We start from the raw sequence: 67,558 nt of genomic DNA, 5'->3' as shown, positions 1-67,558 counted from the left end.
GTGGCAGATATGGAGTGGAGGTGAAGAGCCAACATCAGCCTAAGACAGGATCAAGTGTCATTGAATGAGTGAGGGAATGAGTGAATGGACTACCATCAGAGCTTGGGGGTCTGGCATCGAGCCCCTGTCCAAGAAGGAGGAGGTGTGGTATGCATCTAGTGTGGACAAGAGAATACTTCTGGTCGAGCATCTGATGGACTCAAATCTTTCCTTAGCCTCTTACTGGCTGTGCAACCTCAAGGAGGTTACTTGCCTTCTCTGACCCTCAGTTTCTCCATCTGTAAGCTAAGATGTTTCCTAGTAGAGTGGGTAATAAATACTAAATAAATGCTCTCAGCTTTCCCTCAGTCTTGCTCTGGGTAGTAAGGTATAGGCAGTGGATTTACCTTTAATGTTTAATTTCTAAGCCATCTGCACCCAGCAGCTTTATACTGAGTTGAGGTGGAAGGGGAGGAGTCTCAATTAGAAACAGGAGCTGGCACTTGAGTCTTTTACTATTGAGGTGGCATTAGGGGCAGCTGCCCTCCTGGTGAGGCCTGTGAGTTGAATTTGAACTCAGCCCCATCCTGCAGGAGCAGGCATTGTGAGAATTATTCACAGGCAGCAATAGTGAGTTCCCTGAGCCCAGGGTATACAAGGAAAGGCTGGGTCTCAGCCTGGCACCCAGGACAGAGTCTGTTGATAAGGGGGCTCCCTACCAAGGTGGGTGGGTGACAGTTCTCTGCCCAGCCCAGCTGGGAGCCAATAAGCAGGTCCATATGCCAGTGGAGGGTGTTTACTGCCATGGCCCCCTCCTGGGTGCGGGAGGGAGCCAGACAGCCCTGGGGACCCCCCTGGAGGGCGCTCTCCCCAGGAGCCAGTGCCTGTGCCTCAGCAGAGACCGTTTCCTGCCATGGGGCTTTCTGTTTTCTCTCCCAAACAGGAAGTTAGCTAGGAAAAGGCCAAAAGTGTTGCCCTTTAACCCTGGGGATCTGGGAGCCAGGCTCCAATGACAGCAGCCCAGAGAGACACCTCTTAAGACCTGCCAACCCCAGACACAGAGCAGGCCCTCCAGGCCCCCAGACTCCCCGGCACCTCCACTGAGATAGTGCTAAGTCTGCAAGCAGAGAGCCACCCATCTCTATGTGCACAAAATAGAGGGGCCTTGGGAGGGGAGGGACAGCTCAAAGGCTGCACTTGGTGACCCCTGGGGGCCTGGAATGTATTCTGCCCTCCCCCACCCCCCCCCCCAGCTCCCTTCACCTTCAGCCAAAATCACCCGTGATCTGCTGCAGCTTCTGCCAACAGAAGCATTAGCTCTGGCTCACGTGATGCTCTAGAGAAATCTTTAATGCATTGCTAATATTAGTCATGGGAAGTTTTCCCATCAAAATGTGGGTTTCCCTCTCCTCCCATGTCAGCACCTCTGGCTGCACTGGGTGGGTCCTGCTCAAAGGTGGCCACAGTTACCCAGCAGAGTGAGGCTGCCCCTCAGCACCTGTGCACCTGTACCACAGTCCCTACCAGCCCCTCTAGCCTTGCTCTTCACCCATCTCCTTCCTGCACACCACTGGCTTACCATGGGAGGCACTTGAGGATGCTGTTTCCTCTGGCCTCATCCAGTTTCCCTTTGAACAGGGAAGAAGGGAAATGCCACACCAACGCCCCCCCCCAACACTGAATAAATAACCAGGCCAAGTCTACTCTCCCAGGCTCCGCTCTATGGGGGTTGAGGACTTGACTGCCAAAGCAGTTAATGTTTATTGCACATTATCCTTCCATTTATGCTGAGATCCGGAAGCTTGGAGAGAGCAAGTAACTATCCCAAGGCCACCCAGCTGCTTTGTCAGGTGATCTGAGTCCAGAGCTGTCCAGGGCCCCCTTTATGCCCCACCCTCTGAAGCCCATCCCCAGCCTACCTTCCCAGGCCCCATCATTTCAGCCAGGCCAGAAACCCTCCCCCTCCCCCAGCCAGCCAAGATGGTCCTCCCCCAGCAGAGCCCTGCAAAACCAGGCCTCTTGGATTAGGTCTTTTTTTTTGTTGCTTTTTTTTGGTCGTGGTGCCTGAACTCTGGGCCTGGGCACTGTCCCTCAGCTCTTCAGCTCAAGGCTAGTGCTCTACCACTTGAGCCACAGTACCACGTCTGGCTTTTTCTGCTTATGTGGTGCTGAAGAATCAAACCCAGGGCCTCATGCATGCAAGACAAGCACTCTACCACTGAGCCACCTTCCTAGTCCCTGGATTAGGTCTTAAGAGCAATCCAAGTGGAGCTAGGCACTTGTGGCACACACCTATACTCCTAGCTACTGTACTTCTAGGCTGAGATCTGAGGATCATGATTTCAAACCAGCCCAGGCAGGAAGTCCATGAGATTCTTTTTTGTTGTTGTTGTTTTTTGTCGGTCATGGGGCTTGAACTCTGGGCTTGGGAGCTGTCCCTCAGCTCTTCAGCTCAAGGCAAGCACTCTACCACTTGAGCCACAGTGCCACTTCCTGTTTTCTAGTGGTTTATTGGAGATAAGAGTCTCACGGAGTTTCCTGCTCCGGCTGGCTTTGATCCTCAAATCTTAGCCTCCTGAGTAGCTAGGATTACAGGATGAGCCACCAGTGCCTGGCATCCATGAGATTCTTATCTCCAATGAATCACCAAAAAACCTGGAAGTAGAGCTGTGAATGTGGCTTAGGAGTAGAGTGCTTGCCTATGCATGCATGAAGCCCTGGTTCCATTCCTCAGTACCACATAAACAAAAAGTCGGAAGTGGCTGTGTGGCTCAAATGGTAGAGTGCTAGCCTTGAGCAAAAGAAGCTCAGGGACAGTGCCCAGGCCCTGAGTTCAAGCTCCAGGACTGTCAAAAACAAAACAACAAACAACAAAGTGGAAGTAGAGTTGGGGCTCAAAGCAAAAAAGCTTAAGGATGCGGACAGCACCCAGACCCTGAGTTCAAGCCCTACAACCAAAAAAATAAAAGCATTAGTGTGTTTACTTGTTTCGCTAGAGAATCATCCTAGCAGCCATCACAAGCCGCTGGGCCTGGTGAACGTGCAGAGGGAGGAAGAGAGGGAGGGAGGGAAGGAGGGAAAGAGTGAGGGGTGGAGGACTTCAATGTCAAAAGGCTAAAGCTAGAAGCAGCCCACTTAGCCTCCTGCACTGACTGCAAACCAGTCCTAGATGGGTTTCTGCTGAGCAGCCCAGGGGCTGAATGGGGTGCTGGGCCCAGGCATTCCTCCCAGACCTGGGGTGCCCAGACAGGCTGGAGAACCGGCTGGACCAGCCTCAGCAGCGAGCCCCTCCTCCCCCTGCAGTGAGAGTGAGGGGTGGGGGCCCTGGCACTGCCCTTGCTCCCAGACAAAGTAGGTTCGCCCAGGTTGACTACCACACAGTCCCTCCACACCCAGGAGTGAGACACCCCGATCTAACACTCCAGACACACCTGGCTTGCTGTATGCCTTCTGGTAAAGTCCTGCCCCTCTCTGGCCCTCAGTTTCCCGCTCTGTAAAATGGGAAGCACGGTGAATAGATTGACCAAACCCACATCCAAAAACAGGACTTTCCTTCTTTTTCTAGCCCTCCCTATGTTCTGCACTCCCTCTCAAGACCCCCGTGCCTTGTCCATCTGGGGACCCCCCAGCCACTCCAGCCATCCCTTCTGGGGCAGTGGGTGCAGGCTGGAAGCTGAGGCAGCACCCAGGAACCAGCTGTAGCTAAGCCCTGTCCCCACAAACACACACCCTCACCACCACCACCCAGCTCCCCTGCCGACTTTATCTACTAATTGCAGGGTTGTATGATGCCAGCTGCCTCCCAGGCCCCCGGTGGGAGTCTCCCCGAGAGCAGGGGACCCTGGGAAGCCCACAGACCCAGCTGTGCTGACATGCTCTCCATGGCACTCAGTCCCCTCCCTGGAAGGGGCCCCCAGAAGAGGTGACCAGGAAGCCAGGCCCTTCCCCCACCCACGCCCAGCTGTGGTCTCCACTCAGGACCCGCTCCCTCCTCATTCTCCAAGTGCAGTCGACACCCTGATGCTCTGGGATCCATCCTGACAGGCTGCCTGCTATGCCCTCCCTCCACCCCCTGCCCTGCCCCGCCCCCATCTCTGCACCTGCCCTGCACCCGGGCACTGGTGACAGCGCCACAGGGGCTTGGAGATGTGCCCCCCCCATTTTCAAGTTGTGTGCAGAATCCTAGTCTCCCCAGAAAAGCATCAAGGGAGAGGTGGGCCACCGCAAGATGAGGATGAGGAAACAGGCCTCAAGAGGGATGGGACCATCGTTACAGGATCAAGACTCAGATTCGGAGGATTCTAAAGTCTGGCCTGCTGGGCTGCAGCCCTCAGCCTCTGTGCCTGGCTCAGGGCAGCTGCTGGAAAATGGTGGGAGTAGACAGAAAAGAGAGGAGGAGGGAGGGAAAGAGGAAGGAAAGGAGAAAGGGCAGAAAAGAGGAGAGGAGGGAGAGAAGGGGGAGGGGAAGGAGGTCTCAGCTATTGATATGTATCACCTTGCCCTCCCCCTTCCCATCCAGAGCCTCCCTAGGTCCTCTAACTTAGACAGATCAGAGCTGGGGTCCTCATTATCTAGGAATGAAGGGGTCCAGGGAGCCAAGTGGCTTAATTCGGGGTACCCGGCCACTCTGGCCTGTGAACCTCACTGAAATCCTCTGCTCCTCTGGCCTTCCATTCACACAGCTCCCAGAAGATGCAGTTTAAGAGGCAGCGCTTGCCTAAAGTGCATGAAGCCCAGCTCCCAAGCCACCATCACCACAAAGATAAGAAATCATAGATAAGCAGAGAAGCAGACAAGGATTTGCCCATTTGCCCGTCCCTCGACCCCCTCTGGGCTGGCAAATGGGAATACGGCGTGTGCCAGCCTCCTTGGGAACATGGCTGGTGGGAAGTTCCCTCCAATCCCCAGTCCCTGAGGCGTAACTGAAAACACAGCCAAGCCGAGAGGAGTAGAGGCAGAGGGAGGAGCAGTGGCAGGTGGGGCACTGCTGTGTCATTTCTGTGATACTCCTGAGCCCGTGAGGCCAGCAGTCAGAACTCGTTCCCCGGGTGCGCCAGCCAAGGCTGAGACCTTCGCAGCCCCTCTGAAGTCTCCTGGTGACCCAGAAGCAGGACTTGAGCCCAGGCCACTCCCCAGAGTGGAGACTCACACACACCCTGCATGCAGCACACACACCCTGCATGCAGGCCCTGAGGGGCTGAGATCTGGACGGTGTCCCTCCCTCCTGCACTGCACTCCTCACTACCATGGTCCCTGTCCCTGTCCCCATCCCTGTCCAGCTGCTGGCCTCCTTGTTACTCCTTCAACACCCCAAGCCTTTCCTGCCCCAGGGCAACCAGACATGTTGCTCCTTCTGCCTACAAACAGGCAGTCTTTTTTTTTTGTGGTGCAGAACTCAGGGCTTCACATTTCCTAGGCAGATGCTCTACCATTTGAGCCACACCTCATCCCCTTTCGTTTTATTTTTCAAAGAGGCTTTTTTTGCCCAAGCCAGTCTGTGTGTGTGTGTGTGTGTGTGTGTGTGTGTGTGTGTGTGTGTGTGTGTGTGTGTGTGTGTGTGTGTGTGTGTGTGTGTGTACTGGAGGTTGAATGTAAGGACTAGCACTGTGGCTCCGCTTGCCTGTTTGAGTTGCACTGCCACTTCCAGCTTTTTGCTGGTTAATTGGAGATGAAAGTCTCAAGGATTTGAGAATGTCTGCCCTGGCTGGCTCTTGGTCCTCAGATCTCAGTGCACTGTGTAGATGGGATTATAGGCATAAATCACTTGTGCTCTACCAAAGGTCAGAGGCCTGGAGTCTTTGATCAAGATCCTCTCTCTGTGTTGAGAGTGAGCTGGCATTACAGGGGCTAACCACTGTGTCTGGTTTGTTCTTTGAAACTGTGGTCTCCTTTTTTGTCCAGGCTGACCTCAAACTATAATGCTCCTTTCTCTGCCTCCCAAGTAGCTGGGTATATAGGCATAAGTCACCTCACGAGGTTTCATTGTGTGTGTGTGTGTGTGTGTGTGTGCGCACGTGAGTGCGCATGCATGCGCGCCCATCCTGTGGCTTGAACTCAGGACCTGGGCTTTGTCCCTGAGTCTCTCTATGCTCAAGGCTAGCACTCTACCACTTGAGCCACAGCACCTCTTCCAGCTTTTTCTGAGTAATTTATTGGAGACAAGAGTCTCACAGACTCTCCTACCTGGGCTGGCTTTTATCCTCAGATCTCAGCCTTCTGAGTAGCAAGGATTACAGGCGTGAGCCACCGGTGCCCAGCTACCAGGCCCCATTCTTACTCTAAATGTCACTTGCCAGAAGAAAGAGACTATTCCCTCTCCTGTACCCCAGGATCCCCCTGCTCAGCCCCTCGGCATTTATTTTTCCAAGTGGCTTCACCTTCTGAAATTATTGACTGTATCAGCTGGCTTGTGTTGCCTTCCTGTTCCCCAGATCACCTGTAATTTCCTCCTCTTTGCTCACCTAGGAACCTAGCACCTTTGCCTGCCACGTAGCTCGTGGTCACAGAGCACTGGGTGGATGAATGAATGAATGAATGAATGAGCAAATGAGTTTAATAAATGAGTCCTCTCCCTCTACCTTCTTAGGTCCCTGCTCTGAGCAGTGCCCAAGGCCAGCCCAGAGCTCAGGTCAGCCAAAGTCAGCAAGAGCTGGGGTAGAAAGCTAGGGAGGCAAATGGACTGGGCAAAGTTTTATTTTGAGAGGAAACTCAAAGATGCAGTGCTATTAAAAATTGATATTTCAATGAGATAATCCCTCTCCTAGGCTTTTAATTGATTGTCTAAAAAGCCTTCCTACGTCGTTGGGCTTCTTTCTTTGCAGGGCCCATTAATTTTTTTATGGACGCACACGCTGGAGATAGGAAGGGTTGCCGCACGGCTTCAGAGCTAGAAACCAGGGCGCCGGGATGAACATCTCCTCTCCTCCCCCCTACTTCCAACCTGGGTCTTGGCTCCAGATGCCCCACAGGTGAGCAGGAGCTGAAGGTGAGAGCTACCTGGGGAGGTGGACCTCACCCACTCCAGGTATCTGACTCCCAGCTGAGAGGTCCAGGGGGGGGAGGAAGAGCAGACGAGTGCCAGGCAGGATGTCTGGCTCTGCCCTGACCCCTCTCTGGGTCTTCATTTCCTCACAGGTCTGGAGGAGCCCAGGCTCAGTGCATACTCGTGTACACACATGTATACACACACACAAATCTGGCTTGCAAAGCCCACAGTCCTCTCTGTGTGCACCTGTCTGACAGGTGTCTGGCCCCATTGGGTTCTTCCCTCCCCTCCCCTCCCCCGCCAATCTCCTTCATCAGCCTAGAGAAAGGAAGCCACAGAGGGTTCTGGGCTGCGGTGACAGTGTGCCAAGACTAGGTGGAGCTGGTGACCCCCCCCCCTTTTTTTTTTTGGTCAGTTATAAGGCTTGAACTCAGGGCCTGGATGCTGTCTCTGAGCCTTTTTGTTTGCTTAAGGCTAGCTAGCACGCTACCACTTTGAGCCATAGCACCACTTCCAGTTTTCTGGTGGTTTATTGGAGATAAGAGTCTCATGGAGTTTTCTGCCTAGGCTAGCTTTGAACCATGATCCTCAGATCTCAGCCTCATGAGTAGCTAGGATTACAGGTTTGAGCCACCAGCTGCCCTGGCTTTGTGATCCTTTCTTAGAGAACCCTCCCACAGCTGTCTTGGGACGGGAGACCCTGGCACAGGCAATCTTGACAGATGGAGCTCACCAGCACCTGCCTTAATGCCCAAATGTTGTCTTGGAATTGGCAACAATTTGTAAAATGGGAGGAGGGACAGGGTCCTGTACTTTCATTTCCCACCAGGCCTTGCAAATTACACACTGCTAAGGGAGAAGGAAGTAGGCATTGGCTCATCCTCTTTCTGACCATGGCCCGTCCTCCAGGGAGTGACTTTGTCCTTTCTTCTCTCCCCTTTTCCCTCGTGGAGTGAATGACTAATGGGAAGGGGGCAAGGAGGAAGACTTCTACAGGTATCTGTAAACCCCAGACCCTGGGTAGGAGCTCAAAGAGCTCTCAAGGGGCCTTCAAATCCAAACGTTCGCCAGCAGGACACTTTGAGCCCTCAGTGTCCAGAACAGATGAGATGTGCATTGATTGAAATGAGCCCTGGAAACCACAATGGCCCTTGTCATCTTTCTGGAGTTTGGGCCGGCCTGCCTGCCTGCCTGTCTGCCTTCCTGCCTTCCTGCCTTCCTGCCTTCCTTCCTTCCTTCCTTCCTTCCTTCCTTCCTTCCTTCCTTCCTTCCTTCCTTCTTTCCTTCCTTCCTTCTTTTTTCTTTCTTCCTTTCCTCTTTCTTTCTCTCCTTTCTTCCTTTTTCCCTCCTTCCTTCCTTCCTTTTTTCTTTATTTTTTATTTTTATTTTTGCCAGTTGTGGGGCTGGAATTCTAGGCTTGGGAGCTGTCCCTGAGCTCTTCAGCTCAAAGCTAGTGCTCTACCACTCAAGCCACAAGCTTCCCATTCTGCGTCTTGGTGGAAGTAAGAGTCTCATGACTTTCCTGCCTGGGCTGGCTTTGAACTGTAATCTTCCAGTTTTAGCCTCCTGAGAAGCTAGGGTTATAGGTGTGAGTCACTGTACCCAGCCAACACGTTTAAGTTCTGTTACAACTGCATCAACTTGAGTAGAGCCTGCTGCTTACAAGGCCTCAGTTTCTCTCCCTGTGAAGTGGGGATTGCTTTGGAAGCCCCTATCCAACACTGGGGGCAACTACCTGAAAGGGATTCTCCCTTCCCCCTTCATCTTCTTACTGTTATCAAGGAAGAAGTGTCTGGGGCAGGTGGGGCAGGTGAGCTCTGGTTTCCCACCTCATAAGCCACTTGCTAATTTGTTGTTTGGGGTGTGTGTGTGTGTGTGTGTGTGTGTGTGTGTGTGTGTGTGTGTGTGTGTGTGTGTGTGTGTGTGTGTGTGTGTGTGTGTGTGTGTGTGTGTGTGTGTGTGTGTGTGTGTGTGTGTGTGTGTTTATTGTCGATCATGGGACTTGAACTCTGGGCCTGGACGCTGTCCCTGAGCTCTTCAGCTCAAGTCTAGCACTCTACCATTTGAGCCACAGCACCACTTTCTCACAGCTTTTCCTATCCAAGCTGGCTTTGAACCACGGATCCAGAGAGCTCAGCCTCCTGAGTAGCTTGGATTACAGGCGTGAGCCACCAGCGCCCAGCATTGCTAACACCTTTCTAGTAAAAGCCTGGGAATGATCAGGAATAGTAATCACAGCTGTGCTAGAGATGGAGCAACAGCTGTGGACTGTGGTTTGAGGCCAGCCTGGGCAATGAGCAAGTCCTCATCTCAATCATAAGGCAGATATGGTGAGCATATCTATAATCCCAGCTGCCGTGGAGGTGTGGCACAGGTAGGAGGGTCATGATCCAAGTTCAGCTCTGGGCAAAAATGCAAGATTCTACAAAAAGGAAAAAAAACTAAAGTAATAAAATATTGAGAAAGTGGCTCAAGCAGTAGATTACCTGCCTAGCAAGCACAAGGTCTAGAGTCCAAACCTCGGTATAAAGAAGAAAGGAAGGAGGGAGGGAAAGAAGGAAGGAAGGAAGGAGGGAAATGAAGGTCAGCCTTAGGGGGATTTTACCCAGGACAAATTTAACATCCCTATTTTATGTTCAAGGCATTTTATTTATTCAACTTCTTCCTGAAGCTGATAGAAAAACTTGAAGTCATTTCAAGAAAAGTGTTGAACAAATAATGGGAAATTGGATGTGGCCAAAAGCTGTGCATGTACTGAAAGGCTGGAGCCTGGGGAACTGGCGGTGAGCAGGGTGAGAATTCTTGAGAGGCGTGGAGAGGTTCAAACTGGAGTGGGCAGGAGGGGACTGCTGTCCCTGGGATATGTACAGTGGATCCAATCAAACTCTCCCCTCTGTCCCTCTTCCTTACCTCCCCCTGCTAAAACTATTTCTTCAAGTTTCATTGTTCTGTTCTTTCTTTCTTTCTTTCGTCGGCTATGGGGCTTGAACTCTGGGCTTGGGTGCTGTCCCTGCGCTCTTCACCTCAAGGCTAGTGCTCTATCACTTGAGCCACAGCACCACTTCTGGATTTCTGGTGGTTTATTGGAGATAAGAGTTCCACAGACTTTCCTGCCTGGACTGGCTTTGAACTGCGATCCTCAGATCTCTGCCTCCTTTGTAGCTAGGATTATAGGCGTGAGCCTCCAGGGCCAAGCTCTCATTGTTCTATTTTCATACATGAAAATAAACTATTCATATTCATCACATTCATCATATTCATATTCATTCTCTCTGTATTGGTCTTCCCCCATCCCAGTGGAACTACCTTGCAAAGAGCCATTATTACCACCATTGTCATCCTCACCATCACTACCATTACCATCATCAAAAGCATCACTACCACTTCCATGATCACCATCAACATCACCACCACAGTCACCACCATCACCATCATCATACCACCATCACCATTATTACCATCTCTACCCCATTTCACGGCATGATATTCTTACTGCCTTGATGTGCTGATGGTTTTATGAGCATGGACTTAGGTCAAAACTCATTCAATTGTAAACCTTAAATATGTGAAGTAGATTACATATTACTTATACTTCAATAACCACACACACACACACAACTTCCATCATATCTATGCTTTAATAGATCACTTAGTTGTTTAATTCAAAGGCAGAACTCCCACCCCAACAGTAACAAGTGACCAAGTCCCCTCCATCCCTCCAAGGTACGTGCAGAGGCAAGCAAAGAGCTGAGACGTGTGCTTCCATCTTCCCCTGCTGGAGCGCGGCAGGGCACCAGCTAAGACAGTCGTAAGAGCCATCCAGAGTCTAGATCATTGCATAGAAATGCCAAGATTTTCCAAAAGCACTTATACCCAGGAATCAGGAACATCTCAAAATGAAATACATTCCAACACTGAGTTGACACAGATGTTAAAATGATCTGACAAGGATTTTAAGTGGCCATTAAAAAAATGCCCTGATGATTGATTACAAATATATTTGAAACACAGAGAAGAGTAGAATGTCTCAGCAAAGAAACAAAAGATATAAAGGGCTCAAATGGACAATTTAGAACTGGAAAACACAGTATCTGGAATTAAAAGCTCAGGAGGTGGGAGGGCTCACCAGCAGATTAAAAAAGACAGAACAACAGGAATTGCTCAATCTGAGCAACAGAAAGAAAAATAAAAACATGCAGTTCCTCAGGGATCTGCAGATAACAAAGACCTAATATTTGTGTCATTAGAGTATCTGAAAGGAGAAAGGAAGAGGAAATGATTTAAAAAGTGCTCCAAGATTAAGTGTTGAAAAATCCCCAAATTTAGCTGGGCACCAGTGGCTCACACCTGTAATCCTAGCTATTCAGGAAGCTGAGATTTGAGGATTGTGGTTCAAAGCCAGCCTGGGCAGGAAAGTTGGTGAGACTCATCTCCAATTAACCACCAGAAAACTGGAAATGGCATTATGGTTCAAGTGGTAGTGTTCTTGCCTTGAGCTAAAAAGCTCAAGGACAGCACCCAGGGTCAGAGTTCAAGACACACAACTGACCAAAAAAAAAAAAAAAAAAAATCCCCAAATTTCATAAAGGAAGTAAAGCTCCATTTTCAAGAAGTTGAACGAGTAGAGGACAACCCAAAGAAATGCACTCTCAGACACCATATTCACATTTCTGGAAGACAAAGAAAAACGTGAAGAGACAGGTGCCAGTGGCTCATGCTTGCAATCCAAGCTACTCAGAATGCTGAAGTCTGAGGACTGCAGTTCAAAGCCCGCCCAGATAAGAAAGTCATCTCCAGTTAACCACCAGAAAACCAGAAGTGGAGCTGTAGCTCAATGTGGTTGAGTGCCAGCCTTGAGCAAAAAAGCTCAGGGACAGTGTCCAAGCCTGAGTTCAGGCCCCACAACTGACAGAAGGAAAGGAAGGAAGGAAGGAAGGAAGGAAGGAAGGAAGGAAGGAAGGAAGGAAGGAAGGAAGGAAGGAAGGAAGGATAGAAGGAAGGAAGGAAGGAAGGAAGGAAGGAAGGAAGCCAGGTGCCAGTGGCTCACGCCTGTAATCCTCCTCAGGAGGCTAAGAGCTCAGGGATAGGGCCCAAGCCCAGAGTTCAAGACCCATGACCGACCAAAAAAAAAAAAAGGAAAAGAAAAGGAAGGAAGGAAGGAGGGAGGGAGGGAGGGAGGGAAGAAAACAAGTAAAGGTAAAGGTAAACATCTTGATGCAGCCAGAAAATGTGATACCTTACTGTGGGCAACACAACTCAAATGAGAGCAGATTTTTTATCTAAAACCAAGATGGGCAGGTGGAAATGGAACAATATCATTGAAATGTGGAAAGAAAATAACTGTCAACCCCAAACTCTATATATCCAGTGAAAATGTTCTTCCAGAATAATGGGCAAGCTAACTGCTTACTGGGTATGGTGGCCTATACTTTGTAATCCCATCACTCAGGAGACAGAAACAGGAGGATTGCAAGTTCAAGGCCAGCCTGAGCTACATAGGAAGACTCTGTTGGGGTTTTTTTTGTTTTTGTTTTTAATATAAAGGTAAACTATAGGAGTTTATACCTACCTTGAAAAATAGCTAATGGAATTCTCCAAACAGAAAGGAATCTTAAGAGTTGGCGCCAGTGGCTTATACCTGCAAGCCTAGATGCTCAGGAGGCTGAGATGTGAGGATTGTGTTCAAAGCCAACCCAGGAACTTTAAAACATGTAGAGTGAAAAAACATGGTGCTCAAACATATGAGCAAATATAATAGACCTCCTTCTTCCTTTGAATTTTCTAAATTGTGTTTTTACAGCTAAGATAAAAATTAATGCACCAGGGATAGGAATGTGGCTTAGTGGCAGAGTGCTTGTCTAGCATGCATGAAGCCTTGGGTTCAATTCCTCAGTACCACATAAACAGAGCAAGCCAGAAATGGTGCTGTGGCTCAAATGGTAGAGTGCAAAAAAAAATGCTAAATGGTAGAGAGCAAAAAAAAGCAGCTCAGGGACAGTGCCCAGGCCCTAAAATCAAGTCCCCAGAACTAGCAATACTAGTAGTAGTAGTAATAATGATAATGCACCATCTTATCAAATCTAAATGTTTGTAGAGGGAATTTAAATTGGAGAGTGCAAATGTTATACTCCCCAAGAGAAGTAATGTTTCTAAACTTCACTCAGATTGGAAAAGTGACCATACCTGTAGGCAGTACCTAGTTCAACTGTAAAGACACTAACCCATACATGCAAAAATAGAACAGGTAAATTAAAATGGAATTTTCGCACAGGAAGACAGGAAAAGAACCACACAATAAAAAACACAACAAAAGAAAAAATAAACAAAACAGCCAACTGAAGCCTTAGCAGCTCGGGTAAGTCCATTAAATACAAATGATCTAGGGCTGGGAAGGTGGCTCAGTGGTAGAGTGCTTGCCTTGCATGCATGAGGCCCTGGGTTTGATTCCTCAGCACCACATAAGCAAAAAGACAAAAGCTGGGAGTGGTTCTGTGGCTCAAGTGGTAGAGTGCTAGCCTTGAGCTAAAGAGCTGAGGGACAGCCCCCAGGCCCAGAGTTCAGGCCCCACGACTGGACTCCCCCTCCCCCCGAAAAAAAAATGACCTAAATGCAGCAATTAGAGAGATTGGAAGGTTTGGTTTTAAAATATAATGCCTACTTATTTCAAATATAATGACATATGGAAGCTTTGAATTAAAGAAAAGATACATCATGAAATCACTAATCAGTGAAAACAATAGAAATGACATTAATATCAGTAAAAGAAGATTCCAGACTAAAGAAAATTTTCAGAAATAGGATATTATATAATAATAAAAAAGTCAATGTACCAAGAACACGTAACAATCCTAAATGTACAAATACCAAACATCAAGATTTGTGGAACAAGTCGGGTGCTGGTGGCTCATGCCTGTAATCCTAGCTACTCAGGAGGCTGAGGTCTGAAGATTGCAATTGAAAGCCAGCCTGGGCAGGAAAGACCATCAGTCTCTTATCTCCAAGAAACCACCAGAAAAACAGGAAGTGGCACTGTGGCTCAAGTGGTAGAGCCCTAGACTTGAGCTGCAGAGCTGAGAGACAGCGCCCAGGCCCAGAGTTCAAGCCCCACACCCACAAAAAAAAAAAAAAAGATTTGTGGAACAAAACTGGTGTAATTGAAAGGAGAAATGAAGAAATCCACAAGTGTAGCTGGATATAAATTCTCCCTCTCAACTACTTAGAGGACACTTAGAAATTCAGAAAGGAGATAGAAGAACTACCAGACTACAGGATCAAAGGGATATTTATAGACCATTCCACTCTGAAACAGCAGAAGATCCATTGATTCGAATTGCCTTGAACTTACACCAAGATGGACCATAACTTGGGCACTAAACAAACTTCAGCAAATTAAAAAAGACTGAAAGCCAGTGATGTGGCTCATGCCTCTAATTCTAGCTACTAAGGAGTCTGGGATCTGAGGATGGCAGTCAGTTGGTGCAGAAAAGCCCATAAGATTCTTATCTTCAATTAACTACCAAAAAGCTAGAAATAGAGCTATGGCTCAGGTGGTAGAGCACTAGCCTTGAACAAAGAGCTCAGGAAGAGGGCCCAGACCTAGAGTTCAAGTCCTAGAACCTGCATCAAAAAGAAAACACAGAGATAGTGGAAACAATTTTTCAGTTGCTTAGAAATTTAACAATCTGGGGCTGGGAAGTAGCTCAGTGGTAGAGTGCTTGTCTTGCATGCATGAGGCTCTGGGTTTGATTCCTCCGCACCACATAAGCAGAAAAAGCTGGAGGTGGCGGTGTGGTTCAAGTGGTAGAACACTAGCCTTGAGCTGAAGAGCTGAGGAAGAATCAAAAGAAAGTTAGAAGCCAGGTGCTGGTGGCTCAGGTCTATAATCCTAGATACTCTGAAGGCTAAGATCTGAGGATTGCAACTTAAATCCAGCCCAGACAGAAAAGTCCATGAGATTCTTATCTCTAATAAGCTACTCAGAAAAAGCTGGAAGTGGCACTGTGGCTCAAGTGGTAAAGTGTTAGCCTTGAGCAAAAAGAATCACAAGGACAATGCCCAGGCCTTGAATTCAAGCCACAGAACCAGCACTAAAAAAAACCACAAAATACAAAAACAAAATCCAGAAATTTAGAATGCTGTTAATTGAATAAAAAAACAAAAATAAAATATCAATATTTGTAAGATACACACAAATCCATGTTCAAAGGGAAAGTTCTTGTACTAAATGAACATACAGTGAAAGAGGAAAAAGTCCTAAGCCTATAATCCAAGCTGCCAACTTCAGGAAAACAAGAATAAAATAAAGCCAAAGCGCTGGGCGCTGGTGGCTCACACCTGTAATCCTAGCTACTCAGGAGGCTGAGATCTAAGGATCACGGTTCAAAGCCAGCCCTGGCAGGAAAGTCCGTGAGACTCTTATCTCCAATAAAAACCACTAGAAAACCGGAAGTGGTGCTGTGGCTCAAGCTGTAGAGCGCTCACCTTGAGCTGAAGAGCTGAGGGATAGCGCCCAAGCTCAGAGTTCAAGCCCCACAACTGACACACACACAAAAAAAGACACTCATACCCAACCAACCAACCAAGCAAAAAGCCTCTGTAGTATGCAGACATTGTCCAACAGCAATTAGGCCTCAGGCATCCCTCCCAAAGAGAAGACATATGTTCACAGGAGAAGCAACATGTGATGTTCATAGCAGCTTTCTTCACAGTCACTCTGAACTGGAAACAGCCCAGCTGTCCCAGAAGGAAAGCATCACTACGCACACAGTGGTTAGTCCACACCACAGCCTCCTGCACAAGAACAAATTACCCATTCACCTGTAGATTTGGATTTGGATAAATTGCCAGATTACTAGGTGACAAAAGCTACTCCAAGATTCCGTATTTATGACTGCAACCGAAAGAATGGGGATTAGCAATGCAAGAGGCATAGGAGGGGTCTGTGTGGTGCTGGAAATCTTCCCTATCACCATCCCAAATCAGTATTTGGGTGGGAAGTTGTATGGTACTTCTCTGAAAGACATTACCAACCAACTCTCCATGCATCACATCTCAATGAATGCCTGATGTAATACATGATTATGGCCATCTACAGACATCTCCAAGTAAGTTTAAGGTGGGGTCACCACAGCAGTTGGGAGGTAGAGGAAGGAGGATGGAGAGTCCTAGGTCAGCCTGCAGTACATAGCAAGACTCTCTAAAAACAATTTTCTTAAAGGAAGGAAAGAAAAAGAAGAAAAGCTGAGTGTTAGTGGTTCATGCCTATAATCCTAGCTACACAGGAGTCTGAAACCTGAGGATTATGGTTGGAGGCCAGCCCAAGCAGAAAACTCCATAAGACTCTTATCTCTAATGAAAGCCCCCCCCCCTCCAAAAAAGGCTTAACTAATTTTTGTGTAGATACTGGGGCTTGAACTCATGGCCTTGTGCTCTCACTTGGCTTTTTTGCTCAAGGCTAACATTCTACCACTTAAGCTACACCTCCAGTTCTGGCTTTTTTGTTGTTGTTGTTGTTGTTGTCGTCGGTCAATTGTGGGTGAACTCAGGGCCTGGGCACTGTCCCTGACCTCTTTTGCTCAAGGACAGTATTCTAACACTTTGAGCCCTTAGCTCCACTTCTGGTTTTCTGGTGCCTTCTTGGGGATAAGAGTCTCACCGACTTTTCTTCCCAGGTTAAATTTGAACCTAGATCCTCAGATCTCAGCCTCTTGAGTAGCTAGGATTATAGGTGTGAGCTATTGGTGACCTGCCCAGTTCTGGCTTTTTGATGGTTAACTGGAGATAAAAGGCTTACAGACTTTCCTGCCAGGGTTGGCTTTGAACTTGGATCCTCAGATTTCTATGTCTCGGGTAGCTGGCCACTAGCACCATTGTAATTTTTTTTTTTTTTAGATGAAGAAAATTGAGGTGGCAATAGTTCAGAAAATAGAGAAGTTTTGAGCAAAGCCTCTGAAGCTGAGAAGAAGTTTTGGGAAACTGTCTGGAGATGGTAGATGCCTTTGTCTTGTGAAGCCTGGTCCTTTGTTGTGGATTGAACTCCTCCAGAGGTGGCTGGGGTGAAAGCAGTTTGCTTGATGAATCAAGTGCTGGGGCCTTTACAGGCTGTGGTTTGAAGCAGAGCAGGTGGGGTCAGGTTTGGCAGCTGCCTGGGGGAGGTCAGGAGGTCGAGGTTCAGACCAGCTAGGCTGCTTAGGAATAGGAAAAGCTCCCTCCTTGTCCAGCAGTCTGGGACTGGTTAGCTGCAGCTCAGGACTGGAGGCTGCTGGATGGGGCTTCAGTGACCCATTTTAGAGGGAAGGCGGTGGCCTCTTATTAGTTCCCTGGGCCAGGCTGAAGCATTAGGAATGGTGCCAGGGGGATGCTGGTTCCTCTGAGAAACGTGGACTGTGACGAGGCCTGGAAGCATTTGTTTGTTTCAGGGTGCACAGTTAAGGTGAGATTTGAGGCTGGGAGTTGATATGGAGGCGAGATTTGGAGGTAGAAGCCGCCATGGTCTCTCTGTTCGAGCGTTAGGATCCAGGAATAGATCCAGGTGGGGCTAGGCATCCAGCGTTCCCTGAAGTGGTGGGGCACCTGGAGGAAGAGCGGGCCCTGCGGCTCGGAGGAATACGGCAGGGGCGGGTCCGGGAGGACGAAGTGGGCGTGGCTAGACCGGGCGGGGGCGGGGCGTGGAGATGGGCGGGCCCGGGGCGGGCGCCGAGGGCGGGGCGAAGGAGCCCGTGGAGGTGGCCGCGCCGCCGAGCCGCAGCCGGAGCCGAGCCCCAGCCGCCGCCGCCGCGCCTCCCTCGCGTCTCCGCCCGGAGCCCGGCGCCGCCACCGCCCAGCCGCCCCCGCCGGCCGCCAGCTGACGCGGGCATGAGTGTGTCCCGCGGCCCCGCCGGCTCGGGCCTCGGAGCGCAGGTAAATGGGGGGGTGCGAAGCGGGGCGGGGAGCGTAGGCCGCGCCGGGCGCGCCCCGACCCCGGCACCCTCACCCCCCACGCTGGACGCGCGGGCTTCGCGGCCCTGGAGACGTGCTCCCCGAGGGGACAGGGCGTCGCGCCCCCCGAGTCACCACGTGCGCCCCGAAACTCCCGCTGAGCTGTCCCCACTCCCGCTGTCCTCTTAGGGGTCCGGGTCAGGACCCCGCGCGGCCTGGTTCCTGAGGGGCCCAGCCCAGCGCCTGGCAGGCCCCCCCCCCCCATCTTCTCTGCCTTTGGCCACCTGCTCCCTCTACTCCACATTCCAGGAAACGTTTCTTTACCCCCAGTGGGCACCCCACCTGCAAACGGGGCTCCCACGCCTAGCTCTGCCCCACGGCCAGCTGCCTCCTGCCCTTGAACCTTTCTTCCCTGACCCCAGGTCCTGTCCACCCCCTCCCTACCCCAGCAGAGCCCTGGTTCCAGCCAAGTGCTTTTGGTCCACCGCAGAGGGGACAGGGGCTGAGCACCCAGGTGACACGGGCAGAGCCCAGCTCTGTGGAGCTGGCCTAGAACTCAGGGGCAGGACAGTTTTCCAGGCACTTGGATGAAGTCCTAGGAGTGCAGGAGTCTGATGAAGACAGTCTGGCTCCCCAGAGTCAGTTCCAGCACACCGGCCAGCAGAGGTTAGGGGCTGGGCCTTGTGTAGTGTTTCTTGGTCCCTTTCAGAGGGACTTGGTTCTGGCTCGGGCTGTTTCTGCTCCTTTTCTGGGATGGGTCACCTAGTCAATCATCTCTTTCTACCTGGGCTCCCCGGAAGGCAGCAGGCTGGACAGGACCCCACCCACAAATCCAGCCATGGTGGGGGCCACCTAGCCCCGTCCTCAGGACCGGACACAGCAGCAGGCTGTTCACGGAGGCCCAGCTGGCCCTGCTGGCCCTGAGAAGGGAGAGGGGGAGCCTGTGTTGGTCCGGGTGGGTGTTGGTGGAGGAGGGAGCAAGGATGAGGGCACTTCTGGGGAGAGGCATTATTTGGCCTCCAGATTGAGCTCTGGCTGCCCTAGTCAGCGTTCTAGGAGCTGGGATGGAGTCGAAACTGACAGAGATACCTGGACAGAAGGAAGCTGTCTCTCCAGGCCTGTGACACAGATGAAGGAATTAGAAAACCCCACAGTGACATGAGTGACAGGACAGTATACCGAGGCGTCTCAAGGGAGCTACCCAGCAGGGCTTCTTGGACCCGGGCAGTCAGGGAAGGCTTCTCAGAGGAGGCAGCCTTTGAGCAGAGATAGGAAGGCAGCTTTGGAGTGAACTGGGCTGTGTGAGAGACTGGGGTTAAAGATGGACAGGAAGTGAAGTTGACCTTTGTGGAAGAGTCTGGCCTATGGAGTGATGGCGGAGGATGTCGAGAGGGCACAGGCAGTGACGTAGGGCACAGCACCACTTTCCTTGGCTGTTTGGATGTCGAGCCTCTGCCCACCTGGGTATTTGATCTGTCTGCCACCTACTTTGGATAGGACCTGCTATGTTTTGGATAGTGGCTCCTTGGATGTAGATCTTGAAAGTGGCAGATACTCCCTGCTGGCCCCTGATAAAAATCTCCTTGGAGGAGAGAGGGCCAGAAGGGTAGGCAGGGCAAGTGGCCCAGGTTGGGAGAACCCACCCTGCAGATAGCATCTTCCTATGGGTGGAGCCAGATGACAGTGAGTCCAGGTAGGGTTGTTCCCCAAGCCTTGATAAGATCCGATCATTGGCAGGGGGGGGGGGAGGCCCAGCCAGGCAGCCGCTTCTGCTCTGCCATTGGCTCCAGCCTCAGCAAGTAGCTTTGTTCTGGAGCCAAAGCCTCCAGGCAGAATCCAGGGAGGGAGCTCCAAGTGCGTGCCCAACGGGGCAGACAGACCGAGAGGGCCCTGCCCCTTTGCTGAGCCCTCCCCACCTGCCTGCCCTTCCAGGGGAAAAGAACCCCTCCCAGCTGGGCCAGAGCTGCCTCTGTGAAGGAGTCTGTGGTGGCCCAGCCTCTAGGACAGTTACTGTCCCTGTCTAGCAGCTGCATAAGGCTGGGGGGAAGGATGGAAGGCCCTTGTTCCCCCTCCAGAACCACAAGCTGGTTTGGTGGACAGTCAGCTAGTTCTGGCCATGCAGAGTTCACAGGTCCCACGCCCAGTGCTGGGGGAAGCTGAGACTTCACATCCTCTCATTGGTGGGTGTTGGTGGTGGCTTAGGAGCAATAGGGACAGTGGCCCAGAGTGGGCAGGGGAAAGGACTGCCCCAGTTATATATATATATATATATATTTTTGTATATTTTTATTATCTTGAAGTAGATGTACAAAGGAGTTGCCATCCACCAAAGCAGTTTATGAATACAAAGCATCTTGAACAATGTAACCCTGTTAAGCATTCTCACCCATTCCTCTAACCCTCCCTTCCTTACATAATTTTAGATTATGTATTGAATTTCATGGTTTTATACACACACACACACACACACACACACACACACACACGTATATCAGTCATGGGGCTTGAACTCAGGGCCTGGGTGCTGTCCTTAGCTATTTTGCTCAAGGATAGGCTCTACCACTTCCGAGCCACAGCTCTACTTCCAGTTTTCTGGTGATTAATTGGAGATAAGAGAGAGGTTCAAAGACTTTCCTGCCTGCTGGCTTTGAACATGATCCTCAGATCTGAGCTTCCCGAGTAGCTAGGACTGCAGGCCTGAGCCACCAGCACCCAGCTTATGTACTGAATTTTTTTTTGCCTTTTAACAAAGCAGTTTATCTGTACAATGCATCTGATGCATTATCTGCCCCCTACTTTAAAAAAAATTTACTGTAAAGATACTGTACAGAGGGGTTATAGTTACATGAGGAAGGTAATGAGTACATCTCCTATCCATTGTTACACCCCCCTTTGTTTTTCTCCTACTCTCCCTTCTCTCCCCACCTCCAAGTTGTAAAGTTCATTTCCAACATAGTGTCTTGTATGTCTCATCTCACTGTTACAATGGGTCAACCTGTATCCTTGTTTCAGCATTTTGCTGGTCTTGGGGCTTGAACTTGGAGCCTGGGCTCTGTCCCTGAGCTTCTTTGTGCTCAAGGCTAGCACTCTACCACTTGAGTCATAGCACCACTTCCTGCCCTTTCTGAATAGTTTCGGAGTAGTATTGGAGATAAAGAGTCTCCCAGACTTTCCTGCCAGGGTTAGCTTCAAGCTGTGATCCTAAGATTTCAGCCTCCTGAGTAGCTAGGATTACAGGCGTGAGCCATCGTAGCCCTGGCTTGCCCCCTACTTTTTGATTCTTCTTGGGCCCTCAGGGGGCAGCTTGAGGACCACCTCTCCTGTTTAACCTGGTTTATTCCCTCTGGAGGTCAGATAGGCACAGGTCAGCCTCTGGGCCTCTTCCTTACCTTCCCAGCTCTGCTTTGCCACACTTTTTTGGTCCCAGGCTGGCTCTTGGCTCCTGCAGACCTTTCTAGGGGACTGAGTGCCACTAGGACTTCAGCTCTTCTCCCCTCAGGCTTCCCACAATGTCCAGTGTCCCTGATCAGGCCTTGGTTCTGGGGCTGTAGCCTGTGGCAGATGCAGCAGGGTGCTCTGGGAGCTGGGCAGCCTGTCCCAGTGGCTACTGTGGTGTGGAGAGAGTGGCTGATGGAGCCAGGAAGGAGTTGGCTGCTGTTGGGCAGGTGGGCACCTACTGTGTGGTGGTCTCACAGCTCCGACCGGGCAGCAGCCTTTGAAAAAGCAACAAAGAAAAGAAATCGAACCACAAAAGAGCATCAAACAGAGACCTTGGTGTTTTCAAGGCAGAGATTCTGGGTTGAGAATGGCTTTACTTCCTCCTTGAAGTACACAGATTTAGTCTTCAATTTGGAACCAGTGGGGAAAGCAAGGCATAGAACTATTATTACATGGCATGCTCAGGACCACACACACAGCCTACTGGACTCATACTCTGGCTGTGCCGTGTCCAGCCTACCTTGATAAGCCTGGTGGCTTCTTCTGTCCGTGGACCGCAGCCAGCAGCCAGCCTTTTGGATCACACTGGAGGGGAGCCCCTCCTTAGAGCTGGTCCAGCAGAACAGGCAGAGCTGGGGAACTGGCCCCTCGGACTGCTGGGACCCAGGTGTGGCAGTATTGGTGAAGACTTGCCAGGAGGAAGACGTGTGCCAGTGGTGGTGGTGGTGATCTTGGGCCCCAGGAGTGTGGTTGAGGAAGTGGGTGGCAGAGGGGCCCTGAGGAGCTGGGGGGAGGATGTAGAAGGGGAAGGAGAGTATTTCTCTTAGCTCCTCCCCTTGTGGCATCTGCCCTTGTTAACACCTCTAGGCAGTGAATTAGTACAAGCTGGGGGTGGACCCAGCGAGCTTGCCCTGGGGACCCCACTTGGCAGCAGAGTACCCAGCTCACCTCAGAAATATTCCTACATTCGTACCCGAGGCCCAGGAGTCACGGAAGCTGTGTTAATGGCCTGCCCCTGAGGCTCCATGGCAGGAAGCAGCCAGAGGTGGCCGCAGGATGACATTCCATCTCCAGGCTGGTTTCTATCACCCTTCCAGAACTTCTCATCCATCCCTGGCTGGGTGCCCTGGGCTTGCTGTGTGTCCTTAGTCTGATAGCTTACCCTCTCTGAGCAACTTTCTTTTCTCAGCTATAAAATGAGGATGTTAGTCAGGGTCATTGCTGAGATCTCTCTGAGTCTGTGTCTATGTTGTCTATAGACTTGCCTGTGTTCCCATTTCCTGCTGGCATTCAGTTCTGCCACCTGGGGGCTGTGTCCTGTACCCAGGCCTTGGCAAGTTCTCACTGTAATTAACTCTTGTCCATGCTCTGAACACAGGTACTGCTGGGCACACCAGACCCAGTGTCAGTTGGGGCCCTTGGCCCTACCCTCAGACTGGCCCCCTCTGCCCAGGGCCAGGGCCCTGTGTCTGCTTCCACAGTGGCCACCTCTGGCCAGCCCAGCACATTCCTCAGACTTATCTGGGGACCCGCCCCCCTGGACTCTGCCCTCCCACCCAGGAAGCAGCTCCCAGAGAAGCTGCTGAAAGCAGGGCCTGGGGCAGGAGGGCAGGGCCTGAGCTGGTGAGCCCCAGCCTCCCACCCGCGGCTAGAGGAGCCAGGTACAGGACAGGGTGGGCGCGGGCTCGGGGGGGCTGCGGAGGCCACTTCAACAGCTCACCTTCAGCCTCCAGGAGCTGGGTCCTCCCTCTCTCCGGAAGCGTCCCCTGAAGTCTTGCAAGCAGGGGTAGGGTGTGCCTGGTGGGTACCCCGAGTCTACCCCAAAGTTGTAACAGGACGGAGGGCAGGCCCAGGGCCCAGCTTGCTCCCTTCCTTGGCTAACCTCCACAGCAGGAGCGGAGCCAGCCCTCCCAGGAAGGGGTTAACTGCCAGCCCCAGCGTGAGGGAGGGGACTGGGCTGGACCATTTTCCTCGCCCAGCTTCCACCTCGGTTTTCCTGAATGGTTCTGCCGCGCTGGGGTGGGGAGCACGGGAGGAAGGCTGGGTGGAGGGAGGGAAGGAGCAGTGTGGGAAGAGGAAGAAAAAAGAAGCCGAGCCGGGAGACAGGGAGACAGCGAGGGGAAGAGAAAGATGTCACTGTCTCTAATCTCCCCGTCATTTGTGTTCCCAGCAGTGGTGAGCGGAAAGAGCTAGAACAATGCTGAGGTAGGCCAGGTGAGGAGAGCCCGGACAGACCCAACCCGACTGAGCAGAGCGTCTGGAACAGGTGATCGGAGGAGCCAAAGGCCAGGCCACCTGGGCGCCCCTCCCAGCCTCCTGGGCCCAGCCCCGCATCCCAAACACGGCCGGGCAACCATGGCGACCAATTTCAACGACATCGTCAAGCAAGGCTACGTGAAGATGAAGAGCAGGAAGCTGGGGGTGAGCGACCCTCATGGGGCCCCTGCTGAGGATGGGGCTGGAGGCTTGGCGTGCAGGGTGTGTGCTGTCTGCCAGCACTGGGCACCATGCATTTGTGGTTCGAGGTTTCTAGCCATAGCTGCCTGGCATGTGCGGGGCTCTCTCTTTCCCCCCTTCCACCCCCCCCCCCCCCCCCCCCCGCTCCTTCCTCGGCCCCAGCAGGGCGGGCTGGCATCTCAGCCACTGGGCAGACGGCTGCCCCGCTATTGTTGAAGTTGTGGAGTGGCAGCAGCCAGCAGCTGTGTCTGAGCTGCACTGAGAGCTGCTGTCAGTGTCACCAGCCTCCAGCCACCAGCCTCCAGTTGCCAGCCTCCTCACACCCCTGGCTTCCCACCCTGCTTCCCACCCTGTGTGCCTTCTTTTCTTTAAACTGCCTTATTTCCCCACTTCCTGCTGCTTCCCAAGCCATCATCTTTTCAGATGTTTGTGAAGTTAAACAAGTGTTTGGAAGGAGCCTGGCTAGGGTTGGGGGTGGGGGGCAGGATAGAAGGGTCTGCTGAATGAGAACTTGGGGCCCAAAGGAGGCTTCGTGTTCTGGGACGGCTACTTTCCTTTGAGTTTGTGGTGGCCCTGTGCTTGCTCAGAGATGTTTGCCCTCAAACTGGGGGCTGGGAGGGAGAATGGAGATGAGGTCTTGGAGAGCAGGTACCCTTTCCTACCCCTTGTAAGCCCGAAGCTGGGGAGGGTCCCCCAGGGGCATGATAGGGGACCCGGGACCTACTTCATGATCTTACAGGGTGTCTCAGAGCTGCCTCTTCCCACCTCCACCCCCAGCAGGAAGGGGAGCCCTCATGTTGGTGACCCAAGTCTCTGTTTTATCCTTGGTCTCCGTGTCCTTTTCCTCCGGGGTGGGGGGCGGCGTTGGAGCTTCTCCACTCTGCCTCCGTGAGGTGAAGGATGGGGATGGAATCACTTGGTTCTCCAGCTGGCCTTGCAGAGGGGTGGCTCCTTTTGGCTCCTTTGGGGTTCCTTAGGTCCAGGGGGCAGGGCAGTAGCCTCAAAGCACAAGGTGGCAGGGTAGTGGGTGCATTTGGAGTCTTGTTGGATTTGAATCTGTGGCCCAGCCTGGCCCCTAGACTGGTAGAGTTCGCTCTTCCTCACATTCTATCTCAGAGCACAGAACAAAGAGCAAGGCTGAGGCCAGGCAGGGAAGCTCAGGGAGCTGGAAACCCATTGCTTCTCCCTGTGTGTGGACCCAGATATGAGTCCTCAGGAGTCTGCAGGACTGAGGCCCTGGCCTGGCCGCAGCTTGCCAGGAAGGCGCTGGCCACAGGGACAGCTACTTGGGATTGTTCTCAGACGTGTTCTCTCAGGAGTCCTGGGAACCAAAGTGGCAGGTGTGCAAGCAAGGGAAAAGCCTGGGAGGTGGGGTGCGGCCTGGCATAAGCAGAGTCCGCTTCTGTCCTGGAATTCAGCTGCCCTCTGATGACTGAGCCTCCCTTGTCCCAGTGTGGGAGGCTGCAGTTACCTCAGGCAGCTGCTTTGCCTCAGTCCCCAGAGGTAAGAAGGAGGGGCTTTGAAGGACCCGAGCCTTCCCTCCCACCTGCCAGGGCCTCCCTCCCATGCCTGCACAGAGAGCCAGTGACAGCAAGCTTCCCAAGCACCGATCAAAGACCCACAGAAGTAGGAAGGACGGCTCTTGGGTATGGCTCCCTGGGGCTGTGTCTCCTGTAACCAGGCAACCAGGGTGCTTGAGCCCCCAGCCTCTGCCCCCCCCCCCCCCAGCCATGCTGTTGGCAGTCCATGGCTCAGCTTGGCAGCATGTCTTCATCCATCCATCCATCCATCTGTCCACTTACCCACTGCCCTTCTTCGTATTATCATCCCTTGTTCAATGGAGATCTGGAACTGAGGCTGCCTTGGTCCTGGGATCCGAGAACACAGCACAGACTGCTAAGAAGCTCTCTGCCGAGAGCCCAGAGCTCCTATGGCCCAGGTGGCCAGGCCAGGCCAAGGCTGAGCCGGGGTCAGGGGTGCAAGGCCAGGACTAGGACCTTCCCTCAGGGTGTCTGATAACCCCCAAAGTGGCCAGTTCTCAACCCCAAGAGGTCATGAAGCTCTGGAGAGTTTTGGTGGCAGTGGACACAGAATCCCGTGTTCCCAGGCTCTGTGCTGGAGGGGGGAGGGGGAGGCAGACAGCCATGGTTCTTAGCCCTGCTCCAGCCCTGGGAGGCTGTGCTTTGCCCATGGAAACAAGGAATGACCCCCATCCCTTTGCTGCAGGATTGGCAAGAAGATGAAAGAGGGGGTGAGGGAAAGCTGTGAGGGACAAGAGGAATGTGAGCCACACCACGTGCCTAGGCCAGCCTGGAGAACAGGGCTGTGGTGCTGTGCAGGCCCTGAACAAGGGTCTCACCATCCACATGCAGCAGGTGGTGCTGCAGGAGCCCTGGTCAGAGCGGACTGTGTGGTGAGACAAATGGACAACCTCCCATTTGTTACTGCAATTTCCCTTGTGGGTGCCAGCTCTCAAGTGAGGGTAACAATAGAGTCCAAGACTGGAGGGTGCTGATAGGAAATGTACAGGCAGAAAACACCCTGAAATTGGGAACCACTCGTGATTGCTGTTGCTACTTGGGGAGGTGGTGTCACTGTGGACTTCTAGCCCTAGGTTTCCTCCAGGCAGGGCTCCTGGAAAGGCTGTGCAGCACCGCCCCCTGTGGCAGACCGGGGTATCGGCAGCGCTGTGAGTTGGGCGGGAGTGGTCCTGGGAGGCTGATCCTGTCTTGTCCCTCAGATCTACCGGAGGTGCTGGCTGGTGTTCCGGAAATCCTCCAGTAAAGGGCCCCAGCGGCTGGAGAAGTACCCAGATGAGAAGTCGGTGTGCCTCCGAGGCTGTCCCAAGGTTAGGGGTCCTGGGCCCTAGCTCCCCCTACCTGCAAGCAAAGAGCTCCCTCCTGGGGGTGGGCAGAGGGAGGTGCCCCAGCTCTACTAAGTGCTTTGTGGGTACTGTCCCAGGTGACTGAGATCAGCAACGTCAAGTGTGTCACCCGGCTCCCCAAGGAGACCAAGCGGCAGGCAGTGGCCATCATATTTACTGATGACTCAGCGCGGACCTTCACCTGTGACTCAGGTGAGGCCCTGGGGCTTCAACACCAGCCTGCCACCCCCCACCCCCACCCCTGCCCATCATGGCGGCCAGCATGGTCCAGCAGAAGGCAGAGCAGAGCTGTGATTTGGGTGGGGAGAGGGGACTCTGGAGAGTGCAGACTGCAGTTAGCCAAGGCCTGCTGTCCCTGCCACGCCTGATAGGAAACTCAAGCCCAGGAAGATGGGTGGGCTGCCTGGGACCCTGGGCCAGCCCCACGATAAGACACCATTTTCTCCAGAGCTGGAGGCAGAGGAGTGGTACAAGACCCTGTCTGTGGAGTGTCTGGGGTCACGGCTCAATGACATCAGTCTGGGAGAACCTGATCTTCTGGCTGCAGGGGTGCAGAGTGAGCAGACAGGTGAGCCTAGGCCCGGGTGTGGGGCAGGGAAGAGTGGTAGGGGGGAGCAGGGGGAGGGAGCGCCAGAAGACCCTGAGCACCTCCACCCAGTTGTCTGCTCGGGCTCCAGATCGTTTCAACGTCTTCCTGCTGCCCTGCCCCAACCTGGACGTGTACGGCGAGTGCAAGCTGCAGATCACCCACGAAAACATCTACCTCTGGGACACGCACAACCCCCGCCTGAAGCTGGTCTCCTGGCCCCTGTGCTCCCTGCGCCGCTATGGCCGGGACGCCACACGCTTTACCTTCGAGGCTGGCCGGTAGGAGCTTCTCACCTCCCACTGTCCCCCCCAGATCACAATGGTGACTGCCTTGCACTGTCCACCATCTCTCCAGGACCATGATAGTGACTCACTCCCCCTTGCCGCCTGTGTCCCCAGGATGTGTGATGCGGGAGAAGGGCTCTACACCTTCCAGACACAGGAGGGGGAGCAAATCTACCAGCGGGTTCACAGTGCCACCCTGGCCATCGCCGAGCAACACAAGCGCGTCCTGCTGGAAATGGAGAAGAATGTGAGGGTGAGGCGGGGGACAACAGGGTGGGCAGGCCAGTGGCGGGTCTCCTGCCAGCTCGTGTGCAGTAGAGGTGGCCTGGGCCCTGTCCCACAGCTAACGAGAGACACTCCTCCTTGCAGCTGCTAAACAAGGGCACTGAACACTACTCGTACCCCTGCACACCCACCACCATGCTGCCCCGCAGTGCTTACTGGCACCACATTACGGGTTCCCAGAACATTGCCGAAGCCTCAAGCTATGCAGGTGAGTCTCTTGTACCCAACATTGGTAGAGGGCAAAGGCCTCCTGGGCAGGGCTCTTCTGCCCTGGTATGGAGTTCTGAGCCTGCTTCTGTGCCCACAGGTGAGGGGTATGGGGCGGCCCAGGCCAGCTCAGAAACAGACCTCCTCAACAGATTCATCTTGCTAAAGCCAAAGTCCAGTCAAGGGGACAGCAGCGATGCCAAGACCCCCTCACAGTGACAGCAGGGCTGGTGGGCAGCGAAGACTGCTAGGCCACTGATTACAGGGCTGGCTGCAGCCCCCTGTGGAGAGCTTCCCGGGGTTGTTGGCCAAGAGCCTGAGAAGGGGAGCCAGGAGCTCCCACCTCACCCCTAGGGTGAGGCTGGACCAAGGAAAAGGGCTGGCCATACCACTTGAGCATGTGAGGGGCTGGAGCTACCATGAGACTATATACTTTTAAGGATTTTAATATATATGGCTTATGACATTCTATATTAATGAGATTTCCCCCTCTACCCTTCCCCACCAACACACATTCTTTAAGCCCATGACCAGACCATGGTCAAAGCTGTTTTTGAGGGCAGCTGTGTCTGTCCTCCACGGTACCTATCACTGCCGCCCAGGACCTGATGGAGCTGCTGGGACCAGGGAGGCGACAATCAGAACTCAAAGCTGGCACTGCCTACTGGCTTTTCCTAAGCAGCCCAGGGACCAATACAGCAGGTGGCTTCTGTTCCTTCTGTTCCTCTGGCCTCGAGTGGCACAGGAAGGCTTTGACTTCCGTTGTGCCACTTAGCAGCTTTGCACTTGGAGTTTTAAGCAGAGGTGACATCTGGTTGGGCCTCGTTATTTCTGCACAGGCTCCTTCCTGCTCAGTAGGCCAAGATGCCCTGGGGGAAGGGGTGCCAATTACCTCAGAGGTGCACGATGACTGGGGCTTGTTCCTGCCCGGGCTGGGCCAGGCAGGAAGGCCACAGCAAGAGTGCTATGGGGAGCAGTCCTGCTGCCCCCTCACGGGCAGCGGTGGACAGCACCCCAAGCAGAGTCCCTTGCCCTGGGCTTGGTCATCCTGTGCTGGAAAGCTCAGAATCCAGAGACTCTGCTATCTCCTCCCTACATGGTGCTGAGGCTCCCTGCTGAAATGCAATTAAAGCAATTGATTTTCTAGTGCTGGTATTTATTGACTACCGTGCAGAAGGGCTATCTTTCTACCCACATCAAAACTTAGGTTGCGTGGTTCTTTTGTTTATATTGTTTTTTTAATACTATGGTTTCTGATTTGTGGAAACAGACCTTGTAAATAACCACTATTCATGTTTGTGGCAGGGGGGGTGGTGGTGATAGAGAGGTCCCCTCCCAGAGGCGTCCCAGAGCCAGGGAGGTGGCAAAGCCAGCCCAGCTCTGAATGTGACCCAGGGAACAGCCACCCAGAAGAAAGCCAGGCTGCAGAGGACCCGGGGAGGGCAGCAGAGTGGCTGGCTCAGCTAGTGGCACAATGACGCATGAAGGAGATTATGTTGTGCTCTTTATTGCCAAAAATAAAAACTTTGAAAAAGAAACTATTGCTAATCAATAAGTATCCCTTCCTCTGCACCAGTCTCAGAGGTTTCTCCAGGCTGCCCAGTGTACTGCTACCCATGTGCTGTTCCCGGAGCCTTTGCTGATGGGATATGTGGGGGGTGGCCTTCGCTCTTGCTTCCCCCGACCAAACACCCCAAGCCAAGTGGTCAGACTGCTGGCAGAAGAAAAAAAAAACACAAAAAACCCAGCATACCTATTTGGGGGAAGAGGGGATGTCTAAAGCTATTCCCAAAGGGTTACTTCTCAAATTACAGACACCCAGGAATCTGAAGTCCCTTGGGGAAAGGACTGAGTGAATATGCTGGCACTGGCTCTGATCCTAACACCAGGAAACTAGGGTACAGCTGTGAAAATTCCTTCATTTGGAATCAAAGAGCTGGAATGATCATGAGAGAAGTCCAGCTCAGTGGTCTCCACAGAGAAGCAGCATGTCCCCCTAGTGGTGTTACTAGGAAACTGGATGGAAGGGATGGATGCAAGGGATGTGCTGGGTTATGAAGAGCTCTACTGGCAATCCTTAGCAGGGCTAGGCAAATGCAAAAGTAGAAAGCTGTCTGCCTAGCCAGGTGTGGTGGTGCAAACCTGTGGTCATGTGTTTGAGACCAGTATAGCCTACGGGGTAAGAACATGCCTCAAAAAACAACCAAAAACAACCACCAAAAAAAGTATCCAGGTATTCTACCTGTAACCTGATTCTTGCTGGTACTGATGACTGCCCAGAGTTTGAGCAGTAACAAGCAGTCCAGAGCCCAGAAACTACAGGGGCTCAGGAGAGACCTGAAATCCAGCCGTGGTCTGCCTCAAACTCCGCCTTTGCTGACACAGGTGAGCTGCTGCTAATTTATAGTAAGTACGTCACTCTGGATCTCATGGCTTAATTGAGTCTGTAAATCACTCAGCTTCTTCTTCAATCCAGAGAGGGCTGAGAGGACAATGGTTTCAGGGCGCAGAGAGCCACAGGACTCCACGTTGTAGTAAAACCTAAGAGGCAGCAGTGCAGTGAGAAATCCTAGGAGGTAGACACAGGTGAGCCACCGGCCCTAAACCGCCTCTCCCCCTCATGTGACTTCACACCTAAGGGAGACGTGGCCTTGGCCCACAGAAAACCTAGGCAGTGGTTCATGCCCGCCCTGCAGATACTCAGGGAGCCACAGCTATGTTCCACACTGGAGAGGGAGGGAAACCAAACAAACAGTGCCCCAGGCTGCAGCCCCTCAGTTTGGACCTAAATGGCCTCCTTAGAAAGCAGAACACTGAGAACTGGGCTCACTGGAGGGCTCTTCCCCACAACCAAACAGTATGAAGCCCAGCCGAGATTTGCATGTATCATTGTAGTTTGGCAGCTGGTGGCCTTCCTGGAATGCTGGGGAAGGGGACCCCTAACAACTCTTATGCTTACTGTCTTGTGAGATCAGGTCTTACCTCTCAGGCTTGCCGTTGGGGTCATAGGGAGCCTGTGACTCATCCTCATCCAGCTCCGAGTACTCACTCTTTGGCCTGAGGTCACAATGTAAGGTCAGCAAGGGCAGCTACTGCTTTTAGGCCACTTCAGCAGAGGTCTTGTCCCCTCACCCCAAATTCCCACCTTCCCTCCAACAGGAGCCTACCATTCCTCAGGCTTGGGGTAAACTGTGTGCCTCAGGGCATTGTCTGGATCATATTCAAAAGCCACCCCTGCCGTGGGGTTCCACTTGGCATGTTCCTTGCCGAAGCCTTTTTTGGCATAGGCTCGAAGTCTCAGCTCCTGGCCCTTCCTCAGCTTGACAATGAGGATGTCTGTGGGGAGAGGCATGAGTTAGGAATGGGCCAGGAGTGGCATAGTTCTCCAACTTCTAACCTGGAGAGTTGCTGGAAAACCACCCAGACCTGCCAGAATGGGTCTAGAGCTGGACACAGTGGTTCATGCCTGTAATCTCAACTACTTGGGAAACAGATGGGGAGGATCTCGGCTTAAGGACAAGACAGGCAAAGAATTAGTGAACCATTCCCCTCCACACATACACCATCTCATTAGTAAATAAGCTAGGTTCAGTGGTGGGACCATAAACTCCGTTACTACGGAAGCCATAGACAGGAGGATTAAGGTGTGAGGCCATCCAAGGGCAAAACAAGACTCTAAAACAAACAAGCAAGCAAACAAAATGGTCTGGAGCCAGGCAACATGAGATGAGGCTGCGCCTGGCCTGGCCACACAGTGCCGGGTCCAGGTGCCTGCGGGCCCCAGCACCTTACCATCCTGCTCCACGTAGTCATTGGGGTCGTTATCGCGGTTCCGGGATGTCACCTGTACAACGCAAACATGCGTCCATAAGCCACTCAAGTCCCCGGCACCCTCTGGTCTGCATGTGTCAAGTCACGGAAAGGGGGTCTCCACCCACAAAGTGCAGCCTTCTCAGCCCTCAGCAATCCCATGGCCTAGGGCAGGGTAAACAGCACCATGCCCCTCTGCTCAGGAATCCAGAACCAGCACTTGTCTCAGGACCTACTCTCCAACCTGGCCCACAGGGGGCCAGAAAGCAATGCACAAGGGCCCTGGATAGGCAGACTGCACTGACACTGACCGGAATGACCCGGGGGCTGTTGGAGATGAGGTCTCGGGATGTGACGTGACGTGTCTGGTCTTCATTACACCGGACATCCAGAGTGAACTCCACTGAGCACTCGGGGCAGAACTCCTCACATGTACAGTCCTGAGGCCAGAGATGAAGCACCAAGTTTATGACAGAAAAACATAGCAAAGCCCATTTGGACCCCCTGCTCCAGTACCCAGCTCCTTTAAGTTTCTTTATCTGCAAAGTTAGCTGACCACAGTCCCCAGGCTCCTGTGGCAGCAACAATCTGGTACACCATCCCCAAGGACAGCATGAACTCAGAGACAACCTATACACCCACTGGCCTCCCACACCCACTGCCACGAGGCTGCACAAGAGCCCGAGGCTAACTCATCACCGCCTTCAGAGGACCCAGGCTATGAAGGGCAGAATGCTTCACATGCTGCAGCTCAGCTGGCCATGGACTAGACCGACCTAATAAGCCAGGAAGAACAGAATAAAGTAGCTTTCAAGTCTTGAAACACTACCTTTATCTTCTTATGAAATATTTCATCCATACACAAACTGGAGAAAAGTATAATGTACTAGTTCACAGTTACCACCATCTGCCATTCTTTTTTTTTTCCTTTTTCTTCCTGGCCTCATGAATGCTGGTATTACAGGCGTGTGTCCCAACTAGGGCTCTTGAAACAATCTGTTCCTACCTTAGGGACCACATGAGTCAACTGAAGCCAAGATGAGTGTTTTGAGAATAGTCACAAAATTTTTCTCCCAGAGAAATGGAGAAACGGGCTGGGAAGGTGGCTCAGGGGTAGAGCGCTTGCCTTGCATGCATGAGGCCCTGGGTTCGATTCCTCAGCACCACATAAGCAGAAAGAAAAAAGCCGGAAGTGGCGCTGTGGCTCAAGTGGTAGAGCGCTAGCCTTGAGCTGAAGAGCTGAGGGACGGCGCCCAGGCCCAGAGTTCAGGCCCTACAACCAGACCCCCCCCCCCCCATAAAAAGAAAAAAATAAAAATAAATGGAGAGACAAAGGATAAACAAATATAGCAATGGCACTTACTGGACACTGTTGAAAATGAACTATACCACTGTGGGTGGGGACAGGAGGGAAAAACTGGGAGAGAGCGAGAAAAGGGTGACACTGTCCAAAAAGAAATGTACTGGGATGGGAAGGTGGCTTAGTGGTAGAGTGCTTGCCTAGCATGCATGAAGCCCTGGGTTCGATTCCTCGGTAACACATAAACAGAAAAAACTGGAAATGGCACTGTAGCTCAAGTGGTAGAGTGATAGCCTTGAGCAAAAGTTCAGGGAGTGTGCCCTCACCCTGAGTTCAAGTACCAGAACTGGTGGGGGAAAAATATACTCCTTATCTGACTTACATAACTGTAACCCCTATGTATATCACCTTTATAATAACAAAAAAAATTAAAAATCACAAAAAAATAATAAACTGTTCCCTCTCTCATACCAGTGAGGAAAACCTGGCATACTCTGACATCTGCAGGATAAGGAGGAAAAAGCAATTAAAGGGCTGTAACTTGAGTGGTCTACAGACATACACGGGTGGGACAGCAATTTTTTTTGTTTTTTTTTTGGATGCTGAGCTTGGGGCTTAAGTCAGCGCTTGGGCACTATCTCTGAACTTTTTCAAGGCTAGTGCTCTACCACTATGAGTCACAGCACCACTTCTAGTTTTCTGGTGGTTAACTGGAAATAAGAGTCTCCCAGACTTTCCTGGCTGGGCTGGCTTTGAACCATGATCCTCAGATCTCAGCCTCCTGATTAGCTAGGATTACAGGCATGAGCCACTGGTACCTGACAACGTTTTTCTTTTCTTTCTTTCTTTTTTTTTTTGTCTTTTGGTACTGGGGACTGAATGTAGGACGTTGTTACACTTGCTAGGCAAGCACTTTGCCACTGAGCTACATCCTAGCCTTGTTACATCTTTTTAAAATCTTGGGCTGAGGGGCTAGGAAGGTGGCTCAGTGGTAGAGTGCTTGCCTTGCATGCATGAGGACCTGGGTTCGATTCCTCAGCACCACATAAGTAGAAAAAGTCAGAAGTGGCACTGTGGCTCAAGTGGTAGAGCGCTTGCCTTGAGCTGAAGAGCTGAGAGACAGTGTCTAGGCCTACAGTTCAGGCCCCATGACTGACCAAAAAAAAAAATCTTGGGCTGAGGGATGTAGCTCAGAAGTGGATCACCTAGCTAGTGTACAAGACCATGGATTCCATCCCAGTAACCCCCTGCCCCGCTCTCCCTCCCAAAAAAAGCCCAATAAAACAAACTCATAATTTGAAGTAAATACTGCAATATGTTAAATGCAACATACTAAGCTAAATTGTATTAGCTCCACACTTTTCAATATTTCACCTAATCCTATATATTTACTAGACATACCAAACTAGCCACCACAAAAATGCTATAATCCTTGGGCATACAACGCTGATTCAGGATCAGCCAAAGCCACCAAAAGGGCATAGTCTAAAATGCAGCCTAAACAAAGGAGGAAGTAACCCAGCCTGCTCCCACCCAGGTCCACTCTTAACTGGCATCACCTATAGAGGAGGGACCCCACAGGCAGATCTCCCAGGTACTTACCATTCCCTCCTCCTGTCTGCACTCACCACAGCCTGCTGTTAACTCCCTTCAGTCTGCCAGTCTCTTCTTTAACACTTCCCACCATAAAGATGCTCAGAGTGAATGGGTGTTCTCTTGTATTGCTGGCTAGTAAGCATCCTGAGGCCCTGAGCCTTTCCTGTCTTGGTCTCATTAGAATGAAGCCCTACTGTGGGCTTTATACCATGTCTACATTGACTTTCTAGACTATAGTTCAGGCCAAGCGAGAAGAGAGTATGTCCACAAAGATTCCAAAGAGACCCAAGGCCTTTCCCCAAGCCCACAGTGCAGCCACCACACATACCCGAGAGTATTGCAGCTTGTCCACGATGTCATCACTGGTGAGTGGAATTAGTCCTGGAAGACAAAGAAAAGCACTGTAAATAAGAGTCAACAGCCACCTCCTAAAGCTGGAGAGGCCTCTTCCTCTGACTCCACACACAATTCCCTCCCTCTAATTGAACACCAGCACTTACCAAGCCTGTGAGCAATGAACTCATCATGAAGGACAGAAGAATTGGCATCAATCTGAACCCAGTCGATGGCTAAGCAATGAAGAAGCAGAACACAGTTAGAGGGACTGGGGCTAGTGCAATGGTAGAGCACCTGTCCAGCATGCCAAAGACCTTAGTTTCCATCCTCAGCACCACACACCACGGTGTGTGTGTGGGGGGGGGGGAGCCCACACGTGTGTGAAGTTTTGCCACCAAATCCACCCTCAGACTTACAGCAGTGTTCTTACCATTGCTAACTAAATTGCAGAGGCCTGGGTCAGGCTTCCAGAGTTTCTGATTTCGCAGTACTGGAGTTGGGCCCCAGAAATTGCATTAAACAAGAATCAAATGCTTCACTTCTGTGTCCAGGGGAATTTAATGCAGGAGTTTCTGGTACCACTTAAGAGTATACCACATAAGAGGGAATATTAACTTTGAGCTGGAGGTTTTCCTGAGAAGCACTTAAATCTGTTACCCATGCCAATACCGAATCTAAAAACAAAAACTATTTGGGCACCTAAATATTACAGAATGCCTTACAGAAGAAACAGACTTATTTATGGGCCACACCAATAGTTCTTCAATCACTCTATCCTTCAGTGGGCAAAACATACTTGTTAGAAAACCTAATCTCGCTCACAATTCATAAACAAGTATCTACACAACACGTAGTCTGAAACCAACTGCCACTACAGCTGGGCACTGGTGGCTCAAGCCTGTAATCCTATCTACTTAGGAGGATCAAGTTTCAAAGCCAGCCTCGGTAGACCTTAATCTCCAATTAACCACCAAAAAGCTGGATGTAGAGCTGTGGCTCAAGTGATAAAGAGTGCCATTCTTGAGTGAAAAAGCATCCAGGCCCTGAGTTCAAGCCCAGTACTAACACACACATACACACACACATGAACACATGCACAATCCAAGAGATTAAAGGCCAAAGGGGCAGAGGTACTAGGAATAGAGGTCACAGAGGCCCAGACATGGCCAGACCCTGATGTGCTTTGTCTGCAATGCTTCCCGAACCAAGCAAGGACTATAAGCAGGTCCCCTGAACTCTTCTCCCTGGCATGTGCTACCACCACTTCCCCTCCCCTCCCACCTTGCCTCCCGCAGGTGAAAACGCTCACCCTCTGAAAGCCAAGCCAAGACTGTCCTCTATGCTACAGAAGTCACCACACCCTGCCTGTGAACTCCTCAGCGCTCATAAATTTCTGTCCAGATTCTCCTTAAGACCCCTATTGTGCTTTGTCTAGTGTCACATCCGTGTACGACATTACCTCCAGACTGGCGATTACGTACTTACACACATGTGGCTGAAACAACAGACTCATAGAACAGCTAAAGAAACAGACAAGCAAGATGTGGGGCGTATACACAATGGAGTACAATTCGGCCATAAAGAAGAATGAAATTGTCATTTTGCAGGGCCATGGATGGAACTGAAGATAATCCTGTTAAATCGAATCAGACACTCTTCAGAAAGACACCTAAGTACATTGCATACGTGTATGAAAATGTCAGCACTCCCGTCTTCTCAGTACCCTCACCCTCACCAAGGACGGCAGGAACGGGGGGCGCGTACCTATTATGGGTACCTCGGCGATGAAGACTCTTCGAATAGAATTGGCCACCCTGGAGGAGAACACCTAGCCTGAGCCTCTCCCTCCGCCCCTGCCCCCCCCCCCACCCCCGCTGCCCGGCTCCCCGCCCCCGCCCCGCGGCCCCCACAGTTCCCTGCGCCCCGCGGCCCCCACAGCTCCCCGCGCCCCACAGCGGCCCCCACAGCTCCCCGCGCCCCGCGGCCCCCACAGCTCCCTGCGCCCCGCGGCCCCCACAGCTCCCCGCGCCCCACGGCCCCCACAGGTCCCCGCGCCCCACAGTCCCCACAGCTCCCCGCGCCCCACGGCCCCCACAGGTCCCCGCGCCCCACGGCCCCCACAGCTCCCCGCGCCCCACAGCGGCCCCCACAGCTCCCCGCGCCCCACAGCCCCCACAGCTCCCCGCGCCCCACAGCGGCCCCCACAGCTCCCCGCGCCCCGCGGCCCCCACAGCTCCCCGCGCCCCACAGCGGCCCCCACAGCTCCCCGCGCCCCACAGCCCCCACAGCTCCCCGCGCCCCACAGCGGCCCCCACAGCTCCCCGCGCCCCACAGCCCCCACAGCTCCCCGCGCCCCACAGCGGCCCCCACAGCTCCCCGCGCCCCACAGCGGCCCCCACAGCTCCCCGCGCCCCACAGCGGCCCCCACAGCTCCCCGCGCCCCACAGCGGCCCCCACAGCTCCCCGCGCCCCACAGCGGCCCCCACAGCTCCCCGCGTCCCACAGCGGCCCCCACAGGTCCCCGCGCCCCACAGCGGCCCCCACAGGTCCCCGCGCCCCACAGCGGCCCCCACAGGTCCCCGCGCCCCACAGCGGCCCCCACAGCTCCCCGCGCCCCACAGCGGCCCCCACAGCTCCCCGCGCCCCGCGGCCCCCACAGCTCCCCGCGCCCCACAGCGGCCCCCACAGCTCCCCGCGCCCCACAGCGGCCCCCACAGCTCCCCGCGCCCCACAGCGGCCCCCACAGCTCCCCGCGCCCCACAGCCCCCACAGGTCCCCGCGCCCCACAGCCCCCACAGGTCCCCGCGCCCCACAGCCCCCACAGGTCCCCGCGCCCCACAGCGGCCCCCACAGCTCCCCGCGCCCCACAGCGGCCCCATGGGCCGCCCCGCTCCCCGCGCCCCAGCTCGGGGGATGGGGACAGCTCAGGAGGCACACCAGCCCCACCCCCAGCTCCAGAGCCCTTACGCCAGGTCCGTGTTCTCGATGATGAACTTGACGTTCTCGTCCGTGAGCTCCGTGATGCGCACGGTGGGCTGGTTGGCGTACGGCATCGCGCCCCACGGCCACCGACCTCCCGCGTCAGCACCACTGCGCCTGCGCGTCTACAGGCCCCGGAAGTCAGTCCTTGTGGCACCGCCCCTTCCGCCAAGAAGTACGCCACAGCGCCACCTGCTGCCCGGAGGCCGGTACAGCCCCAGAGTTTTCTAATCCCATAGGCTTCAAAATGTATCAGGTTCCACCATGTTGGAAGGTAAAGTGGTAAACCGTACTCCACTGGCTGAAGCACTTACAGTTGTAAAGAAAGATACATACAGATGGCCGGGCTCTGGTGGCTCAAGCCTGTAATCCTAGCTACTCAGGAGGCTGAGATCTGAGGATCATGGTTCAAAGCCAGCCCGGGCAGGAGAGACCGTGAGACTCTTATCTCCAATAAACCACCACAAAACCGGAAGTGGCGCTGTAGCTCAAGTGGTAGAGCGCTCGCCTTGAGCTGAAGAGCTGAGGGACAGGGCCCAGGCCCAGAGTTCAAGCCCCACGACCGACAAAAAAAAAAAAAAGATACATACAGATGCATGTTCGTGCCGGTACTGTTTGTAATAGCAAAAGATAAAACTAATTACATTGGTTTTAAATACAGACCCGCTTAATACACATGTAGGAATATAATGAACTTTTTTTTTGGTGCTGGTCTTGGGTTGGAACTCTGCCTGGACACTATACCTGAGCTGAGCTTTTTTGCTGGTGCTGTACGGATTGAGGCAGAGCTCCACTTTTGGCTTTTGAGTTGTTTGTTGGAGAGAGAGTCTGACTTTCCTGCCCAGGCTGGCTTCAAACTGAGATCCTCAGATCTCAATGTCCTGAGTTGTTAGGATTTAAGCTGTGAGCCCCAGGAACTTTGCTTTTCTGTTTCTTTAAATGAAGTAAACATGGCAGACAGTCATGTCTATAATAATGCTAACTATTCAGGAGATCCAGAGGATCACCATTCCAAGCCGGCTTAGGCAGAAAAGTTTTCTAGACTCCATCTCCACAATACCTAGCAAAAAGCCACACAGGAGGCATGGCTTAACTGATAGAGCAGCCAGCCAATCTAGCAAGCTCATTGAGGCTCTGAAATCAAATCCTAATACCACAAAAAAGTTCATCTATGGAATTCATGTCCATTTTAGTAAAGTATGCTTTGATAAGACACACATCCCTTTTCCATTTCACCCTCATCTGGACGATGTACAGCTATACACCACAGGAAAAGATCAAAGTGCTCTTTGAGGCTTCATCTACAGTGCTATGGAGTTGTGGAGGGTGGGAGCTCATCTCTCCATTCCTAGTGCCTAGCAGTGTGTGCTGTCACATAGGTTAAACATGAACATTTTTAAGAATTACCCCAGTCCCTTAAATAGACTAGACAGGCTTAAATGGGCTTCAAAAAGTGGTAGCTGTTTACCCACAGGAAAGCAGCCTTTAAGTAGAACATAGCAGAAACTACGTTTGGGGGGCAGAAAAGTCACCAGAGAATGAAGAGTTTGCTGGAGCAAGGAGTGACATCTCTTCCTGACTAGAGTAAGTGCTCAGAGGGGCCCTTGCTCCACCCATGCCTCTCAGTACTAACAACTTACTCTGCTGACTGTAAGAAGGGTGCTATGAAGGACAAAGGAGATGGCAATGGAATGGACTAACTACTGCAGGAACTTCACAGGGCTTAGAGGCACATGTCAGTGGAAAGACCACATGAAGAAACCTGAGCTCTGATTAACTCCTGACTTGCCCAGGGTGATTTTGCTGACTTAGGCAGACAGCAATGCAGAAGACAGAGATGCAGAGGTCCAGAGTGGGGCCAGGTAGGGTAAAGGCTGACAAAAATCATTAAAGCTGAAGAAAGAATCATGATGGAAGTGGAGGTGTGGTGCAAGTAATAGAGCATCAGCTTTGAAAGAAAAAGCCAAGTGAGAGCACATGGCCCAGAGTTCAAGAGTATGATACTAGCACGCATGTGCGCGCGCGCGCGCACACACACACACACACACACACACACACACACACACAGGAGCTAACAGACTGGGAAAGACCCTGCTACCATCACTTGGTTGGCTGGAAAATCTAGTTGCCTTTATTCCTGTAGGTTTGGCAGCACCAGGACCAGAGCTCAAGGCAGATGGCCAAGGCCAGATAATGAGAAGCGTATGTGTCTGTTCTGTCACGTATGATTTGTGGACCTTATACAGCTCAGAGGCTAGGTATTCCTCACCTCTGAGAAACTACAACAGGAAACTGCTTCAAATATATTTATTATTTTTTACAGATTCATTCATTGTACATATTCTAAATACAGTAACAATCCCACAATGCATCACTGTCCACCCAGCAGGCACCCACCTCAGGCGAGGCAGCTTTCTAAGGGGATCCGCAGGTGTAGCATCTCAGGACAATAGCAAGGAACTTGTGTGCACCCAAGCCTATGCTCTGCTGGGGATGGACTGCCACCTTGTGGTGGCTTTGGACCTGGTGCCTGGTTGCCCCACCAACTACTTGTAAGACTAAGACATGATCAAGGTAAGACCGTGAGGGAGGTGCTGTTTCTGTGGCTTGAGTGCTCAGAAGAGAGCATCCCTCAGGCTTCACAAGACCAGATGAGTAGAAGGAACAGAAGAAGTGGCCCAGTTCCAGGCCAGAGATGTGTCAGGTGCCTGGTGGTTTCCTAGTGGCTGTGGAGTGACTCCAGAGTCCTTCAGTGTGTTTTCATGAACATCTGGTTCCATGGATACTTACTTATCAAAGCTCTTTAAATCTAGCTGCTTATTTTCTTCCAGGAACTCAGGCTGACATCTAACCTTTCACCGGCGCTGGTTCAGACCTGTTAGGTTCTTGAGCTGGTACAAGAATGGTAACAGAGAGCGTGTGAAGCCTCACCTCAGGGTCTTCAGAGGGTAAGACTGGGGTTTTCATGGAGGCAGGCATGGCTAAGAGAGGTTCTGGACACACCAGGGCCCTGGAGTCAATGTTGTTCCCTGACACCAGTAATGAAAAGAAGTAGGCATTTGGGATCAAGACTGCAGCTAAATCGGTGTCTGTCTTATTTTTTTTCCCCCTCCCTTCCCCTCCCTCCCCTTGTCGGTGTCTGTCTTATTATCAGCTTTCAGTTGAAGGTTACAAACTCTGTGGAGTCAGTGATGCATGCTAGAAATGGCACTGGGCCTGAGTGGGGTGATAGATGGGTGGGCAGTACTCACCGTCACTGCTGCACCCATGAGTCCTTGAACCAGTGCCTCTCCAGTGGACTTTACCTAGAAGGAATGTGAGTGAGGTTTCCCTGAGTCCCCAAGATGAAACCAAAGGTGGTGCAGATGGACAGCGAGAAAGCCCATGAGTCCAGAAAAGTGGAATCTAGATGACCCAATGGATGGGGGAGGAGCCTATGGACAATAGTCACACCTGGGCAAAGCATGACCCTTCAGAAAGCAACAGCCAGCCTTCTTGGGAAGGCCCCTAGACTGTAGGCTGAGGCCAACAGGGAGCACAGGAACAACTAGGTGACCAGTTGTGTGCCTGAGAGACAGGGGAGCTGACTGAAGAGAGTTCCCAAACCGCTGGCCCCCAACTACCTGCTTGGCAGTGTGGCCCATGTTCATGGCATCATTAATCCGGTTTTCCAGGAAGCGCCAAGTGTCCTCGAAGTCTGGGGATGAGTCCTGCATCATCACCAGCTCTGTTGTGTTGTAGATGCCAGCCAGCACAGCACGACGAGTATACCAGTTAAACTGTAGAGACACCCACCAAGGATGAGGGCTGACCACTGCTCTGTGGGTCTAGAGAATTCTGGGTAATTCCCACCCAACATCTTGGGGACTCTGAGGATCCCTTGTGATGTTTTCTTTCCGTCACAGATCCATGTGGCCCTCTGAATAACATTACTGTCCTCAACTTATCTAGGCATCAGCATTGCCTATGAAGTTTAAAACTAAAACTCGGCTGAATGATGCATGCCTATAATAGCAGCTCAAGGCCAGCCTACACTACACTGAAAGACCCTGTCTAAAATAAAAATAAAGAAATAAACATAAACAAATGGCTGGAAGCATGACTTAAATGCTAGAGCACTTAACCAGCAAGTAGGAGAACCTGATTTCAAGCCCTAGTAGCACCAAAAAAAAAAGTGAACTGCTTGTGTGTAACCCTTTCTAGTTGTGTGAGTGGGCCTGAATTATGTGCCAGGAAGCAGTCCCTCCACTCCGGAACTGCTAGTGAAGAACTGTCTTTAGATACCTGAATCCAATTATGACCAAGCCTTAGTGAGCTTGCCAGTAGAGTGGGGCCTGAGGTAGGGTTAGAAGCAGGGCATAACACCTGGGCAGAACTGAGAGTTCAAGTCCCTGGTGACTTCTGCCAGTCCTGGCAAACTACTCTTCAGAGGAGTGGCTTGTCTGCTTGTTTTATTCCTTTCATTTCTCTGCTTTCTAATTTTGTTTCCTTAAGATCTCACACTGAGGAAGTTTATTAAAGCACTTTGTTCTAAGTGTGCTGGGACTATCAGTGTGCCTCCTCTCCTAATCCTACAAAGAACTACCTTTTAATTTCCTTTAGGAAAGTATACTTGGTTTTTTAATTTCCCACCAGTAATATGGTAACATTAACAAGTCATATCTTTCCTGGTGCCTGTTTGAAGGAGCTTACTGATCTCCAGGAAAGCAGGCCAAGATGAGTGGGAGAAGGGAGTTTCTTTTTAAAGCAATGGGTACCTTCATGGCACCTCCTGTAACCCCCCAAAAAATCAGTTTCAGCAAAGACAGACACTGAGGAATTCTGCAGAATTTCCATCTTAGAAGATTGAGGGGAAAAATGGTTATAAAAAGCAATCCAAGGGCTGGGAAGGTGGCTCAGTGGTAGAGTGCTTGCCTTGCATGCATGAGGCCCTGGGTTTGATTCCTCAGCACCACATAAGAAAAAAGAAAAAAGCCAGAAGTGGCGCTGTGGCTCAAGTGGTAGAGCGTTAGCTTTGAGCTGAAGAGCTGAGGGACAGCGCCCAGGCCCAGAGTTCAGGCCCCACGACCGGACCCAAAAAAAAAAAAAAAAAAAAGCAATCACAAGTTGATGCTCTGTGCTGGTCTCTAAGTACCTAGAGCCTACTCTGGCCAAGGCGGGGCCTTCCTCACAGCTCGGATGGGAATGACACCGCAGGCTCCTGCAAAGGTTTCTGATAAAAGCCATTTCACAGTGGCTTTCTGGAAAAATGTTTCACCCAAGCCGTCCTGGGGGTCCTGTGGGCCTGCAGGCAACACTCACATCCGTAGACTGGTCCCCAGCGTAGTGCCACATGTCATCCACCATGCTGGTGAGCAGATTCAGGCTGGGCGGGATGTTGTGAGGGAGCAGGAGGATGCTGAGGGCCTGTGGAGAGAGGATAGAGGGACAGGTACCGCACACAGGTAACAGGTAACAAGCACACAGTAGGCTTGCAGAGTGTATGGAGACAGCTGTAGTTGATTTGTTTCCTTCAGCTCACACTAGTGATAGCATCAGTCAGAGGCCCTCCTGCTCTGCCTGGACAAGGCCTGGCCATTTTAACTCTTGAATCCACTGCTGTGACTCACAGAGCTGTTCAGAGGGCCCTGGCCTGGCCTGGAAGCTGCCCAGAAGGCTGTGCTGAATCAGGACAACAGCAAGGGCCCAATAATGTGCTGCTAGGGATTAAACCCAGGTACACAACTGTCCTGGCTTCATACCCAGGCCTGGGCTAGGCAGGCCACAGGGCTGGAATGGTGGACACCTGACATTACACACTCAGTAGTCTTCCAGCTGGACCAATGACACATCATTTCTGATGTGCTTTTTGACTCTGTATTTTACAACTTAGAGAATGGCCCACACTGACAGGCTTTGAGCGAGGGAAAAAGAAGCTTCAGAAAAAGGGCAGCAGTCCTTGGAATGAGCATGCCTTCTCCAAGTACTGTGCCGGCAATATGACAAGCAGTCCCAGTTCCTGAGATCTGGAACACAATAGGGCTATTATTGAGGTAAGGGTGGCCAATTGAAACCTCTTACTATACTAACCTCCTTCATTCTTCCTGTGGAAGGCCTGGGGTCACCCCCAGGCCACTCACATCAAAGCACTGAGACCCAGAGGGTTCAGTGTTGCTCTCTCTGGGGCTCCCAACCTCCTGAGTGTACAGAGCTTTCCTGGGTCTATGGAGTACGAGCTAACTTCCCAGCAGCGTAAGGTCCTCTGAGTGGCAGGTGCTGAGAATGAGAAATGCTACTATTTCTGTTGCTTTGGGGCCTGGAAGTGGTCTCTACCCGGGGCCAGTGCTCAATGTACGGGATCAGCATTCTCAGTCTGGTTTCCACTGCATCCCTCAGGAACTGGTCTGTCTTCCTCTTCCTGGAAGAGGGAAAAGAAAACAGTGTGTCTCTGGATCAAAGGCAGGGACTTGGGGCTACACTGCATATCAGCCCAGGGAGAAGGTCATCCTGAAGAAATCTGTCAGGACTGGCTGTTGGGCTTCAGAACCATCTGAGAAGCAAGGTTGGTAATCACTCTTTTGGCTCTGCTTGATTTGGCTCCTGGGGACAGCTGCTAGATTCAGGGACCCTAGAAAGTCCTTGCTGCCCCCTGAGACATAATACCACAGGACTTACTCTGCCTGGCCCAGTTGTACCAGCTTCTGCTCCTCTTCTAGCACTCGGGCAAGCCGGGCATTGCACTGGGTCACAAAGTGCAGAATCAGCTCGCTGCCATCGTTCCCGAACATGCTGGCTGCTGCACTGGAGAGTCCCAGGGACTACAGAAGGCAGACACAGGGCAGTGGGGCCTGGTAAAGCAGTTGCTTCCTGTCTGGCTTTGTTCATCACAGGGGACTACTCTACAGTGGAACCCTCACTCTTCAGACCACCAATCTCTCACACCCCATCAGCCTTTGGTACATGGAAGGTGAGTTAACCACTGGCTCAGAATGCGCACAGGACAGGACCTAATGCTTTCTTTCCAGTGTCCTGTAAGTTTTAGTTTTGCATAAAAACCCCTCTGAAAAGGAAGCCTGGACAAGGAAGCAGAGCATTGTGGGGAGATGGTTCTGGAAGCACAGCCTCAGAACACTACCAGAGCTGTTAAGACACTTGTCACTGAATGAGTTAAAACACTCCTTTTCTTGCACAGATCAGTTAAGAGTTAAGGTGTGGCACTTGCACCTAGATCCCCAACTAATACTACAGGGCTAGGGGAAGCACCCACAAGCCCTTTCCTGAACCATTCTCTCTACCTGATCTCTTGGAAATGAGGCCTGCCCATCTCTGCCTTTCTCTTTCTCTCTCTTTTTTGGTGGACCTGGAACAGTGCATGTATATTATTTGCTCAATAAATAATGAGCAAAATATTAAAACATCAAAAAGCTGAGCCAGGCACTGGTAGCTCACACCTGATCCTAGCTACTTAGGAGGCTGAGATCTGAGAATCATGGTTTGAAGCCAGCCTGAGCAGAAAAGTCCCCATGAGACTCTCATCTCCAATTAACACTCAAAAACTTGAAGTGGTACTATGGTTCAAGTGGTAGAGCACTATCTTTGAGCACAAAGAGGCTCAGAGACAGTGCCTAGGCCCTGAGTTCAAGCCCTACAACCAACAATAACAAAAAAAAAGCTGATGGTAGTATCTTTGATGTATCCTAGATGTTTTTTTTTTCTTTTGGTGGTACTGAGGATCAAACCCATCCTTTCAATTTGCAGTGAGCCGTGGTGTGAAAGTTTACACATCCCACTCACATGACTTCCCTTGTGGGGTAGTGAAAAGACAAGCGACTGTGAAATTGAAGTGAAGCACAAGCTGGCCCATGGTCTAAAGTGCCAGCAGCAGGTTGGGATGGGAGACAAGACTGTAATTTCCTCAGTCTATCTTCAAGAACTTCTTACAGGGCAACTCCACACTGTGGCCTACATGGGAGCTGATTGCTTACTCTGTAACAGTAGTCTCTTCTAAAACAGAATAACAGTAACTTGTGGAGAGAAATAAATCCAAAATTCTTGAGACACTAAGACACACACACACACACACACACACACACACATTTCCCAGTATGAACTAGGAGCTGGTGGCCCATGCCTGTAATCCTAGCAACTCAGGAGGCTGAGATTTGAGGATGGTGGTTTGAAGTTAACCTGAGTTAACCTGAGCATAAATCTGAGCTGAGAGCTTGCGATCTTGAGTTCAAGCCCCAGTCGCAGCACATGCAAGCACACACAAACACATATACACAGACCAGTAAAATTCAGAAAATTCATCACACCTCATACCTTAATGGGCAGCATTTTTCTTTTTTATTGATGCATTAAAATAGTGGCTCAAGCTGGGCACCAGTGTCTCACACCTGTAATCCTAGCCACTTAGGAGGCTTAGTTTCTGAGGACTGAGGTTCAAAGTCAGCCTGAGCAACAAGCCTGTGAGACTGTTATCTCTGGTTAAATCAGAAAACTGGAAGCAGTGCTATGGCTCCAAGTGGTAGAGTACTAGCTAGCTTTGAATACAAAGAGCCCAGGGACAGTACCCAGTCCCTGAGTTCAAGCCCCACGACTGACAAAAATAAATAACAATTAAAAAATAGTTGCTCTAGAGACTGGGAATGTAGCTTAATGGTAGAGTGCTTGCCTAGCATGCATGAAGCCCTGGGTTCGATTCCTCAGTACCACATAAACAGAAAAGGCTGGAAGTGGTGCTTATGGCTCAAGTGGTATGTGCTAGACTTGAGCAAAAGAAGCTCGGGGACAGTGCCCAGGCCCTGAGTTCAAGCCCCAGGACTGGCAAAAAAAAAAAAAAAAAAAAAAGTGGCTCCAGCTGGACATATGGTGCATACTTCTTTTTTTTTTTTTTTTTTTTGCTTTTTGCTTATATGGTGCTGAGGAATCGAACCCAGGGCCTCATGCATGCAAGGCAAGCACTCTACCACTGAGCCACCTTCCCAGCCCATATGGTGCATACTTCTAATCACAGTATTTGAGAGGCAGAGGCAGGAAAACTTCACACTCAAGGCTAGTCTGAGCTAGTACTGAGACCCTGTTTTAAATGACTAAAGTTCTTATTTTGCTGTTGTTGTTGGTTATGAGGCTTGAACTGTGGGCCTGAGCTCTTCAGCTCAAGGCGAGCACTCTAATACTTAAGCCACAGTGCCACTTCTGGTTTTCTGGTGGTTAATTGGAGATAAGAATCTCATGGACTTTCCTGCCCGGGCTGGCTTTGAACCGTGATCCTCAGATCTCGGCCTCCTGAGTAGCTAGAATTACAGGTATGAGCTACTGGTGCCCAGCCAAAAGTTTTGTTCTTTTTAAATATAGAGCCTCTTGGGGCTGGGAAGGTAGCTCAGCGGTAGAGTGCATGCCTTGCAAGCATGAGGCCCTGGGTTCGATTCCTCAGCACCACATAAACAGAAAAAGCCAGAAGTGGTGCTGTGGCTCCAGTGGTAGAGTGCTAGCCTTGAGCTGAAGAGCTGAGGGACAGCACCCAGGCCCAGAGTTCAGGCCCCATGACCGGCAAAATAATAATAATAATAAATAAAAAATAAAAAATAAATAAATATAGAGCCGCTTATAAACAATGGCATTTCAGAATCAAAATATGGCAATTTTGATCACAGACAATTCTTGCCTAATAGGTGTTCTTAGAACATGACTCTCAAGAACCAACTCCACGGCACAATAATTTAGAAACAGGCTGGGCAGGTGGTACATACCTGTACTGCCCATTCATGAGTCTGAGGCCAGCCTGGGCTACATAGTAAGAACCTGTCTCAATACCCCTCCTCCTCCAAAAAAGATCTATTCCATAATAATGGGGAGAAAGAAAAAAAAAAATCCTAGACAATCCTGTAGCTATGTGGGGCGTTGACTAGGCTATAAGAATGCATGAGGCCTTCAGCCTCCTACGACTCCAGGCAGCCCTTCCCTCATCAATACACACCTTGGCTCCTTCGGCAATGGCCTCTGCGGTCCAGCCATGGATGGGTACGAACTCCAGGGCTGCTGTCAGGATGCGGTGCTGCAGCTGGTCCTCACTCTCATAGTCCTCCTCCTCCTCTCCGCTCTGCTCTGTGTACCTGGGACATCAGACAGCCCACCTCACTTCTGGTGTGCCCACCAGAGGCCAGAGCCCTGCCTCTCTTCTATGCCAATGTGATGTGGTAATGGCAGGAGGTGGAAGTCTAGTGACCTCCCCCTCTGGCATCAGGGAAGGCATGCTGTGACTGAGCACTTATGATATGAAGACAATGGGCCACACATCTGGGCTGTAGTTTACAGCTTAGCACAGAGGCTTTACCTGGGCTGTCCCAAATTGTAACTGCCTACCAGGGCACAGAGCAGATCCTCAAAATATACTTGTTAATTTTTTTCTAAAAGTACTAGGGTTTGAACTAAGAAAATATTTGTTGAAATAAAAAACTTTAATTAGGAAACCAGAAAAATGAATATTCTACTTACACACATCAGCATTCAATTTCCAGTGGCAAGATTAATAAAAAAACAAACAAACAACTAAACCTAATGGAAATCTGAATTAATACCTTTCTGAAAGGTTAAGTTGACCCCACCTGTGTAACACCAATTTAAATGTGCAAATCTTTCTCATATGTACTACTGAGTGAAAAAACAGGTTCTGGAACAGTGTTGAGTGTCATTAAGCATTTATTATATACACAGATAAGTATGAAATATGTTTACAGAAACATCAAAGAGGCAAAAATGTTAGCCAAGTTTTCTGCGAGTGTGATTTTAGGTAATTCTGCTTTATTTTTGTGAACTTGGGTATATTGCTGGGATAGTTCAGAATATTAAAAACAAAGGTACCTTTCCAACAGCCTTAGGAAGGAGGAAAGATGAGGAGGGGTGAAGAGAGAACTGCTGGGAAACAGACACACCGAGCATGCAAAGTGGCAGAAATGGTTGCTCTGGAGTCCAGGTGCCTACCTGGGGGGTGGATGAGGAGACTCTGAATCAGGTCTTCCTGCCCCCTGTGTCTCAGAATGCTGCTGAGAATAGGAGGAGGAAGGCTGCTGCTTCTGCTCTTCTGAAGACTTGAGCCTCACAGAAGCATGGAAGGCCCGTGGCACCAGAGGTTGTCGGCAGCGGGACACTGAAACATAAACTATGTTGTCAGTCAGAGACACCAGAGGAGACCCTTTGAGACCCAGAGGACGGCATTACAATGGGGAGGGTATCCTGGGAACTGGTGGCTCATGGCTATAATCCTAGCTGCTCGGGAGGCTGAGATCTGAGGATTATGGTTTAAAGCCAGCGAAGGCAGGAAAGTCCATGAGGCTCTTATCTCCAATTAACAACCAGAAAATTGGAACTAGTGCTGTAACTCAAAGTGGTAGAGTGCTAGCCTTGAGCGAAAAAGCTCAGGGGCAGTGCCCAGGCCCTGAGTTCAAGCCCCACAACCAACCCCATTTTAAGTTAATTAACTAATTTAAAGACCAATGGGAAAGAAGACAGAGGCTCCTCTGGAACACTCAACCAAGTGTTGGGTCCTACACAGAAACCTTAAGGCAGATATGGCAGCAAGAGTGGTGAACCAAAGAATAAAAGAACAATCTAGCCTCTTGGTCTATTTTGTCTCGTGGCCTATTTTGATGATTGCCAACTATGTGGAATTGGGCAAACCATTCTCTCAACGTGCAGATTTGGAAATCCACCAATTTAGGATAATAATCTGCACTTGCTCAAGGAGAATGTGAAGCCCAAGGAGTAGAAAATGTCACATACTTATAAGAACAGAGGTATAAGGAGGAGTTGAATTCAACATGTCAGTTTACAAGTGAAATGCATCTTGATCAACATTATCCTTTCCATCATTTGGGATTGTTATTATTTTGAGACGGGGTCTCATTATGCCCCTTAGGCTGGCCTTAAACTCAGGATTCTCATGCCTTAGCCAGATCAGTTATGCCCTACCAAAGCTGGCTTTTTGTTGTTGGTGGTCAGTTGTGGGGCTTGAATTCAGCTATCCCTGAGCTCTTCTGCTCAAGGCTAGTGCTCTAATACTGAGCCATAGCTCTACTTCTGGCTTTTGAGTGGTTAATTAGAGATAAGAGTCTCACAGGGAGTTTTCTGCCCTGGCTGGCTTCAAACCTGGATCTTCAGATCTCAGCCTCCTGAGTAGCTAGGATTACAGTTATGAGCCACTGGTACCTGGCTACCTAACCAGTTCCTTCTTCAACTGGACACCTTACTGCAACAGTGAATGAAATCCATCCTTACCATTTTAACTATTGTCTGTCTTGATCTGTCACAGCTTTAGTTTTTGTTGCCCTGTAGTATTCCATTAAAAAACAATACTATTTTTGTTGACAGTACTTGCTGTTCAATGTTTAGCCATGATAAATAAGATGCTATGATTGTATTTGTACTTTTTTTTTTGCCAATCCTGGGGCTTGAACTCAGGGCCTGGGCACAGTTCCTGAACTTCTTTTTGTTCAAGGCTAGCTAGTACTCTACCACTTGAGCCACAGCGCCACTTCCGGCTTTTTCTGTTTGTGTGGTACTGAGGAATCGAACCCAGGGCTTTATGCATGCTAGGCAAGCATTCTACCACTAAGCCACATTCCCATCCTTGTACATGTTTTTGTAGACATATGCTTTCATTGCTTTTGGGTAAATACTTAAGAGTGGATCTACTAGGTCTACTTCTACTAAATATATTTATTCTGGAATTCTTTGTAAACACAACAAAAAAAGGTACTCCATTAAAAAATAAATAGACCCTAGTATGGTAACTCCACAATTAGGAGATTCATGAATATGTGGCCAACTCTGGCTACATAGGCAGTTTTAGGCTAGCATGGGTGACATATAGTGAGACACTGCCTCAAAGAACAAACACAAGACAACACACGAAGTATATAGAATAACTCAGGAACTGTGTGTGTGTGTGTGTGTGTGTGTGTGTGTGTGTGTGTGTGTGTGTGTGTGTGTGTGTGTGTGTGTGTGTGTGTGTGTGTGTGTGTGTGTAATGGGGCTTGAACTCAGGACCTAGGCACTATCCCTGAGCAGGTTGTTTTGCTCAAGGCTAGTGCTCTAACTTTGAGTCACAGATCCACTTTCAGTTTTTTAGTGGTTAATAGGAGATAAGTCTCAGACTTTCCTGCCCAAGCTGGCTTTGAACCTTGATCTTCAGATTTCAGCTAGGATTACAGGGGTGAGCCACTAGTGCTGACTAGGAACAATGATTTTTGTAAGATCCCGGAGCATGGATTAAGTAGTAGACCACCTGCCAGACAAGCAGAGATCTGGAGTTCAAACTCCAGGACCACAAAAAATACATATATACACAAATCAATAAAACAGAACAGCATTATAAGAGCAACCTGTATATCTTGGTATATGTAAAGAAAAAGTGGAGGAGATATCTCAAAGTATGACCACAAAACCCGTGCATTTCATGAGAAAATTGGAGTTGAAATGCAAGAGAATGACGTTCATATACGAGTCCACATATTATTACAGTGTATTTGCGGAAGATGGTGTTTTTAATTTATAATAATGTACAGTTCTCTCTTTAATCTGGATAGCCAGATGCAGAAATTAAAACACAGCAGGGCTGGAGAGAGCACGGTGGCTTATGCCTATAGGACAGGGGTCCAGGCCAGCCTATGGGGACCAAACCCCATCTTAACAAAGAAGCCGGGGGCCTGTGACCCCTAGTAGGAGGCGAGAGGTGTAAGTGGGAAGGAAAGTAAGACGATTGCGGCCCGTGGCCTCCTGGAACAAAAAGACTCTGGCGAGACCCTATCTGAAAAATAACTCAAGTGGAAATGGGTTGGGGACTTGGCTCAAGTGCTGGAAGCTGCGGGCCTGAGTTCAAATCCCCGTTCTGTCAAAAACCAACAAACTAGACATAGGGCCCCAATAGTGGCACACTAATGTTGCCGAGTGAGTGACGCTGCGGGAAAACAATAGACCTGGCCGCCCGGGCGTGAGCTGCCACGGTCCCTGGGTGAGAATGGGGCCAAGACTGCGGGTTCCGCGACCCAGGGGCTCGGTGACCTTGGATGTCCGGCTCCTCACCGAGACCCCGTTCACAGGCCTCGCCCCGCGCCCCCGCCCCGCACTGCCCGCGCGCAGACAGCAAAGCCGGCCGCAGGAACGGCTTGCGATGCCAGCTGTTCCACACCGATGCCCTTCACTTCACCTTGCCCGCGGGCCGCCGCCACCGGGGCCTCTTCCGCCCCGCACCCAGCCTCGGTCGACCTCGCGCCCCTCCCGGCATACGTTCCCCGCTCCCGAGCTCGGCCGCCCCCTCACCGGGTAGGCACCGCAGCTGCAGGAGCCTCCAGCCCGCCCGGCCCAGCACGCCAGACACCGCTGCCGCCATCTTGGAAGCGGGCACGTACGCTGACGCTCCCTGACGCGACGGGCAGCGTCGGAACGTCATGCGGCACTTCCGCCCCGCGGTGCCTCTTCTCGCGAGAGGCGGGACACGCCGTGGAGCCGGCGACTGCGGAGAGAAGCCCGGAGCTCACCGGGGAGCAGGTGAGCGTGCCCCCGGGTTCTCTGAGCGCCCGACCTTCCCCAACCGTCCTCTCCCGGCCATCTTCTCGTTTCCCGTCAGTCCCGTCCCTCTGTGGGGACCCGCGGAGGCCCCGGAGGGCTGAGGACCCGGGAAGCCGATGTGCGGGACGCCGCTGCCCCGGGCTCGCTCCAGGCTCCGGTCCTGGTTGGTGTCTGACCTTTGGGCGCTTTCCGTATTCGGAGGAGGAGAAGGCCCGAGCTGGCATCTGGGACATCTGGGTCTGCGATCGGGTTCTCCCCGTGGCCAGCTGTTGTGACCTTGGATCTCGGTTCCCCCAAAGTTGCTGGGGAGGGGTGGGGGGTTACCCAGCAACCGAGCACTGAAAGTTGGAGATGCTTGAGCGTACAGATAGTCATTTTGAGCCCCTCACCGTCTGGGGTTGAATGTTTCCCAAATTTGACTGGTGGGACTGCATGATCTGGGATGCTAGTCTATAAAACCTAAGGCTTTGTGCTGGGGGGCTGGCGGGGGGGGGCGGGGGTGACTTGGTATCTGGGTATGGTCCAGGAATCTTGCCCCTGAGCATTCATGGGGAGCTGGTGATAACTGGAAGTCAAGTCTGCTTATGTGGAAGCTGGTAATTCTGTAAATTCTGCGCATTTGCATTTAGCCCTCATCCTTTTCAAGTCGTGTTTGGCACACCCTAATCTGAATTTTTCAAAACCTCCAACCTCTTATCTCCCCCTACCCTCTCTCCCATGAGTGTGGAAGACCTCCTAAGCCAAAACTTTTTTTTTTTTGGGTCCGGTTGTGGGGCCTGAACTCTGGGCCTGAGCGCTGACCCTCAGCTCTTCAGCTCAAGGCTAGCACTCTACCACTTGAGCCACAGCGCCACTTCCGGCTTTTTTCTTGGCTCAGTGGTAGAGCGCTTTCCTTGCATGCATGAGGCCCTGGGTTCCATTCCTCAGCACCACATAAAGCAAATTGAAAAAAGCCGGAAGGGACAGCTCCCAGACCCAGAGTTCAGGCCCCACAACCGGACCCAAAAAAAAAAAGAAAGGGCTGGGAAGGTAGCTCAGTGGTAGAGCCAAAACTTTTTAAGTGTAAAAACTAGATCCTAGTCTTTGGATTAAGTAAAATATTCCTGGGGCTTGTTTTCTCTTTGTTTTTGAGATGAGATTTCTCTGTGCTTTCCAGGTTGGTCTAGAATTGTTGAACACAAGTGATCTTTCTTGTCACAACCTCCCAAGTAGCTGGCACTACACCACTAAGTCCAACCCAAGTTCTCTGCCTTTCCACTGTATGTGTGTGTGGGGGGTGTGTATGTGTGTACATGTGTACGTGTACATGTTGAACTCAGCTAGGCACTGTTCCTCATCTTTTTCACTCAAGGCTTCAGCCACACCTCCACTTCTAGCTTTTTGGTGGTTTTTTGGAGATAAGAGACTCATAAACTTTTTTTTGCCTGGGCAGGCTTTGAACAATGATCCTTTGATCTCAGCTCCTGAGCAGCTAGAATTACAGGTATGAGCCACTGGTGCCTCGCTACTATTTTTGGTCACCTAATTCTTTTTTTTTTGGTTCGGTCCTGGGGCCTGAACTCTGGGCCTGGGCACTGTCCCTCAGCTCTTCAGCTCAAGGCTAGCACTCTACCACTTGAGCCACAGAGCCACTTCCAGCATTTTCTTTTTGCTTATGTGGGGCTGAGGAATCGAACCCAGGGCCTCGAGCATGCAAGGCAAGTGCTCTACCACTGAGCCACCTTCCCAGCCCCTGGTCACCTAATTCTTAAAGGGAACCAATGGCTCAAGATTTGATGCTTACTTGGTGCTATAAAAATAAGCATTTCCAGACATTATTTTCAGACATCTACTTTTACTTGCTACCAGTTTAGAGGTGGCACAAGCATGTGTGTGCAGTACAGTTGCTGTGGCATCTAGCAAGCAAGATCAAGGACCTGACATTGACTTCTACTTCTCTTTAGTTGTGAAACTGGGCCCTGAGTCACACAGTTCCTACGTGTATTGGCTTGGATGCTGGAAATTTTTTTCTTGTGGATTTAAAAAAAAAAAAAAAATTGCCGGGCGCTGGTGGCTCACGCCTGTAATCCTAGCTACTCAGGAGGCTGAGATCTGAGGATCGCGGTTCAAAGCCAGCCCGGGCAGGAGAGACCGTGAGACTCCTATCTCCAATAAACCACCAGAAAACCAGAAGTGGCGCTGTAGCTCAAGTGGTAGAGCACTCGCCTTGAGCTGAAGAGCTGAGGGACAGCGCCCAGGCCCAGAGTTCAAGCCCCACGACCGACAAAAAAAAAAATTGAATCACAACAAAAACAAAGTTCTGATGAAGAAGTGTGGCACACATTTGCTTCCAGATAGTTAGAAAACATTGTTTAGGAAATGCTGAGTAATAGTAGAAGCTATAACTATGTTGGGGGAGAGAGGTTAATGCTTAATGTGTTTTATGAGCTCTCTCACCTAAGATTAGAGTAGATGGCAGGACATTTTGCTGACATTCTCGTGTGTGTGTGTGTGTGTGTGTGTGTGTGTGTGTGTGTGTGTGTGTGTGCGCGCGCGCGCGCGCGCGCGCGCGCGCGCGTGTGCTGGGCCTAGCCTAGATGCCATCCCTTATCTTTTTCACTCAAGGCTGGTGCTCTACCACTTGAGTCACACCCCCACTTCCAGCTTTTTGGTGGTTAAGTGGAGATAAGAGTCTCTTGGATTTTCTTGCTCAGAGTGGCTTGAAATCCTCAGCACACAAGTCTCCTGAATAGCTAGGATTATAAATGTGAGCCACTGGCAGCCAGTATCCCTGTATGTTTCATTTTAAATATGAAGTTGTTTCCAAGTTGTTTACCTTAAAGATTTGCAAGGGTTCTTCCTCAACATCAAGTGACAATTACAAGCTTAAAAGTTGTCAGTTCTTGATGGTGCACTTTTTAAGCATTTAAACCCCAAAATTAAATGACTAAGGAAACCTGACTGCCCACTAATGCTTGTTATCCTTGTACTGGGGCTGAGAGTTCAACTGGGGTAATGAAAGGTGGTAAAAGGCTAACAGTGGAGCTATCCAGGTTTCTCATGAAACTAGGAGGGATTCACTGGGGAAGGGTAGAGCCAAATTTCCAAGGCCCTGAATCCAGCAGGCTAAGGAGCTTTGCTTTTCTCTAGAAATGAAACTGTTAATAACTCATTTCTGAAATGAGTATATAATCAAAGCACTGTAATAATTAATGGTGACTAGTGATTGGGCCTGGTTTTTGTAGGCAGAGAGGAGACAGGCAGTCATGAAAAGTGATTTTATGGATGGAAGAGTGCTGTGTACAGGGCTTAAATTCAGCCCCAGGGTGGATGGTGGTACAGTTGTCACCTGTGCAGAAGTCAGAAGTGTTTACTAATCAGTGCCCCACCCTCTGGTTACCACTTTGTCTCGGTGACTTTAAGGTTGGAGGAGGAAGAGCTGAACCGAGTGCTATCTGTTGACCTTATTTCAAGGTGATCTCTTAGATCTGAACTGCATATCAAGTGGAAAAGAAGCTGGCCCTGCGGGGAAGTTTCCATGGTTAAACCCGGGCTTTACTGTTGGTGGATTTGGATTCAGATCCCTGCCCTTACCTTACCCACAGCTCAACTCACACTGCATTAGTGGCCTCACACCCTGACCTCTAAACTGGGAGTAACCCAAGTTTAAGGCTGATCTGTGGGTCAATTGAGAAAATATTTCTAAGGTGCTTTGAATAAATGGCTGACATTTAGTGATAAAAACAGTAGATACTATCAACCACTGCTGATTTAGGATTAAAGTTTTACATTTTAATGAAAGAGGAAATATCAGTATTCAGTTTGCAAAGTTCAAATATGTTGTCTCTTAAAAATATTTAAACTGGGGAAGGGGAGCTGTGGCTCAAGCTGTGGAGTGCCAGACTGGAGTGAAAAAGATAAGGGACAGTGCTCAGGCCCTGAGTTCAAGCCCCAGTGCCAGTACAGGTGCATGCATGTGGGCACGGGCGTGCGCGCACGCACGCGCGCGCACACACACACACACACACACACACAAATTAAGCGGAAGTTGCGTTCCAGTGGCTCATACCTGTAATCCTAGCAACTAAGGAGGCTGAAATCTGAGGCTCTCAGTTTGAAGCCAGTCTGGGGAGTCTCTTATTTCCATTTAACTATCAAAAAAGCTGTTCAGTTATAGCTCAAAGTGGTAGAGTGCTACCCTTGAGCAGAAAAAGCTTAGGGACAGCAACCAGGTTCTGAGTTCAAGCCCCAGGACCAGCACACAAACAAAAAGTAAGCTGAAAAAAGGGCTGGGCGTTACCTATGTGGTAAGCACCTGCCTAGCCAAGTGCAAGGCCTTGTACTTAAACCACAGTACCACCAAACAAAACCAAAAACCATCAGGTTGAGGTTGGGTTATGTCTGCCAACTTACTTAACCTTTGCTGAATCACACTTTAATTAATACTCTCCAGCCAAGTGATCATAAAGAAGAAGTAATCTTGCTGCCTCCAACCTCCTTACTTGGCTCTAATCCCCTTCCTCAGCCCCAGCTCTGTCTGGGAAGGTTGGATTGTGAAGTGCTGATGTCTTTCATTTATTCACTAGCATGAGCATTCTCTGGCAGGAGGTTGGGAGTAAGTTGTGATCCCAATCGTACTGTATGATACCGCGTGGATTAAGTTGCACTGTAGCCTCTCAGTCCTAATTCCCCTCTGCTCATAGCCTTTAGGTGCTTCAGCACTGCAGACATGGCAGAGTTTGGGATCTCGGCTGGCCAGCGTGTGGCCGTGGTCTGGGATAAGTCATCCCCTGTGGAAGCCCTGAAAGAGCTGGTGAATAACCTTCAAGTGCTGACCGGCAGCGAAGGCCAGGTGTCCGTGGAAAACATCAACCAGCTGCTGCAGTGTAAGTGAAATTTCAAGGGAGTGCTACTGATCTCTAGTACCTTGATCTGAGGGTTTTTCCTGGCTGGCTTATGAAAGTAGAGGCTAGTGGTTTCTTTATGTTCTTGTTTCTTAGTAACTGTTCCGTGTGTGTGTGTGTGTGTGTGTGTGTGTGTGTGTGTGTGTGTGTGTGTGTGTTTTGTTTTGTTTTTTTTGGTCATGGGGCCTGAACTCTGGGCCTGGGCGCTGTCCCTCAGCTCTTCAGCTCAAGGCTAACACTCTATCACTTGAGCCACAGCGCCACTTCTGGCTTTTGCTTATGTGGTGCTAAGGAATGGAACCCAGAGCCGCATGCATGCAAGGCAAGCACTGTACCACTGAGCCACCTTCCCAGCCCGCCATGTTGTTTTTTAGAAGCTTACTCTTCATCTAGCTTCCTTTTTCCTTCTTTTCCCTGATACTAGGAAAAGATAGGAAATGAGGAAGACAGGGAACAGGATAGAGCCTCACTGTGCCCTTTGCTAGTAATGGTGGTTTAATAGTGCTGACCAACCAGGTCAGGCTTCATCCTCATTCAAAGCCTGTGGCTGCAGGGGACTGGAAGGGTTGGGAAGTCAATGATGAGAATCTTCCTTTTCAGCTGCTCACAAGGAATCCAGCTTTGACGTTATTATGTCAGGAGTCATCCCAGGAAGTGCCAGTCTGCACAGCGCTGAGATTCTGGCAGAAATGGCCCGGGTCCTTCGTCCTGGGGGATGCCTTTTCCTGAAAGAGCCCGTAGAAACTGCTGTAGGTAAGGACACCCTCGCTGAAAGACAGAACTTGACAAGGTCAAATCTTTGAACCCATTTGCTCCATCTTCCCAAGCCAGGGATATCATTTGGAGAGCAGTATTTCTGTATAAACCTTATCTTTAGGGATAAATTATTGCTAAAATCAGAGGCAACAGATCTAAAGAAATTGGGATCTTTGACTCATTAGGGAATAAAATAGAAGGTAACTGCTACCTAAAAGAGGCTGAATCATTCAGCAGGTGAAAGCTTAGACTTTGGGATATCCATAACATGGAAAAAGAGGCAACAATAATCAGGCAAGGAGCACGCACCTATAATCCTAGTACTCAGGAGATGGGGCAGAGGGTGGCGGATGGGGAGAAGAGGGGAAATACCTCTAAGAAGAATACAGAAAGAGAAGAAGCAAGTCCCAAAAGTCCCATGCTCTATAACTATTCATCTTGAAAAAAAACATTTTAGCACCTAGTTCAGATTAGTAGTTCCCAGGGGCTGGTGGAGAGGGGTGAGCGGCTCTGAAGGCGTGGGTGGTACTCAGTTCCTGGTCTTCATATCTGTCAGGTAAGATGGGGGGAATGGGCCACAGCCTTCTCTGGATTTGGGAGGTTTTTAAATTTTGGGTTTCCCCCCCAATTTTGTGTGATTTTATAGTTATTTCAAAATAGTTAAAAAGTATAACAGAAGTGGCTAGGCACTGGTAGCTCATGCCTATAATCCTAGCTACTCAGGAGGCTGAGATCTGGTGGTCATGGTTTGAAGCCAGTACAGGCAGAAAATTCCTGGGAGATTCTTACCTCCAATTAATCAGTCAGAAACTGGAAGTGGAACTCTGTCTCAAAGTGGTAGAGTACTAGCCTTGACCAAAGGAGCTCAGCGACAGTGCCCAGGCCCTGAGTTCAAGCCCCTCAACTGACAAAAAAAATAAACAGAAGTTTGATTGTGAAGAGGTAATAATTAACCCATGTAGCTAATGACAGTATCCAAGGGATAAAAAATACCTTTTTTTGGTTCTGTGACATAGCTGTCATTCAGTTCTTGGTTATTTTATTTTATTTTGTGCCTATCCTAGGTCTTGAACCTAGGGCCTACTTGGAGATATAGAGAGAGAAAGATAGATGTAGACATAGATATAGATGTAGATTTTTTTTAAAAACATTTTTCACTTGACTTTGGATCAAAAAGTACCTATACACCTTAGCATGGTCGTGCACCACCTGTATTTCCCAGTGCCTGGGAATCAAAAGCAGGAGATCTTAAGTGGCTATATTTCATCAAATAAAATAAATGAAAGCATCTCAAAATAAAGGCTTTTATATTTATTTGAAACAATAACCTTTTGATGTGTACAACAGACATTAGCATTCTTTGCTAGAAATTGAAACTTTGTTTCATCAAAATATCATGCCTGTCAGAACTTTGCAGAGAACCCTGAGCTGATCATATCAGCATCCCCGGAAGGGTCTCCAAAAAGGCCAGGGCCGGGAAACAGTGATGAGGGAGTGACAGCGTTCACCAGCACTGTGTACCGAAAGCATGGTTGAAACTAAAATGCTCTCACTAATGTAAACACAGTGGACAGAGTAGCTTGTTGTTGTGTGAATGCCTACTCACCCACATGGAGAGAAGCTCTTTATCTTTCCTGCTTTGACCTGGGAAGCAATTAACTGGGGTTTTCTTCTTGGCAGTTAACAATAGCAAAGTGAGGACAGCATCTAAACTGTGTTCAGCCCTGACTCTTTCTGGCCTTGTGGAAGTAAAAGAGGTATGTGTGCAGACCACTTTGTTTGCTGGGAATTTGAACCTTAGCTGACCAAACCCAGGATCTGTCTGTCATCTGTCAGAACAGTAGGGGGAAATAAGTGATCAGCATAGAACTAGGAAACAGATGGGCTCTTGCTGCAAATGTGAGGTATGTGGTGCCTCTCAATACAAACCTCTGGGAGATCTTCAAAGAGACAGCCCAGCCTGTGGGCGTGGTCTGTCCTGCACTTGTGACTTGTTTATTGATGGTAGCAGCCAGGGTATGGCAGTGATAGCAGGTACCCTGCAGCTTCTGTTCATCTCAGCCAACACAGATCCTAAGCCTGGGTGAAACAGTAGTGTCTAAACATCTCCCCACTCTCAAATGAAACAAGTGCTTCTACTTCTCCAGTGTTAAAAAGCTTCTCGGGTGTGAGAGAGAATAGCCTCTAACGTCTTAGATGAGCTGGGGCTTTGCTTCATTTATTTTATGTGGACACCATCATTTGTCATTAGTGAAACACTCTCTTCCAAAATGCACTCAAGTCTGAGCATGGAGGATGATAGCTCTGGCAGCCAAGTGGACATCACTCACTCTGTTTCCAGTGCCTGGTGTGAGATGTAGATTCTTTGTGCCTGCTGTTTCTTATTTTCCCTTGAAGTCTTAAAATATTCTTGACTCTAAACTAAGGAGTGCTCATAGAAATTCAATTTATAGGGCTGGGAAGGTGGCTCAGTGGTAGAGCACTTGCCTTGCATGCCTGAGGCCCTGGATTCGATTCCTCAGCACCACATAAGCAAAAGGAAAAAAGCCGGAAGTGGCACTGTGGCTCAAGTGGTAGAACGCTAGCCTTGAGCTGAAGAGCTGAGGGACAGCACCCAGGCCCAGAGTTCAGGCCCCACGACCGGACCCCAAAAAAAGAAAAAAGAAATTCAATTTATACTAAAGAAATGTGGAATATGAAGAAGTTTCACCCCAGTCCTTGTCACCGTCAGTAAGCCACCAGTGCATTTTGTATGTCTGTGCAGACTTCTTTCTTATGTGTTTTTGTGGGCTTTTTTGGGGGATGGTGGGGGGTTGGTTGTAGGGCTTAAACTCTGGGTTTGAGTGCTGTCCCTGAGCTCTTCAGCTCAAGACAAGTGCTCTACCATTTGAGCCACAGCATCACTTAATTGGAGATAAGAGTCTCCAGACATTCCTGCCTGGGCTGGCTTTGAATCCTGAATCCCAGATCTCAGCCTCCTGAGTAGCTAGGATTACAGGTGTGAGAAACTGGTGCCTGGCCTTTCTTACTTTTTTTTTTTTTTTTTGGTCAGTCATGGGCTTGAACTCTGGGCCTGGGTGCTATTTCTGAGTTCTTCAGCTCAAGGTGAGCGCTCTACCACTTGAGCCACAGCACCACTTCCTTTTCTTACGTTTTTGCCAGCATATCTATGCACATATTTTTGCTTGCTAGTGTTGAGACAGGGTCTGACTCTAGCCCAGGCTGGCCCTGGACTTGTGATTCTCCTGCCTCAACTTCTTGAATGTTGGATTACAGGGGTAATCCCACACAAATCCTGGCCCTACATGTCTCTTTTTTTTTGGGGGGGGGGTTCAGTCGTGGGGCCTGAACTCTGGGCCTGGGTGCTGTCCCTCAGCTCTTCAGCTCAAGGCTAGCGCTCTACCACTTGAGCCACAGCGCCACTTCCGGCTTTTTTCTTTTTGCTTATGTGGTGCTGAGGAATCAAACCCAGGGCCTTGAGCATGCAAGGCAAGCGCTCTACCACTGAGCCACCTTCCCAGCCCCCCTACATGCCTCTTACATCAGAAAATAAGTCTCTTATCTATCTCAGTATATTTCTTCTCATTTTTATTAATGATTTAGCAGTATACCAGGTTATAGACAATGAGTTATGTAACACTCAGCAATTATTGCACTTAAACTTAGCACACTTAACCATTTTCCCCTACCTTCACTATCTGATATTCCCAAGGATTGAAGAAAGGATTTCCCTTCCTTTCTCTCCTTTAAGATAAAACTTCTACTCTTTATTGTGAGCAGGCTTCTTTGACCAGGTCTGACTCGTCTCTGAGTCATTATACCCCCACAAGGACTAGCGCATCATGGCTAATAGTTTATAAAAAAGTACTTGAAAACTCAGCAGAGGGTAGACTTAAAGCACACAGGCTGACAAAGTAGACCCTAAGGCTCTGATCAGTGAGAAGGGGGATGGGAGGCATGAAGTGGTTTATGCCAGCTTCTATTGGGAGCTTAACACACAGAGATCAGGGTTAGCACTGCAGGGGGACGTGGGACATAGAGAAGTGAGAGAGCAAGAATGTGGACTGACCCCCTGGCCATCTTTAATTGCAGCTGCAGCGAGAGGCCCTGAGCCCTGAGGAGATGCAGTCTGTGCAGGAACACCTAGGGTGCAGCGGTGACAGCCTGCTCTCTGTTCAGATCGCCGGCAAAAAGCCCAACTTCGAAGTGGGTTCCTCCAGTCAGCTTAAGCTTTCCATCGGCAAGAAGTCTCCTTCAGGTAAGGCCGGCTGTAACCTGGGCATATTAGTCCCCAGGCCTAAATAATACATGATAGTTTCTTTTTTTTTTTTTTTTTGTCGGTTGTGGGGCCTGAACTCTGGGCCTGGGCTCTATCCCTCAACTCTTCAGCTGTAGACTAGCGCTCTACCACTTGAGCCTCAGCCCCACTTCCGGCTTTTTCTGTTTATGTGGTGCTGAGGAATGGAACCATGGGCCTCATGCATGCAAGGCAAGCACTCTACCACTGACCCACCTTCCCAGCCCCTACAAGATGGTTTCTAGTGCACTAAGGGCTTTTACTCTGGAGGCATGAATCACGTGTTTAGTTGGCTCACGAGTCTGTTCAGGTCCCAAGCTACTTCACAGCCATGATGGTGGTAGATAAGATGCCCTGTACCTGTAGCCAGGCTCTCCCTACACCTGTGGAGCAGCTTTTCAATTTCAGTGTTAGTGCTGTAATCACAGGCCTTGGAGGATGCTCGTAGACTATTTTTTACAAAGTTCCTTTTTTTTTTTTTTCTTCTGTTGTTGGACTCAGTGAAGCCTCCTGTGGACCCGGCTGCTGCCAAGCTCTGGACCTTGTCAGCCAATGACATGGAGGATGGGAGCGTGGTGAGTTGGCCCCCTGCAGGTCACTGCGTGTTCTCCATGATGAGTGTGAACAGCCAGTGTGGAGTGGCTTTTAGACTTGTAGGAGTGTGTGTGTGTAAAGCCCAGCGTATGGCTGTGTCTGGCACTGGTGACACTCCATATTGCTAGTGATATAAATTTAGCATCTCTTTTACCCACTTGATGTCTTGTGGACAAGTGTGAAGCGGAAAGCAGTGTCAGCTCCAATGTGTTTATTGGCCCTTGGTCTGGGCAAGGCGCTGAAGGCTCATTGAAGGCAGTATTTTCACACTTCTTTGTCCCACCAGTTCCCACTTTCCTGCAAACACATGCTTGTTTGAAGTCCTCCAGCTTATTCCCATGTAAATTAGTTACTAGTTTCTTCCCTGAGCAATGGCCTCTGGAAGGTGATAGTGACCCTGGGCACTTGAGAGCAGGAGCCTTCTTCCCTGGGGCTGTGGGTCCTTGCTTTCACAGCCTGGGGTTACATCAGCTCTTTCTTCAAGACCACTACTGTGTCACTGATTGCTTTGAACCTTCTCCAGGATCTCATTGACTCTGATGAACTGCTGGATCCAGAAGATTTGCAAAAGCCTGATCCAGCGTCCCTGCGGGCTCCTTCATGTGGAGAAGGGAAGAAGAGAAAAGCCTGTAAGAACTGGTAAGTGGTGGTTTGAGCCGGGGCTGCTGGAAGTGAGCCAGTCAGATACTGCCTTGTGAAGGAGACCTTCCCTGTAGGGAGCTGTATGTTCCCACATTGCACGAAAGCCCCCGGGGACGTGAGCAGAGCCAGACCTTTGGTCATGGTGGGTCTCACCTCCGGAGACTCTACAAGAGTCCTTCCAGGGAACTCTGAGGCAGAATCCTGAGTGGGGAGTAACAGCTGGCCAGTGGAAGTGTGGTCAGAGCAGAAATGAACGTCCTCAGCCCTCCTGGGTAACCGAGTGTGGAGGGAATGTGAGCAGCCCTGTGGCTGAGGTGAGCTAAGGACACAGACAGGGCTGATCTGCCTGGTTCTGGGGTGGAACATTGGCGTGATGCCAAGGGGTTGCAATGGTGACAGTTTTCAGGTGTGACTCTGTGTTCAAGAGCTGGCATGTTGGTCCCTTTTCTCTGTCATGATAGCTGTGTCCCCTGCATTACAGCTTGTGTGCTGAAGCCAGGTTTCTACTAGCTTTGTGGGTGTGTGTGTGTGTGTGTGTGTGTGTGTGTGTGTGTGTGTGTGTGTGATAAGTTTTACTTTTTGCTTTTTTTTTCTGGTGTGTGTGTGTATTCTGGGGTGTGTCTATTCTAAAAGATTGATAATGTGGATGTAGAAATCTAGATTGGAAGTCATTTTTTGTTTTGGAGATTGTTCTGTTGTTTTCTTTGAGGCCAAATAGCTGATTCTTTCTGTAAGACCTTTGTGATCCTTTCATGAAAACTTTTTGAGAGCTAGTGGAATCTTCTTTATTCCTGGAATCCTTGTAATTCCATAGTGTTTTGGTTTGGTTTGGTTTGGTTTTGGAGCTATCCTGGGGGTATTAAAGTCTGGGTAAGCGCTGTAGCATGGGGTCATACCTCCAGCCCTGTAGTTGTGAATGTGTATGGTCCTGGGAAATAGCTTTAGATTCCTGTTCACGAGTCATGTGTTCTGAATAACCCGTATCTCAGTGTTGGCTCTCACTGCTTCTATAATTTTCTTTTCTCTAACATTTTCCAGTTTTCTTCTGTGCCTCTTTCTAGGAGATGTCTGTTTCTTCTCCCAAATCTCTGATGTTATTATGTCTTTAGATCTTGATTTATTTTGTTTTGGGATTTTGTTGGTGATGGTGGTAGTGTTGTTGTTTTTTGAGACAAGGTCTTGCAGCCCAGACTTGTGATCCTGGTATTCTGTCTCCCCAGTGCTAGGTCACAAGCACCCAGCAACATGGCCTGATTTCAGACGGTTTTCTTTCAGATGGCCCCAGTTTTGTTCATAATTAAAAGTGGAGGACATCCAGGTGCTGGTAGCTTACATCTGTAATCTTAGCTACTCAGGGAGCTGAGATCTGAGGATCAGCCTTCTAAGCCAGTCTAGACAGGAAAGTCTATGAGACTCTTATCTGTAATTAACTACCAAAAAGCCAGAAGTGGAGCTGTGGCTCAAGTGGTAGAGTGCTAGCCTTGAGCAAAAAAAACCCCTCAGGGACAGTGCTCAGACTTTGTGTTCAAGTCCCAGGACTGATATACACATTTTTTTTTAAAGTGGAAGACAGGGTGCCTGAGCATCTGGGTGGATGTCATTGTTGACGGCTTGATGGGCTGGAAGTTGGGCAGGCCTTGGTGGAGGAGGATTGGTTCCATGCTTGGAATCTCTGCTCCTTTCCCGTGAGCTGGCAGGGCAGGCCTTCCAGACGCTACCAGTCCCAACCCTAAACACACTCTTCTTACCTCCTTTCCACTCGTTCTGGCCGTTCAGACTTATATCTTTGCTGAAGCCAAAGCTCCGGGTTTTCCCTCCTGAGGGAAGTGGAGTGGTGGCCGCTCCTCTCACAGCTTCCCCAGGAGCTTCACCCCTTAGCTTCTGTCTTGACACCTAGTAAAGGGAGAAAAGTCTTACAGACCTGGCACTACTGGGGATGTGGCGTTTCTGGGGGATGACCAGTCTCATTCATCAGCGACTGCTTCTTGCAGCACTTGCGGTCTCGCAGAAGAGCTGGAAAAGGAGAAGTCCAAGAGCCAGAGCTCGCAGCCCAAGTCAGCCTGTGGAAATGTAAGTGCCAGACCAGCTTGGCATTTGCACTCACCTGGGGACAGGGTGGGGGGAGGGGGCGCTGCTTGGGAGGGCTTCCCTAGGGTGGGCTCCCCGGTGTGGCCTCTCCTCACCTGTTATCTTTGGCCTTGTCTTTTGTCTGTCTACCCAGTGGGGGCCTGATACTACTTGGCTATTGAGCTGAGCTTGGCTGTGGTTTAAACTGCTTACGATATAGGTGTACAACCCCTTAAAGGGACTTTTCTTGACTATTATTTTTTAAACAATTTTTAAATTTTTTGTGTTTGAACTGGGCCTCATGCTCTTCACTTGGCTTTTTTTGTTCAAGACTGACACTCTACCATTTGAGCCATACCTCTACTTCTCGTTTTTTTGCTTGTTAATTGGAAATGCCCAGGCTGGCTTTGTACCTCAGTCCTCAGATCTCAGCTTCCTGAGTACCTAGGACTAAGACATAAGCCCCCCCATTACCTGGCTCTAGTAGTATTTTTTTTTTTATATAAAATCTGAGAAGTTGAAAACCTAGCATTTGGGTTCCAAATGGATTTCCAGCTGCACCCTGCTGCTCCCTGGCTGAAATTTCCTGTTCTCTCTCACAGTGCTACCTGGGCGATGCCTTCCGCTGTGCCAGCTGCCCTTACCTTGGGATGCCAGCCTTCAAACCTGGGGAACAGGTGCTTCTGAGCAACAGCAACCTTCACGATGCCTAGGGAGACCCTACAGGACTCAGCTCCTCCTTCAACTCCTGCCCCACATCCCTCCCACCACTGTGGGCCCTCCTGCCCAGTTCCTCACTCCCTGTTGAAATCATTTGGGGGGAGGGTAGCCAGCTGGGGGAGCTACGTGGTGTTTAGTGCTGCTATGAGTGACTGACCAAGGCCTGAGGGGCTGTGAACTGCGGAAGTCCTTCTTGTGTTCCAGTGGGGGCCCTGCCCCCACGGTGACTCAGTGATGCGGCCTTGTCCTCCCGGGGAGCGAGGTCACTCATTGCAGTTCTTGGAGCCATGAGCCAACTACCTCATGGCCTCAGCACCGAAGGAATCACTCACTGGTTCCTGTGGTCCCACCCGTGTCCCTGTAGTGTCACATCGGTGTCCTGTCATCATTTCTGTTAACCAACAAGTACTAAACTTGCACACTGTGTGTCCGTGGTCACAGGGGTGTGTGTGTGGTGTCTGTCAGTCCTCCACGCTCAGTTTGGACCACTGTGGCTTCTTGGTTGAGGAGTGTGGTGTGCAGGGGCTGGAGCGGCCTTGTGGACGGGCCTCCATCTCCTGTAGGCCAGGCCAGGTGGCTCAGAATGTGAGGAGAAGTAGGACAAAGTCCGAGTAGGAGACCCCTGCTGCCCTTGCTGCCTGCCACATGGCTCCTACCACATATTTGGGGAGATCATGTGGCTTTTAGACAGGTTTTGTGTTATATAAAAGTGTTGATTGGTACCTGTCCTTCTTTTGATCCTCTGCTTCTGCTGATCCACATTGCTGAAGTTCAGCTGGGGCCAGAAGCCCCAATGGGAGCAGAGTTCCAACGAGCTTAGTGAGCACCTCTTAAGGTTGCGCAAATCCTGTGAGCCCCTAGGTTTTCCTCCCCCAGGACTGGGTGAGGTTCTGTGGCAGAAGGGAAGAGATTTTTGCAGCTGTCATTCAAGTTCCCAATGGCCTTACATTAGAAGAGAGATTATGCTAAATGAGCCTGACCTAATCAGTTGATCCTTCACTAGAAC

The 67,558-nt window shown here is 50.5% G+C and overlaps 4 protein-coding genes across 8 annotated transcripts; 2 read left to right on the top strand and 2 right to left on the bottom strand.

Moving 5' to 3' along the window:
- The first annotated feature begins 17,709 nt into the window (after window positions 1–17,709).
- On the top strand, window positions 17,710–29,169 carry Dok4 (docking protein 4). 3 transcript variants are annotated; one of them, XM_042689925.1, is made up of 8 exons: window positions 17,710–17,863; window positions 23,493–23,740; window positions 26,517–26,624; window positions 26,738–26,852; window positions 27,109–27,228; window positions 27,338–27,527; window positions 27,648–27,786; window positions 27,903–29,169. In XM_042689925.1, the coding sequence occupies exons 2-8, from the start codon at window positions 23,675–23,677 to the stop codon at window positions 28,242–28,244; spliced, it is 1,080 nt and encodes a 359-aa protein (XP_042545859.1). In that variant the 5' UTR covers window positions 17,710–17,863; window positions 23,493–23,674; the 3' UTR covers window positions 28,245–29,169. The 3 variants fall into 3 exon arrangements, with proteins under 3 accessions (XP_042545859.1, XP_042545858.1, XP_042545860.1); XM_042689924.1 differs by lacking the exon at window positions 17,710–17,863 and adding an exon at window positions 22,891–22,980; XM_042689926.1 differs by lacking the exon at window positions 17,710–17,863 and having other exon boundaries at window positions 23,403–23,740; window positions 27,903–28,026; window positions 28,126–29,169.
- Window positions 29,170–29,512: 343 nt separating this feature from the next.
- Polr2c (RNA polymerase II subunit C) lies at window positions 29,513–38,163 on the bottom strand. Its single transcript, XM_042689928.1, has 9 exons — window positions 38,035–38,163; window positions 36,832–36,881; window positions 35,232–35,300; window positions 35,060–35,112; window positions 32,147–32,275; window positions 31,818–31,869; window positions 31,193–31,361; window positions 31,008–31,082; window positions 29,513–30,566 (listed from the first exon to the last, which is right to left on the bottom strand). The coding sequence occupies exons 1-9, from the start codon at window positions 38,118–38,120 to the stop codon at window positions 30,422–30,424; spliced, it is 828 nt and encodes a 275-aa protein (XP_042545862.1). The 5' UTR covers window positions 38,121–38,163; the 3' UTR covers window positions 29,513–30,421.
- A 2,174-nt stretch (window positions 38,164–40,337) lies between these two features.
- Coq9 (coenzyme Q9) lies at window positions 40,338–52,439 on the bottom strand. 2 transcript variants are annotated; one of them, XM_042689965.1, is made up of 9 exons: window positions 52,345–52,439; window positions 49,009–49,186; window positions 48,005–48,140; window positions 44,701–44,843; window positions 44,359–44,443; window positions 43,348–43,452; window positions 41,670–41,825; window positions 41,298–41,351; window positions 40,338–40,937 (listed from the first exon to the last, which is right to left on the bottom strand). In XM_042689965.1, exons 1-9 carry the CDS (start codon window positions 52,412–52,414, stop codon window positions 40,902–40,904), a joined length of 963 nt encoding a protein of 320 aa, XP_042545899.1. In that variant the 5' UTR covers window positions 52,415–52,439; the 3' UTR covers window positions 40,338–40,901. The 2 variants fall into 2 exon arrangements, with proteins under 2 accessions (XP_042545899.1, XP_042545901.1); XM_042689967.1 differs by having other exon boundaries at window positions 49,009–49,174.
- A 79-nt stretch (window positions 52,440–52,518) lies between these two features.
- Ciapin1 (cytokine induced apoptosis inhibitor 1) lies at window positions 52,519–66,990 on the top strand. 2 transcript variants are annotated; one of them, XM_042689979.1, is made up of 9 exons: window positions 52,519–52,572; window positions 57,276–57,458; window positions 58,077–58,229; window positions 59,913–59,989; window positions 62,325–62,490; window positions 63,031–63,104; window positions 63,647–63,762; window positions 65,757–65,835; window positions 66,435–66,990. In XM_042689979.1, the coding sequence occupies exons 2-9, from the start codon at window positions 57,302–57,304 to the stop codon at window positions 66,543–66,545; spliced, it is 933 nt and encodes a 310-aa protein (XP_042545913.1). In that variant the 5' UTR covers window positions 52,519–52,572; window positions 57,276–57,301; the 3' UTR covers window positions 66,546–66,990. The 2 variants fall into 2 exon arrangements, with proteins under 2 accessions (XP_042545913.1, XP_042545914.1); XM_042689980.1 differs by having other exon boundaries at window positions 52,544–52,572; window positions 57,283–57,458.
- The last annotated feature ends 568 nt before the right edge of the window (window positions 66,991–67,558 follow it).

This window comes from Dipodomys spectabilis, unplaced genomic scaffold, assembly GCF_019054845.1.
Source record: "Dipodomys spectabilis isolate Male_0828 unplaced genomic scaffold, ASM1905484v1 ptg000130l, whole genome shotgun sequence".
Classification (NCBI taxonomy): Eukaryota; Metazoa; Chordata; class Mammalia; order Rodentia; family Heteromyidae; genus Dipodomys; species Dipodomys spectabilis.
This window is presented reverse-complemented; position numbering and strand designations above follow the sequence as displayed.

What these genes read in the sequence shown, in the direction of transcription:
- Ciapin1 (XM_042689979.1), top strand. Translation starts at nt 57,302, where the DNA reads ATGGCAGAGTTTGGGATCTCGGCTGGCCAGCGTGTGGCCGTGGTCTGG. An exon ending in CGGCAAGAAGTCTCCTTCAG is followed by an intron (nt 62,491 to 63,030) that starts GTAAGGCCGGCT and finishes TGTTGGACTCAG; the next exon opens with TGAAGCCTCCTGTGGACCCG. An exon ending in CCAAGTCAGCCTGTGGAAAT is followed by an intron (nt 65,836 to 66,434) that starts GTAAGTGCCAGA and finishes TCTCTCTCACAG; the next exon opens with TGCTACCTGGGCGATGCCTT.
- Dok4 (XM_042689925.1), top strand. Translation starts at nt 23,675, where the DNA reads ATGGCGACCAATTTCAACGACATCGTCAAGCAAGGCTACGTGAAGATG. An exon ending in GACCTTCACCTGTGACTCAG is followed by an intron (nt 26,853 to 27,108) that starts GTGAGGCCCTGG and finishes CATTTTCTCCAG; the next exon opens with AGCTGGAGGCAGAGGAGTGG. An exon ending in GGTGCAGAGTGAGCAGACAG is followed by an intron (nt 27,229 to 27,337) that starts GTGAGCCTAGGC and finishes CTCGGGCTCCAG; the next exon opens with ATCGTTTCAACGTCTTCCTG.
- Coq9 (XM_042689965.1), bottom strand. Translation starts at nt 52,414, where the DNA reads ATGGCGGCAGCGGTGTCTGGCGTGCTGGGCCGGGCGGGCTGGAGGCTC. An exon ending in GCAGCTGCGGTGCCTACCCG is followed by an intron (nt 49,187 to 52,344) that starts GTGAGGGGGCGG and finishes CTGACAACATAG; the next exon opens with TTTATGTTTCAGTGTCCCGC. An exon ending in GTACAACTGGGCCAGGCAGA is followed by an intron (nt 44,444 to 44,700) that starts GTAAGTCCTGTG and finishes TCCCTCTTCCAG; the next exon opens with GAAGAGGAAGACAGACCAGT.
- Polr2c (XM_042689928.1), bottom strand. Translation starts at nt 38,120, where the DNA reads ATGCCGTACGCCAACCAGCCCACCGTGCGCATCACGGAGCTCACGGAC. An exon ending in ACAAGCTGCAATACTCTCGG is followed by an intron (nt 32,276 to 35,059) that starts GTATGTGTGGTG and finishes CTCTGGCCTCAG; the next exon opens with GACTGTACATGTGAGGAGTT. An exon ending in ACAGCCCCCGGGTCATTCCG is followed by an intron (nt 31,870 to 32,146) that starts GTCAGTGTCAGT and finishes TGCGTTGTACAG; the next exon opens with GTGACATCCCGGAACCGCGA.